At 33.3% G+C, this 66,182-nt stretch overlaps 4 protein-coding genes across 4 annotated transcripts; 1 reads left to right on the top strand and 3 right to left on the bottom strand.

Moving 5' to 3' along the window:
• Positions 1-18,070: 18,070 nt before the first annotated feature.
• Positions 18,071-19,067, bottom strand: LOC133183600 (short-chain collagen C4-like). The gene is made up of 2 exons (XM_061318535.1): positions 18,982-19,067; positions 18,071-18,561 (listed from the first exon to the last, which is right to left on the bottom strand). Exons 1-2 carry the CDS (start codon positions 19,064-19,066, stop codon positions 18,086-18,088), a joined length of 561 nt encoding a protein of 186 aa, XP_061174519.1. The 5' UTR covers position 19,067; the 3' UTR covers positions 18,071-18,085.
• Positions 19,068-22,615: 3,548 nt separating this feature from the next.
• On the bottom strand, positions 22,616-43,446 carry LOC133182230 (short-chain collagen C4-like). The gene is made up of 3 exons (XM_061316985.1): positions 43,235-43,446; positions 24,423-24,491; positions 22,616-23,104 (listed from the first exon to the last, which is right to left on the bottom strand). Exons 1-3 carry the CDS (start codon positions 43,440-43,442, stop codon positions 22,623-22,625), a joined length of 759 nt encoding a protein of 252 aa, XP_061172969.1. The 5' UTR covers positions 43,443-43,446; the 3' UTR covers positions 22,616-22,622.
• Positions 43,447-51,728: 8,282 nt separating this feature from the next.
• On the bottom strand, positions 51,729-56,092 carry LOC133183601 (TM2 domain-containing protein 3-like). Its single transcript, XM_061318536.1, has 5 exons — positions 55,970-56,092; positions 55,413-55,693; positions 53,835-53,997; positions 53,036-53,111; positions 51,729-52,374 (listed from the first exon to the last, which is right to left on the bottom strand). Exons 1-5 carry the CDS (start codon positions 56,070-56,072, stop codon positions 52,209-52,211), a joined length of 789 nt encoding a protein of 262 aa, XP_061174520.1. The 5' UTR covers positions 56,073-56,092; the 3' UTR covers positions 51,729-52,208.
• A 1,267-nt stretch (positions 56,093-57,359) lies between these two features.
• LOC133183602 (6-pyruvoyl tetrahydrobiopterin synthase-like) lies at positions 57,360-63,761 on the top strand. Its single transcript, XM_061318537.1, has 6 exons — positions 57,360-57,458; positions 57,631-57,710; positions 58,590-58,612; positions 59,158-59,214; positions 62,966-63,036; positions 63,134-63,761. Exons 1-6 carry the CDS (start codon positions 57,394-57,396, stop codon positions 63,255-63,257), a joined length of 420 nt encoding a protein of 139 aa, XP_061174521.1. The 5' UTR covers positions 57,360-57,393; the 3' UTR covers positions 63,258-63,761.
• The last annotated feature ends 2,421 nt before the right edge of the window (positions 63,762-66,182 follow it).

Below are 66,182 nucleotides of genomic sequence, written 5' to 3' on the forward strand. Positions count from 1 at the left end.
ATCAAATATATTGAATAAATACACATATATTTATAACTGTGTAAATGTTAATGATTCAATAATTCGTTGTATAATGGGGATAGTGTAGCTTAAATATTGTACCAGAAGTCTCTGACGAGACTGTAGCTCTTCTGGTTGTACTTATAAAGGAAGATAAAAGTAGCACTTGGACTTTAAACTTTGCAACAGCAATAAATAGAATAATGATCCATGGTTTAGTCTCTTTTTGTGGCAAGATTTATTATTAAATCAGACTTAAACTGTAGGAGGAGTAGCCTTTTAAAACAATTTTACAGAAATTTCGATTTAAGTAACCATGGCAACATCTATCAACAAAAATCAAAAACAATAACACCAATTATGTATCTCAGTGTAGTCTACTTGTATGCCACGTTATACTGAAATCAGACAAAAAGTGTAGGAGGAGTAGCGTTTTGAAAGTATTTCAAGAAAATTTCTATTTTTAGTAATCATGGCAACACTGTTCATCGAAATCCAAAACTGGTAAAGAGAATTATGTATCTTATTGTAGTTTACTTGTGTGCTAAGTAATACTAAAATCAGACCAAAACTGTATAGGAAGAGAAGCATTTTGAAGGTATTTCAAGGAAATTTTTATTTTTAGTAACCATGGCAACAATCCTCGTCGAAATCAAAAATCGATAAAAAGAATTATGTATCTTAGTGTAGTCTACTTGTTTGCCAAGTTATACTAAAATCGGATCAAAACTGTAGGAGGAGTAGCCTTTTGAAAGTATTTCACAGAAATTTCTATTTTTAGTAACCATGGCAACAACGTTCATTGATATCAAGAACCGATACACAGACTTATGTATCTTAGTATAGTCTACTTGTGTGCCAAGTTATATTGAAATCAGACCAAAACTGTAGGAGGAGTAGCGTTTTGAAAGTATCTCACAGAAATTTCTATTTTTAGTAACCATGGCAACACCGTTCATTAAAATCAAAAACCGATATACAGAATTATGTATCTTAGTGTAGTTTACTTGTGTGCCAAGTTATTTTGATATCAGACCAAAACTGTAGGAGGAGTAGCATTTTGAAAGTATTTCCCAGAAATCTCTATTTTTAGTAACCACGGCAACACCATTCATTGAAATCAAAAACCGATATACAGAATTATGTATCTTAGTGTAGAACTGTGCATGGTGTAAAATCTTTATTAATGATTGAATTTTCCTGAAATTTGGCATAATGTCACTACATAGTCTGTAGTATGACTTAGGATGTAAAATGTTGTAAAATCCAGAAAATACTTTTTCATATTGGGTACATACCTCTAATTATTTTTAGAATCGGTAGGAGAAGAAAGTAGTGCAGAAAAAATTACAAGTTCCTTAATTTGTAGACCTGAATAAAAAAAACTGTGATAAGGTATTAAATTGAGCCTCATACTTGTTGATAAGGAGTATGTTCCCTTGCAAAAAAGCTTGTCAGATGTAATTTATCAAGAAGATCAGCAGAATTATTTTATGTATTATAACACCAGTGAGAAGTCTTGAAATCCCCTACTTTCACTTTCATTTTCAGAGGTTAACGCAGACAGACGCATTTTGCCGGAAAACGAATCTGACATGCCACCTCGAGATTTTAACCAAGGAAAGACAACTTGATGTGCTTTGATTTGAGGGGTCACTCAATGCTGAACGAAAATTAGGGACATTGCTATGTGAAGAAACGTTAACATTGCCGCCTATGGGAAAACAATTAGTGGGCTGTACCCAATATGAGGAGCCTATTGGTAAGAGAAAATTCTCATAGATCATTACTTTGTTTTGAACTCGTTGTTTACTATCATTTCCAATTGTTTAAATTTATGAAAGAAGCAAATTTGAATTTGTTTATACGTATTTTGAGACAAATCGATTTGTTAATCCCCCCCCCCCCCCCCCAGGAACAGACAGCTTATGCTCATATCTCCCATTGTGTACAGATGTAGCATGTAAATTAAATGTATCGATTTTATACAATTTATTAATTCAGAGCCATTAATAGATATTTAGAAAAGGAACAATTATTTTAGAAGTACATCCACCACTATTGTTTATTTTCAATACACAAAATTTCACAAATGAGGTCGGAATCGGTAATCAGTGAACTTCAAGGTCAAAGTGAAAGTAGAATGGCAGTTAGTTATCAAAACTGCTTAGTGCTACCTAGTGCAGAGTCTTGCAGTATGTAGGTGATATGCATTTGTCATTTTATGAAAGAGGTAAAGAAAAAAAGGTTTCCATGCCTTATCACAATATTTGTAAATGAAAACTTTTATTTTCATGGAATAGAATTACATGTCAGCGAGGACATACATATGTAATTCTTTCAAAGAAGTCGGTCAGGCTACAGTTGTGTAGAAGTTAAGCAGTGTGTGCGTGAACATGCACACTAACATTTTTTTTTTATTTTATTAACTGCATTACATGTATTTGTCTAATGTATAATTATTGTCAGTAAACATGCTTTTTACCTGTATTATTAATTTACATGTAATTTAACAATGCTGAGACTAATAAGTGCAAATTCATAATTTTCAATTGATATCAAATTATGGGCATAAAAGGATTATGGTAGGATTTGTTTGTTTGACGTCTGTCTGTGAATGTTTTAGGTGCTTTATGATGCTGATTTATTATTGCACCATTTTTAAAATTGATTTTTTTTAGGATCATGGTGATACAGGACAATGTCGAGGTTCATGCAGATGAGGTCGGAATCTTGAGTCTTCACATGTAAAATGATGGCAGTACTTTTAATATGTAAGTTGAATTTTCTAAAGCTTCTTTGTGTGTGTATGTGTGTGTCCGGGGGGGGGGGGGGGGGGGGGGGGGGGGGTGTTAAAGCTTAGAAAATGTAGATTTTAAATATTTGAGCTATAAAAGTGACCATCAAACTAATCTGTACATGTATGCTATATATTTTACAGCTAATATATTTTAAAAAGAATTTCAAAACAATTACATTCATAGTGTTGTGTATGATAAAATATTAAGATTAACAAATATAAGAGTTGAAATTTCTTTAATATTTATCAGTCAGAATGAGCGACTTGTAAGGAAATTCAAAATTTTCAAAGTTCTCTTTTATTTTCCTACAAATTACAAAATGGTTACCATGGAAACAAAACATTTTCTGTAGACTATTTATTTGATCTGCTCATGCAAGTATTTTTATCATTTTATAGTTGTAATGAATATTTTAGTTTTAATTTCATGTTTAATTAAAAGTACGGGAAAAGTAACACTACATGTGTAATAAGCAATCCATTATTATGATGTCATTATGACATCATAGATGAGTGAACTTGCACTGGCGTAAAAATTGCTTTGAAACAGATGAATGTACACAAGAATATAAAGGCTTATAACTTTTTTATTGCTACACCAATTTTCCTGAATGATACATCAATGGACAGGAAATAATCAGTACTTTCTATTTTTACCACTTTCGGGGTATTTGTAAACTTAATTTTTTTGTTAATCATGGAGAAACGATGAATTCAAGGGTGAGGGATGATAAAATTTTGTGCAAAAATGCATTGATTTTTTGAACTAAGAGAAATTGACCCATATGAGTTCTTGATTGTGATTTTGCTTGATGTATTTAAAGTTTTGAAAGAGAATAAAAGTGGTATAAGTTTATTAATAAGCTAACCGATGACTTAAAATTTGGGTGCAGTTGTGGCTAGATGGAAGCATTTTAAAAGAATTTTGCATACAGAACTGTGCATGGTGTAAAATCTTTATTAATGATTGAATTTTCCTGAAATTTGGCATAATGTCACTACATAGTCTGTAGTATGACTTAGGATGTAAAATGTTGTAAAATCCAGAAAATACTTTTTCATATTGGGTACATACCTCTAATTATTTTTAGAATCGGTAGGAGAAGAAAGTAGTGCAGAAAAAATTACAAGTTCCTTAATTTGTAGACCTGAATAAAAAAAACTGTGATAAGGTATTAAATTGAGCCTCATACTTGTTGATAAGGAGTATGTTCCCTTGCAAAAAAGCTTGTCAGATGTAATTTATCAAGAAGATCAGCAGAATTATTTTATGTATTATAACACCAGTGAGAAGTCTTGAAATCCCCTACTTTCACTTTCATTTTCAGAGGTTAACGCAGACAGACGCATTTTGCCGGAAAACGAATCTGACATGCCACCTCGAGATTTTAACCAAGGAAAGACAACTTGATGTGCTTTGATTTGAGGGGTCACTCAATGCTGAACGAAAATTAGGGACATTGCTATGTGAAGAAACGTTAACATTGCCGCCTATGGGAAAACAATTAGTGGGCTGTACCCAATATGAGGAGCCTATTGGTAAGAGAAAATTCTCATAGATCATTACTTTGTTTTGAACTCGTTGTTTACTATCATTTCCAATTGTTTAAATTTATGAAAGAAGCAAATTTGAATTTGTTTATACGTATTTTGAGACAAATCGATTTGTTAATCCCCCCCCCCCCCCCCCAGGAACAGACAGCTTATGCTCATATCTCCCATTGTGTACAGATGTAGCATGTAAATTAAATGTATCGATTTTATACAATTTATTAATTCAGAGCCATTAATAGATATTTAGAAAAGGAACAATTATTTTAGAAGTACATCCACCACTATTGTTTATTTTCAATACACAAAATTTCACAAATGAGGTCGGAATCGGTAATCAGTGAACTTCAAGGTCAAAGTGAAAGTAGAATGGCAGTTAGTTATCAAAACTGCTTAGTGCTACCTAGTGCAGAGTCTTGCAGTATGTAGGTGATATGCATTTGTCATTTTATGAAAGAGGTAAAGAAAAAAAGGTTTCCATGCCTTATCACAATATTTGTAAATGAAAACTTTTATTTTCATGGAATAGAATTACATGTCAGCGAGGACATACATATGTAATTCTTTCAAAGAAGTCGGTCAGGCTACAGTTGTGTAGAAGTTAAGCAGTGTGTGCGTGAACATGCACACTAACATTTTTTTTTTATTTTATTAACTGCATTACATGTATTTGTCTAATGTATAATTATTGTCAGTAAACATGCTTTTTACCTGTATTATTAATTTACATGTAATTTAACAATGCTGAGACTAATAAGTGCAAATTCATAATTTTCAATTGATATCAAATTATGGGCATAAAAGGATTATGGTAGGATTTGTTTGTTTGACGTCTGTCTGTGAATGTTTTAGGTGCTTTATGATGCTGATTTATTATTGCACCATTTTTAAAATTGATTTTTTTTAGGATCATGGTGATACAGGACAATGTCGAGGTTCATGCAGATGAGGTCGGAATCTTGAGTCTTCACATGTAAAATGATGGCAGTACTTTTAATATGTAAGTTGAATTTTCTAAAGCTTCTTTGTGTGTGTATGTGTGTGTCCGGGGGGGGGGGGGGGGGGGGGGGGGGGGGTGTTAAAGCTTAGAAAATGTAGATTTTAAATATTTGAGCTATAAAAGTGACCATCAAACTAATCTGTACATGTATGCTATATATTTTACAGCTAATATATTTTAAAAAGAATTTCAAAACAATTACATTCATAGTGTTGTGTATGATAAAATATTAAGATTAACAAATATAAGAGTTGAAATTTCTTTAATATTTATCAGTCAGAATGAGCGACTTGTAAGGAAATTCAAAATTTTCAAAGTTCTCTTTTATTTTCCTACAAATTACAAAATGGTTACCATGGAAACAAAACATTTTCTGTAGACTATTTATTTGATCTGCTCATGCAAGTATTTTTATCATTTTATAGTTGTAATGAATATTTTAGTTTTAATTTCATGTTTAATTAAAAGTACGGGAAAAGTAACACTACATGTGTAATAAGCAATCCATTATTATGATGTCATTATGACATCATAGATGAGTGAACTTGCACTGGCGTAAAAATTGCTTTGAAACAGATGAATGTACACAAGAATATAAAGGCTTATAACTTTTTTATTGCTACACCAATTTTCCTGAATGATACATCAATGGACAGGAAATAATCAGTACTTTCTATTTTTACCACTTTCGGGGTATTTGTAAACTTAATTTTTTTGTTAATCATGGAGAAACGATGAATTCAAGGGTGAGGGATGATAAAATTTTGTGCAAAAATGCATTGATTTTTTGAACTAAGAGAAATTGACCCATATGAGTTCTTGATTGTGATTTTGCTTGATGTATTTAAAGTTTTGAAAGAGAATAAAAGTGGTATAAGTTTATTAATAAGCTAACCGATGACTTAAAATTTGGGTGCAGTTGTGGCTAGATGGAAGCATTTTAAAAGAATTTTGCATACAGAACTGTGCATGGTGTAAAATCTTTATTAATGATTGAATTTTCCTGAAATTTGGCATAATGTCACTACATAGTCTGTAGTATGACTTAGGATGTAAAATGTTGTAAAATCCAGAAAATACTTTTTCATATTGGGTACATACCTCTAATTATTTTTAGAATCGGTAGGAGAAGAAAGTAGTGCAGAAAAAATTACAAGTTCCTTAATTTGTAGACCTGAATAAAAAAAACTGTGATAAGGTATTAAATTGAGCCTCATACTTGTTGATAAGGAGTATGTTCCCTTGCAAAAAAGCTTGTCAGATGTAATTTATCAAGAAGATCAGCAGAATTATTTTATGTATTATAACACCAGTGAGAAGTCTTGAAATCCCCTACTTTCACTTTCATTTTCAGAGGTTAACGCAGACAGACGCATTTTGCCGGAAAACGAATCTGACATGCCACCTCGAGATTTTAACCAAGGAAAGACAACTTGATGTGCTTTGATTTGAGGGGTCACTCAATGCTGAACGAAAATTAGGGACATTGCTATGTGAAGAAACGTTAACATTGCCGCCTATGGGAAAACAATTAGTGGGCTGTACCCAATATGAGGAGCCTATTGGTAAGAGAAAATTCTCATAGATCATTACTTTGTTTTGAACTCGTTGTTTACTATCATTTCCAATTGTTTAAATTTATGAAAGAAGCAAATTTGAATTTGTTTATACGTATTTTGAGACAAATCGATTTGTTAATCCCCCCCCCCCCCCCCAGGAACAGACAGCTTATGCTCATATCTCCCATTGTGTACAGATGTAGCATGTAAATTAAATGTATCGATTTTATACAATTTATTAATTCAGAGCCATTAATAGATATTTAGAAAAGGAACAATTATTTTAGAAGTACATCCACCACTATTGTTTATTTTCAATACACAAAATTTCACAAATGAGGTCGGAATCGGTAATCAGTGAACTTCAAGGTCAAAGTGAAAGTAGAATGGCAGTTAGTTATCAAAACTGCTTAGTGCTACCTAGTGCAGAGTCTTGCAGTATGTAGGTGATATGCATTTGTCATTTTATGAAAGAGGTAAAGAAAAAAAGGTTTCCATGCCTTATCACAATATTTGTAAATGAAAACTTTTATTTTCATGGAATAGAATTACATGTCAGCGAGGACATACATATGTAATTCTTTCAAAGAAGTCGGTCAGGCTACAGTTGTGTAGAAGTTAAGCAGTGTGTGCGTGAACATGCACACTAACATTTTTTTTTTATTTTATTAACTGCATTACATGTATTTGTCTAATGTATAATTATTGTCAGTAAACATGCTTTTTACCTGTATTATTAATTTACATGTAATTTAACAATGCTGAGACTAATAAGTGCAAATTCATAATTTTCAATTGATATCAAATTATGGGCATAAAAGGATTATGGTAGGATTTGTTTGTTTGACGTCTGTCTGTGAATGTTTTAGGTGCTTTATGATGCTGATTTATTATTGCACCATTTTTAAAATTGATTTTTTTTAGGATCATGGTGATACAGGACAATGTCGAGGTTCATGCAGATGAGGTCGGAATCTTGAGTCTTCACATGTAAAATGATGGCAGTACTTTTAATATGTAAGTTGAATTTTCTAAAGCTTCTTTGTGTGTGTATGTGTGTGTCCGGGGGGGGGGGGGGGGGGGGGGGGGGTGTTAAAGCTTAGAAAATGTAGATTTTAAATATTTGAGCTATAAAAGTGACCATCAAACTAATCTGTACATGTATGCTATATATTTTACAGCTAATATATTTTAAAAAGAATTTCAAAACAATTACATTCATAGTGTTGTGTATGATAAAATATTAAGATTAACAAATATAAGAGTTGAAATTTCTTTAATATTTATCAGTCAGAATGAGCGACTTGTAAGGAAATTCAAAATTTTCAAAGTTCTCTTTTATTTTCCTACAAATTACAAAATGGTTACCATGGAAACAAAACATTTTCTGTAGACTATTTATTTGATCTGCTCATGCAAGTATTTTTATCATTTTATAGTTGTAATGAATATTTTAGTTTTAATTTCATGTTTAATTAAAAGTACGGGAAAAGTAACACTACATGTGTAATAAGCAATCCATTATTATGATGTCATTATGACATCATAGATGAGTGAACTTGCACTGGCGTAAAAATTGCTTTGAAACAGATGAATGTACACAAGAATATAAAGGCTTATAACTTTTTTATTGCTACACCAATTTTCCTGAATGATACATCAATGGACAGGAAATAATCAGTACTTTCTATTTTTACCACTTTCGGGGTATTTGTAAACTTAATTTTTTTGTTAATCATGGAGAAACGATGAATTCAAGGGTGAGGGATGATAAAATTTTGTGCAAAAATGCATTGATTTTTTGAACTAAGAGAAATTGACCCATATGAGTTCTTGATTGTGATTTTGCTTGATGTATTTAAAGTTTTGAAAGAGAATAAAAGTGGTATAAGTTTATTAATAAGCTAACCGATGACTTAAAATTTGGGTGCAGTTGTGGCTAGATGGAAGCATTTTAAAAGAATTTTGCATACAGAACTGTGCATGGTGTAAAATCTTTATTAATGATTGAATTTTCCTGAAATTTGGCATAATGTCACTACATAGTCTGTAGTATGACTTAGGATGTAAAATGTTGTAAAATCCAGAAAATACTTTTTCATATTGGGTACATACCTCTAATTATTTTTAGAATCGGTAGGAGAAGAAAGTAGTGCAGAAAAAATTACAAGTTCCTTAATTTGTAGACCTGAATAAAAAAAACTGTGATAAGGTATTAAATTGAGCCTCATACTTGTTGATAAGGAGTATGTTCCCTTGCAAAAAAGCTTGTCAGATGTAATTTATCAAGAAGATCAGCAGAATTATTTTATGTATTATAACACCAGTGAGAAGTCTTGAAATCCCCTACTTTCACTTTCATTTTCAGAGGTTAACGCAGACAGACGCATTTTGCCGGAAAACGAATCTGACATGCCACCTCGAGATTTTAACCAAGGAAAGACAACTTGATGTGCTTTGATTTGAGGGGTCACTCAATGCTGAACGAAAATTAGGGACATTGCTATGTGAAGAAACGTTAACATTGCCGCCTATGGGAAAACAATTAGTGGGCTGTACCCAATATGAGGAGCCTATTGGTAAGAGAAAATTCTCATAGATCATTACTTTGTTTTGAACTCGTTGTTTACTATCATTTCCAATTGTTTAAATTTATGAAAGAAGCAAATTTGAATTTGTTTATACGTATTTTGAGACAAATCGATTTGTTAATCCCCCCCCCCCCCCCCCAGGAACAGACAGCTTATGCTCATATCTCCCATTGTGTACAGATGTAGCATGTAAATTAAATGTATCGATTTTATACAATTTATTAATTCAGAGCCATTAATAGATATTTAGAAAAGGAACAATTATTTTAGAAGTACATCCACCACTATTGTTTATTTTCAATACACAAAATTTCACAAATGAGGTCGGAATCGGTAATCAGTGAACTTCAAGGTCAAAGTGAAAGTAGAATGGCAGTTAGTTATCAAAACTGCTTAGTGCTACCTAGTGCAGAGTCTTGCAGTATGTAGGTGATATGCATTTGTCATTTTATGAAAGAGGTAAAGAAAAAAAGGTTTCCATGCCTTATCACAATATTTGTAAATGAAAACTTTTATTTTCATGGAATAGAATTACATGTCAGCGAGGACATACATATGTAATTCTTTCAAAGAAGTCGGTCAGGCTACAGTTGTGTAGAAGTTAAGCAGTGTGTGCGTGAACATGCACACTAACATTTTTTTTTTATTTTATTAACTGCATTACATGTATTTGTCTAATGTATAATTATTGTCAGTAAACATGCTTTTTACCTGTATTATTAATTTACATGTAATTTAACAATGCTGAGACTAATAAGTGCAAATTCATAATTTTCAATTGATATCAAATTATGGGCATAAAAGGATTATGGTAGGATTTGTTTGTTTGACGTCTGTCTGTGAATGTTTTAGGTGCTTTATGATGCTGATTTATTATTGCACCATTTTTAAAATTGATTTTTTTTAGGATCATGGTGATACAGGACAATGTCGAGGTTCATGCAGATGAGGTCGGAATCTTGAGTCTTCACATGTAAAATGATGGCAGTACTTTTAATATGTAAGTTGAATTTTCTAAAGCTTCTTTGTGTGTGTATGTGTGTGTCCGGGGGGGGGGGGGGGGGGGGGGGGTGTTAAAGCTTAGAAAATGTAGATTTTAAATATTTGAGCTATAAAAGTGACCATCAAACTAATCTGTACATGTATGCTATATATTTTACAGCTAATATATTTTAAAAAGAATTTCAAAACAATTACATTCATAGTGTTGTGTATGATAAAATATTAAGATTAACAAATATAAGAGTTGAAATTTCTTTAATATTTATCAGTCAGAATGAGCGACTTGTAAGGAAATTCAAAATTTTCAAAGTTCTCTTTTATTTTCCTACAAATTACAAAATGGTTACCATGGAAACAAAACATTTTCTGTAGACTATTTATTTGATCTGCTCATGCAAGTATTTTTATCATTTTATAGTTGTAATGAATATTTTAGTTTTAATTTCATGTTTAATTAAAAGTACGGGAAAAGTAACACTACATGTGTAATAAGCAATCCATTATTATGATGTCATTATGACATCATAGATGAGTGAACTTGCACTGGCGTAAAAATTGCTTTGAAACAGATGAATGTACACAAGAATATAAAGGCTTATAACTTTTTTATTGCTACACCAATTTTCCTGAATGATACATCAATGGACAGGAAATAATCAGTACTTTCTATTTTTACCACTTTCGGGGTATTTGTAAACTTAATTTTTTTGTTAATCATGGAGAAACGATGAATTCAAGGGTGAGGGATGATAAAATTTTGTGCAAAAATGCATTGATTTTTTGAACTAAGAGAAATTGACCCATATGAGTTCTTGATTGTGATTTTGCTTGATGTATTTAAAGTTTTGAAAGAGAATAAAAGTGGTATAAGTTTATTAATAAGCTAACCGATGACTTAAAATTTGGGTGCAGTTGTGGCTAGATGGAAGCATTTTAAAAGAATTTTGCATACAGAACTGTGCATGGTGTAAAATCTTTATTAATGATTGAATTTTCCTGAAATTTGGCATAATGTCACTACATAGTCTGTAGTATGACTTAGGATGTAAAATGTTGTAAAATCCAGAAAATACTTTTTCATATTGAGGAGCCTATTGGTAAGAGAAAATTCTCATAGATCATTACTTTGTTTTGAACTCGTTGTTTACTATCATTTCCAATTGTTTAAATTTATGAAAGAAGCAAATTTGAATTTGTTTATACGTATTTTGAGACAAATCGATTTGTTAATCCCCCCCCCCCCCCCCCAGGAACAGACAGCTTATGCTCATATCTCCCATTGTGTACAGATGTAGCATGTAAATTAAATGTATCGATTTTATACAATTTATTAATTCAGAGCCATTAATAGATATTTAGAAAAGGAACAATTATTTTAGAAGTACATCCACCACTATTGTTTATTTTCAATACACAAAATTTCACAAATGAGGTCGGAATCGGTAATCAGTGAACTTCAAGGTCAAAGTGAAAGTAGAATGGCAGTTAGTTATCAAAACTGCTTAGTGCTACCTAGTGCAGAGTCTTGCAGTATGTAGGTGATATGCATTTGTCATTTTATGAAAGAGGTAAAGAAAAAAAGGTTTCCATGCCTTATCACAATATTTGTAAATGAAAACTTTTATTTTCATGGAATAGAATTACATGTCAGCGAGGACATACATATGTAATTCTTTCAAAGAAGTCGGTCAGGCTACAGTTGTGTAGAAGTTAAGCAGTGTGTGCGTGAACATGCACACTAACATTTTTTTTTTATTTTATTAACTGCATTACATGTATTTGTCTAATGTATAATTATTGTCAGTAAACATGCTTTTTACCTGTATTATTAATTTACATGTAATTTAACAATGCTGAGACTAATAAGTGCAAATTCATAATTTTCAATTGATATCAAATTATGGGCATAAAAGGATTATGGTAGGATTTGTTTGTTTGACGTCTGTCTGTGAATGTTTTAGGTGCTTTATGATGCTGATTTATTATTGCACCATTTTTAAAATTGATTTTTTTTAGGATCATGGTGATACAGGACAATGTCGAGGTTCATGCAGATGAGGTCGGAATCTTGAGTCTTCACATGTAAAATGATGGCAGTACTTTTAATATGTAAGTTGAATTTTCTAAAGCTTCTTTGTGTGTGTATGTGTGTGTCCGGGGGGGGGGGGGGGGGGGGGGGGGGGGGTGTTAAAGCTTAGAAAATGTAGATTTTAAATATTTGAGCTATAAAAGTGACCATCAAACTAATCTGTACATGTATGCTATATATTTTACAGCTAATATATTTTAAAAAGAATTTCAAAACAATTACATTCATAGTGTTGTGTATGATAAAATATTAAGATTAACAAATATAAGAGTTGAAATTTCTTTAATATTTATCAGTCAGAATGAGCGACTTGTAAGGAAATTCAAAATTTTCAAAGTTCTCTTTTATTTTCCTACAAATTACAAAATGGTTACCATGGAAACAAAACATTTTCTGTAGACTATTTATTTGATCTGCTCATGCAAGTATTTTTATCATTTTATAGTTGTAATGAATATTTTAGTTTTAATTTCATGTTTAATTAAAAGTACGGGAAAAGTAACACTACATGTGTAATAAGCAATCCATTATTATGATGTCATTATGACATCATAGATGAGTGAACTTGCACTGGCGTAAAAATTGCTTTGAAACAGATGAATGTACACAAGAATATAAAGGCTTATAACTTTTTTATTGCTACACCAATTTTCCTGAATGATACATCAATGGACAGGAAATAATCAGTACTTTCTATTTTTACCACTTTCGGGGTATTTGTAAACTTAATTTTTTTGTTAATCATGGAGAAACGATGAATTCAAGGGTGAGGGATGATAAAATTTTGTGCAAAAATGCATTGATTTTTTGAACTAAGAGAAATTGACCCATATGAGTTCTTGATTGTGATTTTGCTTGATGTATTTAAAGTTTTGAAAGAGAATAAAAGTGGTATAAGTTTATTAATAAGCTAACCGATGACTTAAAATTTGGGTGCAGTTGTGGCTAGATGGAAGCATTTTAAAAGAATTTTGCATACAGAACTGTGCATGGTGTAAAATCTTTATTAATGATTGAATTTTCCTGAAATTTGGCATAATGTCACTACATAGTCTGTAGTATGACTTAGGATGTAAAATGTTGTAAAATCCAGAAAATACTTTTTCATATTGGGTACATACCTCTAATTATTTTTAGAATCGGTAGGAGAAGAAAGTAGTGCAGAAAAAATTACAAGTTCCTTAATTTGTAGACCTGAATAAAAAAAACTGTGATAAGGTATTAAATTGAGCCTCATACTTGTTGATAAGGAGTATGTTCCCTTGCAAAAAAGCTTGTCAGATGTAATTTATCAAGAAGATCAGCAGAATTATTTTATGTATTATAACACCAGTGAGAAGTCTTGAAATCCCCTACTTTCACTTTCATTTTCAGAGGTTAACGCAGACAGACGCATTTTGCCGGAAAACGAATCTGACATGCCACCTCGAGATTTTAACCAAGGAAAGACAACTTGATGTGCTTTGATTTGAGGGGTCACTCAATGCTGAACGAAAATTAGGGACATTGCTATGTGAAGAAACGTTAACATTGCCGCCTATGGGAAAACAATTAGTGGGCTGTACCCAATATGAGGAGCCTATTGGTAAGAGAAAATTCTCATAGATCATTACTTTGTTTTGAACTCGTTGTTTACTATCATTTCCAATTGTTTAAATTTATGAAAGAAGCAAATTTGAATTTGTTTATACGTATTTTGAGACAAATCGATTTGTTAATCCCCCCCCCCCCCCCCAGGAACAGACAGCTTATGCTCATATCTCCCATTGTGTACAGATGTAGCATGTAAATTAAATGTATCGATTTTATACAATTTATTAATTCAGAGCCATTAATAGATATTTAGAAAAGGAACAATTATTTTAGAAGTACATCCACCACTATTGTTTATTTTCAATACACAAAATTTCACAAATGAGGTCGGAATCGGTAATCAGTGAACTTCAAGGTCAAAGTGAAAGTAGAATGGCAGTTAGTTATCAAAACTGCTTAGTGCTACCTAGTGCAGAGTCTTGCAGTATGTAGGTGATATGCATTTGTCATTTTATGAAAGAGGTAAAGAAAAAAAGGTTTCCATGCCTTATCACAATATTTGTAAATGAAAACTTTTATTTTCATGGAATAGAATTACATGTCAGCGAGGACATACATATGTAATTCTTTCAAAGAAGTCGGTCAGGCTACAGTTGTGTAGAAGTTAAGCAGTGTGTGCGTGAACATGCACACTAACATTTTTTTTTTATTTTATTAACTGCATTACATGTATTTGTCTAATGTATAATTATTGTCAGTAAACATGCTTTTTACCTGTATTATTAATTTACATGTAATTTAACAATGCTGAGACTAATAAGTGCAAATTCATAATTTTCAATTGATATCAAATTATGGGCATAAAAGGATTATGGTAGGATTTGTTTGTTTGACGTCTGTCTGTGAATGTTTTAGGTGCTTTATGATGCTGATTTATTATTGCACCATTTTTAAAATTGATTTTTTTTAGGATCATGGTGATACAGGACAATGTCGAGGTTCATGCAGATGAGGTCGGAATCTTGAGTCTTCACATGTAAAATGATGGCAGTACTTTTAATATGTAAGTTGAATTTTCTAAAGCTTCTTTGTGTGTGTATGTGTGTGTCCGGGGGGGGGGGGGGGGGGGGGGGTGTTAAAGCTTAGAAAATGTAGATTTTAAATATTTGAGCTATAAAAGTGACCATCAAACTAATCTGTACATGTATGCTATATATTTTACAGCTAATATATTTTAAAAAGAATTTCAAAACAATTACATTCATAGTGTTGTGTATGATAAAATATTAAGATTAACAAATATAAGAGTTGAAATTTCTTTAATATTTATCAGTCAGAATGAGCGACTTGTAAGGAAATTCAAAATTTTCAAAGTTCTCTTTTATTTTCCTACAAATTACAAAATGGTTACCATGGAAACAAAACATTTTCTGTAGACTATTTATTTGATCTGCTCATGCAAGTATTTTTATCATTTTATAGTTGTAATGAATATTTTAGTTTTAATTTCATGTTTAATTAAAAGTACGGGAAAAGTAACACTACATGTGTAATAAGCAATCCATTATTATGATGTCATTATGACATCATAGATGAGTGAACTTGCACTGGCGTAAAAATTGCTTTGAAACAGATGAATGTACACAAGAATATAAAGGCTTATAACTTTTTTATTGCTACACCAATTTTCCTGAATGATACATCAATGGACAGGAAATAATCAGTACTTTCTATTTTTACCACTTTCGGGGTATTTGTAAACTTAATTTTTTTGTTAATCATGGAGAAACGATGAATTCAAGGGTGAGGGATGATAAAATTTTGTGCAAAAATGCATTGATTTTTTGAACTAAGAGAAATTGACCCATATGAGTTCTTGATTGTGATTTTGCTTGATGTATTTAAAGTTTTGAAAGAGAATAAAAGTGGTATAAGTTTATTAATAAGCTAACCGATGACTTAAAATTTGGGTGCAGTTGTGGCTAGATGGAAGCATTTTAAAAGAATTTTGCATACAGAACTGTGCATGGTGTAAAATCTTTATTAATGATTGAATTTTCCTGAAATTTGGCATAATGTCACTACATAGTCTGTAGTATGACTTAGGATGTAAAATGTTGTAAAATCCAGAAAATACTTTTTCATATTGGGTACATACCTCTAATTATTTTTAGAATCGGTAGGAGAAGAAAGTAGTGCAGAAAAAATTACAAGTTCCTTAATTTGTAGACCTGAATAAAAAAAACTGTGATAAGGTATTAAATTGAGCCTCATACTTGTTGATAAGGAGTATGTTCCCTTGCAAAAAAGCTTGTCAGATGTAATTTATCAAGAAGATCAGCAGAATTATTTTATGTATTATAACACCAGTGAGAAGTCTTGAAATCCCCTACTTTCACTTTCATTTTCAGAGGTTAACGCAGACAGACGCATTTTGCCGGAAAACGAATCTGACATGCCACCTCGAGATTTTAACCAAGGAAAGACAACTTGATGTGCTTTGATTTGAGGGGTCACTCAATGCTGAACGAAAATTAGGGACATTGCTATGTGAAGAAACGTTAACATTGCCGCCTATGGGAAAACAATTAGTGGGCTGTACCCTTCTGGTCTCAGACCAGTAGAGCTAACAAGCTAGAAGTCGTTAAATAATTAGGGAAAATGGCATGAACAATCAATGTAAATTCCATCGAGTACTCGACTATCGTTCAACTAAAGCCTCCGACTTTTCGACTAGGCTGTCCGAGTAAAATTGACATCCCTAATAAATATTGATCATAACTTAAGTTTTTTAAAGGTGACTGGATGCCCGGAACATATATTATGACCGTAACCAAACTTACGCGGACTGGAACCTTTATTATACCCCGGAACCAATATTATACATATTAAGCGTTCCGGTCGGAAAGCTAAGTTGCTCGGAACACGAAAATTATGCGGTCTCAAATTAGGTACTAGGATTCTTCCGCATGTTCAGAATATCCATTTGCATAAAAACGAAACAAAACTAGTATGTTTCTTTCAGCTGGGGGAAACAAATAGTACTTCAATTACGCACATACTCACCCACACAAGCGCTTTTTTTTATTCCCTCCAACTTCGTTGCGAGGGGATAATAAACAATGTAAAGACTAGCTAGGAATCGGAAGGCCTGAATCCGACCACTCATTTGGAGTGAAAATGACATCAATTACATTTTTGATAGTTTGTAAATGAGACTCTAAAATGGCACTTAGTTCAAAACCAAAATTTATTTGAATATACTAGTAGCATACACTAAAGCCTATAGAATATACTAGAAAATTTCCCGAAATTCTTCAGTTAAGGAATCACTTAACATCAATTATTAAGTCAAAAATTTGTGAAACAATGGCACCGCAAAAAAAGCAAATCGATTTAGATATAAATTATTACTTGCGTACCTTTCCCCACTCACCAATACCAGGCACGTAGCATCAGGAGGGTCCCACTTTTTTCCACACTCAACTTTATACATTGAAAATATTCACTGAAAGGTCGGTTCCCCCTACTTTTGTTGCTGTATAGTCAAATAAGGGTAATATAGTAGTGTATGAATAAAATTTGGCACTGAAAGAAGCTGGAACCTGCCCCCCCCCCCCCCCCCCCCCATGAAATGGGATTTTCGAGTTTGGACAATTTTCCTTTTTTCTTTTTGTTTGTCAAGTCTATCAAGGTAAGTTGATTTTTTTCCTTTAGCCCCCCCCCCCCCACTTTCAAACAACGTGCTCTACCCCTGCATACACACACGCAGGCGCGTTACTTTACTTTATCCCCTCCAATTTCGTTGCGAGGGGATAAGCTTAATAAGAGGCATCTTCACAACATTTTGATCTGCTTTTTGGTTTTGTTTTCTTATTCGCAGTAGCTTATTAAAGGTTAAAATACTAGAATGAGGTAAGAGTGTGTCACAAAATCTTATTTATATACTGAAATACTTATTTACATCGTGCAAACAACACAGGCAATTGGTTGAGAACTTCTGTAGGGCGGGCATGGGAGAGAACCACAGACTGCCTGCACGGTGTAGAACAATCTCCCATTATAACTGTTTTGTCGAGAACCAGCGGTACCATACTCTGGATTTCTATCCAAACACAAAAAATCGGCACCGTTATGATTTGTGTACTGTGCTTCAGAGGTCAAAAATCCGTCATACTGTTTCATCCAATTTGAAGGACATGACAGTTTAGCAGGAATCATGATTGTTGATGAAGCATACTTGGAATGACACACTGCACACGGAACGTCATCGTCCATCGCTATGTTGTTATAGGTGAATTCGTACTCGCTTCCATGTATCCGTCCAGAATGCACGTAAGCAGTCACACCATAAGGAGCGTCCTCCGGATCAAGGGGTAAACAAAGGGTGTTAATGCCACCGCCAATTTCATTGAAATTTCTACCTCCAGCAATACCTTATTTAAAATTTACAGAAATATTTCAATCAACAGAGAGAGAGAGAGAGAGAACAAGGGTTTTAAAATGCATGCAGTATACAGTAAAACGTATTAAGACGGACCATCGATAGCTCTGTAAAACATTTTAAGATTAGACGATATCCCAGTTGGAGAATATTAGTATGAGTAATATGTTAATAAGAATTACATTTTCCAAATATATTTGAGGATTTAGATATTTTGCCGGAATGCACAACACCCGGAGTGAGCAGTTTTACTATGCTTTTTGTATAAAGCATTATATTTAAATCAAATTGTCAAATAATTTTATCTGAAATAAAAGTGAAATTGTTGAACGAAAAAAATGGTAAAAATGGAGACACTTTTTTCCTCCTTAAACATTTCTTAGAACACTTAAGGTATAAGTTTCAAATCTACCTGAATAAACTTTTGATGTCCCATTAACTGATGGACATGATTTCTTCCCCCAACGTACAAATGTAGTTCCTAAAACAAAATGCATATATATACATTTCTCTTTTTAGAAAAAATAGCAATAAAAGTATGTAATATATATTCACTGTAACTGTAAGAAACAAATAGGTTACATGCCATGTCTTGCCTTTGAGTTCTCAAAATTTGCAAGAGTTGTTCTCAGAGCCTTAATTTCAGCGTCTTGTTCCGCAATCTTTGTGTTCAGCTGTGATTGAATTGTCTGGAATTGTTGCTCCAGAGCTTGCAATCGCGAATTCATAAAGTTTGCGTCGTCTACCAACATACGTCTGCTGCCAAGTTGACTATTATCAAGTAAAGCTGATGATACTGACAAGAGGTTTACGGACGAAAGGAAGCATAAAAAGATCATGACTCTTGCTGTTTAGGAAGCCAAGCGAAGTCGTGGTTTTTCTTCAGTGTATGACAACTCACTCGTTTCTTATCTTTATTTCTGATAAAATATGAAATGACTGCAGAGTGCAAAATGTAGAACTTTCGGTGATAAAAAAGCATTCATTTTTGGATAAACGGAAAACTTGTGTAATACGTGAAAAAGTAAGGATTTGTAAGTTTACCAACACTGAATCGATTTTAATATGACATACTTTAAAGTATGTACATTGAATCTACGATTGTTATTGTAACAGTATGTTAAACTGGTAGAACATGTTCCAATAACAACACATTTCTAACAAAAAGGGGTACTTAGAGGAGCTGCCCCGTATTCGTGTTGTCCTCTCAAAGGGAAAGATGTGACAGTACCAGTAGATGTCAATATTATTTTTATATCTTCGGTTTATATTTCTTACCATGAACATTTGTAAAACACAATTGTAAAAGGAAAGGAGAAATTGTATAACTGGACCGGGAATCGAACCTGGGACCCATGTTCCATTAGTCAGGTGTTCTAACCACTGAGTTATCCAGGGCCAAAATCATTACATTCCTCCCTCCTTGCCTTTGCCCTTGAAGAAACAATCCAAGTTCTTATCGCGCCTGGCAGGACTTTCATCTGCAAGTCCAGGGGTGGTCAAAGACACCAAATTATGTAACAGGAAAGGAGAAAATGTATGAAATGTATGGCTGGACCGGAAATCGAACCCGGCATCAATAGTCAGGTGCTCTAACCATTCAGCTATCCATGCCGATATCCAAGGGCCAAACCATTACACAATGACTATATGAAATCAATTTAGCATGGTTCAATAACATTTAACGATAGAATAATTTATCAATATCTTCAGAAAAACAGTATAATAGAGTTTACACAGTGTATATATGTTTCTTGTAAATTTTTCTTGACAAATAGTCACTACTTACATCAAAGTTAGAAGCATGATTGAACAGGCTCCGTAACCAAAGAACAGAGTAAGAAGTGGGTGCCTTCCAGAAATACAACAGCGGATTAGTAGAGGCCATTATAATTATATCCGCTATGTGGGATTTAGATATAGAGCCAATACTGAAAATATGTTGTTTTTTAGCTCTAGTTTGATATTTTATTAGCGCTTGTGTATTACGGTATTTTAAGTAATAGATATACATGTACCATACAATTTTAACTGTTTTGTGGTGGTGTAAATTGTACCACGGTTTGAGTTTCACGACCCCGGGTTTCCCCTCAAGAGACGAAGCCGAACCTATATTAACCTATAACTTTAAAATTAAAAATCAAATTTTAATCAAACGTAAGTTTGTCGATTAATATATTCCCACTGAAAAAGGGAAATAAATCTTGTGCGCCTCATGCTCAGTATTATTGCATCAGATTGGGGGAAAATCTATCAGGTGCTAAAAGGCAATTGAATTGTTTGATTGATTGTATGTTGTTTTACGTTCCGTTCGAGAATTTTTTCACTCATATATTTAGAGATGTCACCATATACCGGTGAAGGGCTTCAAATTTAGACCTTTACTCGGCACTCAGGGCCATTGAGCAGTGAGGGTTCTTTATCGTGCCAACGCCTACCGTGACACGGGACTTCGGTTTTTAAGGTCTTCGAGAAGAACATCCATTTTCTGTGACAGGAATTGATTTTGCAGAGCCTTTGTTTGTAAAGGAAGTTAACAATTCTCCAGGAAAAGTATATATTTGCTTGTTTACATGTGCCGTTACCAGAGCCATTCACACTGAGTTAGTGGAGGATATCACAGAGGAGACTTATCAGAGCATTTCGGAGATTTTTAGTTGCAGATCGCTGCCAAAAGTCGTTAATTCCGATAATGCATCTACGTTCAAGGCAGCAGTATTAGATAGAGATCATTCCCCACGATAAATTAAAGTCCTTCTTTTTGACATCATTGACAGCTGCTTTTTCAATGAAACTCGTAAATTTACTTACTTTGTCATTGGTCATTTACAAAATTATTTTGTTAAAAAACATTCTGAATGTACACACAAGTACTCTGAAGTTGATATTAAAAAGATGCTTGAGTTTCTGATTGACAATATCTATGTGGTTTTGGAGACCAGGTCTTCCAACAATCTGTTGGAATTCCCATGGATACAAATAGCGCCCCGTTGTTAGACCTATTTTTGTATTCATACGAAGCAGAACTTATTCAAAATCTTATACATGAGAAAAAGAAATCTCTTGCTGTGGCCTTCAACTCGACATTTAGATATATCGACGACGTATTATCAATTAACAATAGTTATTTCCATTCATATTTCGACACGATATATCCCAGTGAGCTTAAAATAAAAGTTACCACAGAATCTGACAAATCTGATTTATATTTTTGGATATTTTACAACAAAGCTTTATGATAAACGTGATGACTTTAACTTTTCAATCGTCAACTTCCCTTACTTATGCAGCAATATACCTTTATCACCTGCATATGGGTGTATATCTCTCAGTTGATTCGATACGCAAGAGCATGCTCTACGTATGTACAATTTCTAAAACGAGGTAAGTTATTGACAAACAAGTTGATGAAACAAGAATATCAGCAGTCTCGTTTAAAGTCATCATTTCGTAAGTTCTATGGTTGATACAATGACCTTTTCAGCAAATACAATCTATCATTAAGTCATATGCTGGCTGACGTTTTTCATACTAATTGTTAGGCCATTATTTACACAATGAATTCTCAAAGGATTTTCCGTTATTTCCCGATCATGGTAAGGGCACACGGCGGGTGTGGCCGGTCGGCAGGGGATACTCACCCCCCCCCCCTATTGCATCTGATCCCACCTCTGATATATTTGGAGATCCGTCGTTTGCTCTGCTTCCGATTTGTATTGTTTTAATGGACTTTGAGCTTAAATACTGTTCGTTATCTCCATATTTCATGACAAGTTTTGAAAGATTCTATTGAAATTTTAGAAGGAAAAAGTTTTTTGAACAGGAAAGAATTGGATTTTAAAGCAAATGCTTTTCCATATTTTATGTACTTTGTTAATGTCAACAGGTCAACGGACCTGCAAATGAGTTTAGAAAGTCGTAATTATTCATATCTGACAGACGGGAGTACATGTATAAGGTTTTTGAGTTATGATTATGCATCACCGTGTTAGAAACTTTAATACTAAACATATTTGTTAATATTTATTTGAAATTGTGCTTTTTTAAATGTGATTACATGGTACAAACCACACAGGCAAGCTTTTGGAGATCTCTATACGGTGGACATGGCAGGGAGCCACATACTGCATGTACCGGAAAAAATAGTCTACCATCATAATTGTTCTGTCGAGCACCATCGGTCATATATTCAGGATTTTCATCAACACACAAATATTCAGAGCCATAGTAAACATTATTACTCAGAGTTGCATCAGATGTTAAGAATCCTGAGTACTGCTTTGTCCAACTAAGAGGGCATGAGCGTTTTGCAGGAATCATAATAGAAGATGATGCATGGTGAGCAAAACAGACAGCACACGGTACGTCATCGTTAACAGCAATATTTTTGAAACTAAAGTCATATTCTGCTCCATATAAGCGACCCCAGCTTGAATCGGAAGGAAGACCAGCCGGTGCTGATTCTGGATCATGAGGCAGACAGAGTGTATTCACGCCACTTCCTGCTTCTCTATAATGTCTACCCGCGGTAAATCCTATAAGTTATATGCCAAAATATTTACCATGAAAAGATCAAGACAACTGACTCAGGCACGTAGTATCTGGAGGGGGAGGGGCACTCTCTTTTGCTGTTAATTTGGTATGAAAATTTTCATTGAAAGGCCAGTTAGTGCTGGCAAAATCCTCCAAAGTTAAGACCTGTCGACACGATCATCGAATATTATACTCTTTGTGATACACCAAAAATATTTATAATTATTATTAATTTATATTTCCTAAACAGTTTTCAAAATGTCTATATATATATATATATATATATATATATATATATATATATATATATATATATATATATATATATATATATATAGTGATATAAGACACTCAAGGAATTTTCATTAGTATAATATAGGGAATACTATCCTCTGAAATCTTGCACAAATGTCTAGTAATGTACTTCCATTTTTGGTCAGGAAACGTGTTAAACTAGCAATATTTCAATCGCAAATTGTTGGTGAAAATATGCATTATTGAGGAACGTTTCGCCTAACCTTATAATGTATCCGATTTTTTTTTTTTACACAAGTATCTTGTCAATTATTTTGCTGGTTACAACCCTCCCTCCCCCTTTTTTGGGAAAACGATGCTACGTGCCTGCAAATCTAAATAACATTTCTTGAAGGTGAATATCTTATAATAGGGTTGTGTATCGCGAGGAAAATAGAGTCAAGATGCATCACGGTATTTCAGAAAAATGTTGCAATATATCATGATATATCAAGTTTTTAAATCTACAGATTTGTCCATGGTTACTTTTTAGTTTTAAGAAAGGAAAATGTAGATTTCAGGATTCCTTAAAAATAAATTTATTTTACATGTAAGTCTTTAGTATTTTCCAATATTAAATATTAAAAATATTTAACCCAAAATTAAAGCAAGTTAGTTTTGAATTTTTTTCCTTTTAATTTCTAAAATAAGGTAGACATTTAACTTTTTCTACTAGTATTTATTTAGTTCTATCATTTTTATTAACACATACATGTATACTCTAAATTTGAAACCTGAAACCAAAACATGCGCATTATATACTTTCTGAAAAAATTGAGAAAAAAATCGATTCTTCGTTTTATGCATAGTATCGACCCCCTCTGTATCACAATGCATCGATATATCGATATATTGTTACATTCCTATCTAATGACTGCATATCTTGTGTGAGAAAAATGCGAAGAAATCGATATTCAAAAAGATATAATGTTTCAATAACGTAGTCAATTATTGTCTAAAACAATTATTATGAAAGCATTTGACAAAAACAGTTATTCAGATATATTAATCAGTTTCACATATTACCAGCATACAATAAAGAGGTTCCATTCACGACTGGACATGTTTTATGGCCCCATCTTATATAAGTCGAACCTGTGTACCAATAAGAAAAAAACTAAGTAATTGCACGAAATGTTTCATTAAATAAATACAACAAAAATATCTATACAGAAAAGCAACATTCTAATTTTAGAATGAGTGGGCACAAAACGAATGTTCTGCCCACAAGAAATTTTGGGTATTTCAAGAATTCTACAAATGTACATATCGAAAGTTAAAGCCAACCTGATTTTATCACATGTCAACACACATGCTGCAATGCTTTGTGAATGATTTTATACCACATGGACAGTTAATATATGCACACAAAAGCGGATCCAGGACCGGCGCGCCGGGCGTACGCCCCCCCCCCCCGTTTGAATTTTGTATGTCCATTATCCTAAAATCAAGGAAAAAACATCTCTTATTCGCCCCCGGACCCCCACCAGGACTTTGCCCTACACCCACAGGGGGCTTCATTGCAGCCCCCCAGACCCCCCTTGCCTTCTACTGCTCCCCCGTTATGAAATTCCTGGATCCACCACTGGCACATATTATGGGAAAAAAAATGAAGATACAATCACGCACTTTACAACAAAAGTCTATTAGAAAATAGTAAATTATTTTTTTTTTATTTATACATAATTTTATTCACATGAAGTGAATGGGATTAGGCAGCAGGCATAGCCTATTTTAGCCCTCTCCCTACAGCAAGGTCAAGGTAAATACACTGCATAACATTAATTAAACAAACATTTAAAAAATACGAGGAAAAAAACGGGAAAAAAAATACAATGAAGTACCGGTTTGGAAAAATTGACAAAAGTTATATATACATTTATATGACAGTGTTCAAGTAAAACGTTTTGTTGCTGCTATATATGCATGTACTGCTTCAAAAATTTGTATATTAATATTGAGTCCATGATCAGGACTACCATATAATAATAATTTAAGTTCAGAAACCTGATTACAGTCTGTAATATTTTGAATTCTTTGAAAAAGTATATCTCTATAAGATGTATATTTTGAACAAGCGAAAAAGTAATGATAAGCATCTTCAACAGAATCAATACAGTGTTCACACATTGGTGTTTCTGATAAACATTGGCTATATAAGTGTGCCTTTAAATTACTTGCATTGTTCCTTAACTGACAATGTATTATATTGTATTTTCTTATTCCAATATGAAATAGTTCATTACTTTTTTTTACAAAAATAAGAATTCAAAAGACTTTTGAATGATGATATTCCAGAAGCATTTCTAATAAGATCTGGCAAGTTATTCCATAGTTTAACTGTTGATGGAAGGAAACTTTCCATGTATGATGTAGTTCTAATATGAGGAATTTTAAATTGTGCATCACTGGTTCTAAGATTATAGGAATGATTTGATGGGCGATAAGGCTCAATCAAATAATGCAAATATTGAGGTGAATAGCCATTTATAATTTTATAAAACAATATCAATTTATGAACCTTCCTTCTTGTTTGTAAAAGATCCCACCCTAATTCATCATACAGTTTTGAACGAGAGGAGTTACATCTTAACCCAGTGATAATTCTACCTGCTTCAACTTGAATATCTTCTAAAAGTTTTGAGTCTTTTTCAGAGCAATTGTCCCAAACAACATCGGAATATTCTAAAACAGGTCTAATAAATGCAAAATATATCTTAACAAGTGTTTTCCGCCTAACCTTATACTTTAGCATTCTGAGGATATTTAGTCTTTTTGTAGCTTTTTCATGAATTGATTGTATATGCAATGTCCACGTAGCATCTCTTTGAAAGTGTAGACCTAAATGGGTATGAGATATATTCTGAATTATGTTTGGACCATGTTCCCCAAATTTGATAGGGGGATATACCATGTTTTTACGACTAAAGTCCACGTTAACAGTTTTGTTTGGATTAAAATCAACTAGCCATTTTTTTGACCATTTATCAATAAGTTCGAGATCACTAGTAAGGGATTGTGTTACATTTGTGGCTCCATTGTCCACAATGGCATATAAGGAAGTATCATCAGCAAAAAGTCGTATATTATTAACTAAATCATCACAAATATCATTTATGTACAAAAGGAAGAGAAATGGTCCCAGAACGGAACCTTGAGGAACACCAGCATTTACTGTTTCATGGTTTGATGAAAAACCATCAATTACAACTTTTTGTTGTCTATCACACAAATAATTTTCAATCCAACCTAATATGTTACCACTAATACCGTAATTTTTCAGTTTAGATAAAAGTCCTCTATGCCAAACTTTATCAAATGCCTTTGAGATATCACAAAAAATAAATCTTACATCTTTTCCTTTGTCAAGACTGGAAATTATAGTGTTATATATTTCTACAAGTTGATTAACAGTTGAGTCCCCCGGTTGAAAGCCTGACTGATACTTGTAAATTACATTATTGTCATTCATAAAATTATGTAAATGTTTAAACAATATTTTTTCCATTATTTTACACAATACACTTGTAAGGGATATTGGTCTATAATTTGGTACTTCTTGAGCACTGCCTTTATTTTTGAAGACGGGTGTGATCTGAGATAGTTTCCAAATATCTGGCAATTTTTTCCCCCTTAATGACAAGTTAAAGAATTTAGTCAAAGGTTTTGTAATTGTAGTGGCTATTTCTTTCAACACTCTTGGGGAAATACCATCAGGACCAGGTGGTTTAGTGTTATCAATGATACTTAATTGATCATAGACTTCATTTTCAGTGATAAGTATTTCAGATAGAATGTCATTATTCTGTGGTGGCGGACCAGGGCCATGAAGAGGAATGTCTGGTTCATCATTAATAGAAGAAACTTGTGCAAAATATTTATTAAGGACTGTAGGCTTCTCAACTGGATGGAAGATAAGTTTACCTTTTAATTTTAGAGGTGGTAATGGTTCATAATTTTTATTCAGTTTTGATATCGACTTAACAATTCTCCACCATTTTCCAGGAGGGATTGATTTATCAATCATTGAAGACATTTTTTTGTTATACTTTTCACGAGATTTTCGAATTTCATCAATTACTCTATTTCTAAGTTCTCTATATGACTGCCAGTGTAGAGGATTGTCTGTATGTTTTGCTTTGTAGTGAGTCCTATTTCGTTTCCTCATTAGTTTACGTACAGTATTATTCATGAATGCCTTATCTCTAGGTCTGATCAGTCTAAACTTCTGTCAGAGTGCTCAGTGTGTATTCTTGACTGCTCTGGAGTAAGGGAGATAAATGCATCATATCTCCAGCAATAATGGGAATTAGATCCCCAGACTTCAGGATGTTAGTGACAGTTATTTAAGAAATCTCAGGTGCAAAAATGAAAAGAATCTGACAACTTCAAAGGTCCTTGAAGGTGATTGTGTAAAATCATCTACACCCATATTAAAGGCAGTTTTAATTTTATAAAGGCATATTTCAACAAAATATGTCATTTTATGAACTTTCTGTGTGAAAGCACATATTTTTAAATTTAGAAGCAGGGTTGACATTAATTTATACAGATTTCTATGTAAAATACTAATAATATGTCATGTTTTACCCTCAAAACTCCAAATTATGACTTTCAAAGTAGGATTATGCATCTGACATGTAGGAAGAAGTTAGAAAATGTTGGTTTTTTATTTTAGATGACTTTAAACTCTGTGCACCACCTGACCGCAGTCAATTATAGTGTCTACAGACTTTGCCGTAAAAGCACTTTAGGCTGATTTTTTCAAGAAAAGACTAATTCTGGGTTTGCGAATGAGTTTTCAACAAAAGCGACAACTGCGATAAAATGTGAAGAAGTAAAACATGTTTTTAAAAAGTGTTAAATTTTACAGAGACTGGGTTTACTTTCATTTTATTCACCTTAAGTGATTCATTTATTACTGGAGTGGAGGAATAGAAATAATGAAATGAGTTAAATTTGTCTAATAAAAGTAATGCACATATAAAATTTATTAATAATTTTTCAAAAATAAGAAGCTTATGACCAAAAATGCATAAATACTGTCAGGGCATGAGAGTGAATACTTATTCTGAGTCCCAACCATGCATCACACATATAGTACAGAATGTCACTTAGCACCATGGTATGCCTGATATGGTTCTCTAGACTTTTTCCATGCTTTCGCAGCTGACATTCAAGATTTTTCAGTTTGCCGGAGAATGTTTTTTGTCATTTTACCACTTTTATGTAGGTGTTGATCCTCCCTTTTAAATTAAGTCTCAGTCAGGATGTTTATTTTAGCATGATTTGTTAAGCACATTAGTGTACTGAAATATTAATAAATTACAAATTAAAGTGATGAAGAAATTTGACATATTTACACAATCAAAATATCAGAATAACCACAATTCAGCTAATAAAGTGCCCTGTTCTTCTTTTGTCACTTCCTATAAATTTTATCAGCAGTTTTTGTACACCCACCCACCTCCAAGAATCATGGAGGATGGCCTGATATTAGTTTCTCTGTTGCATTTATTCACATTTAAAAGTGTTAAGACCCATAAAAATGTTTAAGATTTATATTTTTAAATTTAAATGTTGAATTTTTATGTAAATTTGGTGAAACAAAAAGCTGTAATCTTGAATTAATCATGCAAATTCATTAAACACCTTTGAAATTCCTGAGTAATTCAATGAAAAGAGGATAATTATGTATGTTCAATTGGAATTTCATGGCTAATTTGTGTCTGCAGAGAAAGCCAGTTACATAAATCACAACAATAAATTACATCTGAATTGTTTTCTCCATTTTCTTATCATCAAAGCAAGTTTAATGGAGTGTCAGAGCTGTCCAGAACCTCCCCAGATGCTGATATCATTTGGACTGCCCTGTGTTACAACACAGCTTTTAGATAAACTTCTGCATAGCAGGTTGTAGACAAGTACCTAGGCTTTATTTGGAACATAAATTGACCAGATGCAGATTTTATTATCGGCCTAAGATTTAACAATTTCTGTAAATTCTGTCATTCTTAGAAGGGTAAAATGCAATTTTGTTATGTAATAATTACATAATGGTCTCAGACTTGTGAATTATTTTTTGTTTGTTGAGAAGAACAGTGCATATACTGTCCACGGATACAAAATTGGTTGCCAGGCTTGGTCTATTAAGGATGAAATTCTGCTTCAAAATATGCACAAAAAACTTCTGTCAGAGTGCTCAGTGTGTATTCTTGACTGCTCTGGAGTAAGGGAGATAAATGCATCATATCTCCAGCAATAATGGGAATTAGATCCCCAGACTTCAGGATGTTAGTGACAGTTATTTAAGAAATCTCAGGTGCAAAAATGAAAAGAATCTGACAACTTCAAAGGTCCTTGAAGGTGATTGTGTAAAATCATCTACACCCATATTAAAGGCAGTTTTAATTTTATAAAGGCATATTTCAACAAAATATGTCATTTTATGAACTTTCTGTGTGAAAGCACATATTTTTAAATTTAGAAGCAGGGTTGACATTAATTTATACAGATTTCTATGTAAAATACTAATAATATGTCATGTTTTACCCTCAAAACTCCAAATTATGACTTTCAAAGTAGGATTATGCATCTGACATGTAGGAAGAAGTTAGAAAATGTTGGTTTTTTATTTTAGATGACTTTAAACTCTGTGCACCACCTGACCGCAGTCAATTATAGTGTCTACAGACTTTGCCGTAAAAGCACTTTAGGCTGATTTTTTCAAGAAAAGACTAATTCTGGGTTTGCGAATGAGTTTTCAACAAAAGCGACAACTGCGATAAAATGTGAAGAAGTAAAACATGTTTTTAAAAAGTGTTAAATTTTACAGAGACTGGGTTTACTTTCATTTTATTCACCTTAAGTGATTCATTTATTACTGGAGTGGAGGAATAGAAATAATGAAATGAGTTATAATTTGTCTAATAAAAGTAATGCACATATAAAATTTATTAATAATTTTTCAAAAATAAGAAGCTTATGACCAAAAATGCATAAATACTGTCAGGGCATGAGAGTGAATACTTATTCTGAGTCCCAACCATGCATCACACATATAGTACAGAATGTCACTTAGCACCATGGTATGCCTGATATGGTTCTCTAGACTTTTTCCATGCTTTCGCAGCTGACATTCAAGATTTTTCAGTTTGCCGGAGAATGTTTTTTGTCATTTTACCACTTTTATGTAGGTGTTGATCCTCCCTTTTAAATTAAGTCTCAGTCAGGATGTTTATTTTAGCATGATTTGTTAAGCACATTAGTGTACTGAAATATTAATAAATTACAAATTAAAGTGATGAAGAAATTTGACATATTTACACAATCAAAATATCAGAATAACCACAATTCAGCTAATAAAGTGCCCTGTTCTTCTTTTGTCACTTCCTATAAATTTTATCAGCAGTTTTTGTACACCCACCCACCTCCAAGAATCATGGAGGATGGCCTGATATTAGTTTCTCTGTTGCATTTATTCACATTTAAAAGTGTTAAGACCCATAAAAATGTTTAAGATTTATATTTTTAAATTTAAATGTTGAATTTTTATGTAAATTTGGTGAAACAAAAAGCTGTAATCTTGAATTAATCATGCAAATTCATTAAACACCTTTGAAATTCCTGAGTAATTCAATGAAAAGAGGATAATTATGTATGTTCAATTGGAATTTCATGGCTAATTTGTGTCTGCAGAGAAAGCCAGTTACATAAATCACAACAATAAATTACATCTGAATTGTTTTCTCCATTTTCTTATCATCAAAGCAAGTTTAATGGAGTGTCAGAGCTGTCCAGAACCTCCCCAGATGCTGATATCATTTGGACTGCCCTGTGTTACAACACAGCTTTTAGATAAACTTCTGCATAGCAGGTTGTAGACAAGTACCTAGGCTTTATTTGGAACATAAATTGACCAGATGCAGATTTTATTATCGGCCTAAGATTTAACAATTTCTGTAAATTCTGTCATTCTTAGAAGGGTAAAATGCAATTTTGTTATGTAATAATTACATAATGGTCTCAGACTTGTGAATTATTTTTTGTTTGTTGAGAAGAACAGTGCATATACTGTCCACGGATACAAAATTGGTTGCCAGGCTTGGTCTATTAAGGATGAAATTCTGCTTCAAAATATGCACAAAAAACTTCTGTCAGAGTGCTCAGTGTGTATTCTTGACTGCTCTGGAGTAAGGGAGATAAATGCATCATATCTCCAGCAATAATGGGAATTAGATCCCCAGACTTCAGGATGTTAGTGACAGTTATTTAAGAAATCTCAGGTGCAAAAATGAAAAGAATCTGACAACTTCAAAGGTCCTTGAAGGTGATTGTGTAAAATCATCTACACCCATATTAAAGGCAGTTTTAATTTTATAAAGGCATATTTCAACAAAATATGTCATTTTATGAACTTTCTGTGTGAAAGCACATATTTTTAAATTTAGAAGCAGGGTTGACATTAATTTATACAGATTTCTATGTAAAATACTAATAATATGTCATGTTTTACCCTCAAAACTCCAAATTATGACTTTCAAAGTAGGATTATGCATCTGACATGTAGGAAGAAGTTAGAAAATGTTGGTTTTTTATTTTAGATGACTTTAAACTCTGTGCACCACCTGACCGCAGTCAATTATAGTGTCTACAGACTTTGCCGTAAAAGCACTTTAGGCTGATTTTTTCAAGAAAAGACTAATTCTGGGTTTGCGAATGAGTTTTCAACAAAAGCGACAACTGCGATAAAATGTGAAGAAGTAAAACATGTTTTTAAAAAGTGTTAAATTTTACAGAGACTGGGTTTACTTTCATTTTATTCACCTTAAGTGATTCATTTATTACTGGAGTGGAGGAATAGAAATAATGAAATGAGTTATAATTTGTCTAATAAAAGTAATGCACATATAAAATTTATTAATAATTTTTCAAAAATAAGAAGCTTATGACCAAAAATGCATAAATACTGTCAGGGCATGAGAGTGAATACTTATTCTGAGTCCCAACCATGCATCACACATATAGTACAGAATGTCACTTAGCACCATGGTATGCCTGATATGGTTCTCTAGACTTTTTCCATGCTTTCGCAGCTGACATTCAAGATTTTTCAGTTTGCCGGAGAATGTTTTTTGTCATTTTACCACTTTTATGTAGGTGTTGATCCTCCCTTTTAAATTAAGTCTCAGTCAGGATGTTTATTTTAGCATGATTTGTTAAGCACATTAGTGTACTGAAATATTAATAAATTACAAATTAAAGTGATGAAGAAATTTGACATATTTACACAATCAAAATATCAGAATAACCACAATTCAGCTAATAAAGTGCCCTGTTCTTCTTTTGTCACTTCCTATAAATTTTATCAGCAGTTTTTGTACACCCACCCACCTCCAAGAATCATGGAGGATGGCCTGATATTAGTTTCTCTGTTGCATTTATTCACATTTAAAAGTGTTAAGACCCATAAAAATGTTTAAGATTTATATTTTTAAATTTAAATGTTGAATTTTTATGTAAATTTGGTGAAACAAAAAGCTGTAATCTTGAATTAATCATGCAAATTCATTAAACACCTTTGAAATTCCTGAGTAATTCAATGAAAAGAGGATAATTATGTATGTTCAATTGGAATTTCATGGCTAATTTGTGTCTGCAGAGAAAGCCAGTTACATAAATCACAACAATAAATTACATCTGAATTGTTTTCTCCATTTTCTTATCATCAAAGCAAGTTTAATGGAGTGTCAGAGCTGTCCAGAACCTCCCCAGATGCTGATATCATTTGGACTGCCCTGTGTTACAACACAGCTTTTAGATAAACTTCTGCATAGCAGGTTGTAGACAAGTACTTAGGCTTTATTTGGAACATAAATTGACCAGATGCAGATTTTATTATCGGCCTAAGATTTAACAATTTCTGTAAATTCTGTCATTCTTAGAAGGGTAAAATGCAATTTTGTTATGTAATAATTACATAATGGTCTCAGACTTGTGAATTATTTTTTGTTTGTTGAGAAGAACAGTGCATATACTGTCCACGGATACAAAATTGGTTGCCAGGCTTGGTCTATTAAGGATGAAATTCTGCTTCAAAATATGCACAAAAAACTTCTGTCAGAGTGCTCAGTGTGTATTCTTGATTGCTCTGGAGTAAGGGAGATAAATGCATCATATCTCCAGCAATAATGGGAATTAGATCCCCAGACTTCAGGATGTTAGTGACAGTTATTTAAGAAATCTCAGGTGCAAAAATGAAAAGAATCTGACAACTTCAAAGGTCCTGTAACTCTTGAATCGGAAAAAAACAAGAGCAATATAATTGCCAAACCGGTATTGATATAGAAATCCGAATTCCGGATTAAGAAAACACAAAGAGTAAACAAATGTACTGTAGATAACGTATATACAAATAAGAAAGAATTGCCTCCTCATAAGAAGGGGAAAAAACGATGCTTTAGGTCTAACAGCTTATATAGAATAAATAGATCTATATGAATATATATCTATATATAAATAGATATGAATATATACTAGTATAAATATTTTGGTGGCACGAATATCAGATTTACTGGACATATATGACAAGCGTCTAATTGAGCATGATTTACAGCTGGAAATCAGCTGTTGAACAGATGAGATGGTATAAAATGTTTATATCATATCAAGTAAGAGGCGTTGAAGTGTCTAAGCCCTGGCTGGTATAGTGTCAGTAACGGTATGAGTGAGGTCATGAGACGGAATTGTACTTACAAGTTTGGTAATGTCATTTTCATGTTGAATGTGGAATACCCTCCCCTTTTCAGTTATTTTGGCAAAGAGTTTACCCTCATAAGTCCAACAGGAGTGGAAAATCCGATCTTGCCGAAGTTTACGGATTTTTGCGTACAGAGCTGCTCTCCTGCTTGTGAGGGCTTCATTGACATAAATTTTGTAGGTATTTGATGGGTTTTGGTTGAAAGATTTCAAATTTCGTTTATTATTATATACATTGGCACGGTCTCTATACCTGACAAATTTCACAATAATGTTTCTCGGTGGAGCTCGGGTTCCTGGTCGTGGTTTTGGGCCCAGGCGATGGGAGTTACAGATGGAGAATTTAGACAGAGGTTTATGTCCAGTACCTTCTAGTATGTATTTGTTGATAATGTTAAGTGCGATCTGGTCAGTGTCTTCTTGATCTTGTCCTTCGCTAGGTTCAGGTATCCCTGAAAACTTGAGACAGTTTTTTCGGGAATATTGCTCTAAGTCGTCAACTTTTTGGTGCAAGTCCGATATTTCTGACTTCATTTGTTCGAATTCAGGAATTAGTGTTTTTGTGATGGAATCTTTTATTTTGGGGTTGCTCAGAATTAGGGACGTAATTTTTTGTAAAGAATCGGGGTGTTCACTGGCATTTTCAAGTATGGCACTCAGATCAGAAATGTCTTGATCTATGATGCTTGAAGAACCCGTGGAGTTTGGCCGCTGGCGTTTACTAGGGTTCTGATCACCATAACTAGGGGTCGAAGGAAAAAGTTGTCCAGCTTGTCCATATCTGAAGCGATTTTGTGATTTATGGCCAGGCATGTCAGTAGAATGTCAGTAGAGTCAAATAGAATAGTAATTTATCAATACATGTATATGATATTATCAAAATAACTTTGACACAATAATCATATTCAATATGATTCTAAACCTTTATGTTTTGAGCAATGGATCAAGAGTGGAATCTTGTATATGTAGAAGATGCTTTTTTTTAAAATGAAAATGATGAAATGCATACATAGATTACTTTATGGGATACGTTAAAAAGGAAAAACAATATTTACTGCAGCCTTCTGAATTAAAGCTTGAATGTTCTTAAGCAGAATATATTAATATTCATAATAGTGACTCGTTTTGATTTAGAAACAATTGTTATAAGTAAGTCAAAGTTTTGAAGAGTGATTTCTTCTGTTCGGTTCCTAGTTAAAATTTATATGAATAATATATCAAAATTTATATGAATAAGTGGAATGAACATTTTAACATTGATGATAAATCATTATTAAAAAAAATAAATACATTTCAAAAATTTTTAAAATGCATGAGAAAAAGATTGCAGAATTCAATTACAAGCCGCTGAATTGTTTGTTAAATGATACTTCAAATGTACGGAAATGGAACAAAGATGTATCACCGATGTGTGGGTTATGTAATTTATTAGAAGACTGAACATCTATTTTCCTGTGTAATCAGAGGGGGTTTTTTTTCGAGAAAAAAGGGTATATTTTTAAAAATAAGTCTTTTATGGAGACGTATTATGTATGAATTTTTACAGTGAATCGTCAGAGAGAAAAAAAACATCTATTTTGAATAATCGAACTTCATTTATTTGCTTTAAAATCTATAAATATAAAATGAAGTGTCGATTCAATTATGAAAAAAATGTCAGAATTTTAAGATAAATTGAATTTTTTTTTTTTTGTTAAAAATTGTCTTGTTTTATAAAACTCTGTTGTGAGAAAATGTGGCAAAATAATTAATAATTTATATAGCGATGTAGCGAATTGCCTTTGAAACACTCATGTTAAATAGAGTAATAAAAGATGCATATCCAGTACTTGAGGAAACCAGTCCTCATGTGTGGTAGGTTAGTGTCAGAATGATGGACTGTGTTGGTGTTGAACAAGACTCCTTTTGCTACCTGGATACTATAAGTCTCTTTACATATTATAAAAGTTTTTGCATCAAATTATGTTTTATAAAAAAAAAAGGTTTGCTGCAGGAAATACTGTTTTAATGATAGAAATTGCTATATGTGATATATTTTTATTATTATTTCTTTTATCGTATACATGTAAGTATATTCTTTTCTCTGCAGAAACATATTTTCTGATCTGGTCATAATAGAAGAAATATTTACTGTGCTGTATAAACTAATCTTTGTTCAAAATGTATATGTCTGTATTAGGGATGTCAAAATATTTATTTTCTTTAGTCGAATATTCGATTGCATTATTCGAACGAAAGTCGAATATATTCGAAACTTTTTCGGAAACTAAAATTTTATTTCAAACTTCAATGGTACATGACATATTTAACCCCAAATCCCCTTTTCTTAAATTTATTAAAAAGTTACATCAAATGTTACACACAGATTTTCACATGGACCTAAAATGTGGATAGCGTGTTTATATTTACTAAATATAGACCGCTAATTCACCAAAATGTATGATTTCCCCGTCAATCATGTTCATAAATCGGTCTGTAAAGTCGTTTTTTTTAGGAAGCATAAAAAATGACAGTACGATATATTTTTTTAAAAGCTTATTAAAACGAGGGGGCACACACGGTGTCTGTGACAATGTTAAACATTTGAATATACTTTTTGTACCAACTATCAAATGCCTTTAAAATAAAGCTCCAGATTTCATAAAGCTCCAGATGTAGAAAAAATACAAAGTCTCTTTTGTAAAAAGTTACTTCGTTTAAAAAAAAGTGCCTGTAACAATCTTGTGTATTTCGAACTTGGAAGAATGCCTATGAGGGAATCTAGAAAATTGAAAATTATAAAATATTTTTTGAAACTAAAGGGGACACAAAATATTCTACTAAAATCATGCTTGGAAGAAAGATTAAGGAATAATGATAGTTGGATCAGAGATATTCAAAATGAACTTAATAAACTGGGACTTGGCTATATATTTGATGCAGATTTCAATGATAATACTTACATGTTAGTAAAACAAAGATTCCTTGAGATGAATAACCATACTATGATTTCTAATATTTGTAGCAATGCCCGTAGACCGCTATACCAACATTTGGTTGATAATTTTGGTATACAATATTACTTGCGTAAACCTATTAATTATATGTACAAAATACGAATTGCTAGAATTAGATTATCTGCACATAATCTAAATGTTGAAACTGGTAGATATGTTAATGAAATTAGAAAAAACAGATTATGTAAAATGTGCTCTTTGAATGTTATCGAAGACGAATTTCATTTTATTTTACAATGTCCTTTTTATCATGACCTTAGATCTAAGTATTTGAAAAAGTATTATTATAAGAAATCCAGTGTTTGGAAATTAATTCAACTTCTAAGTGTACAAAATATAAAGGAATTTTGTAACCTTGGAAAATATTTATATCAAGCTTCCACTAGAAGAATGAAACATTTGTAAAGGATGACTGCACTTAAGGACATGCGAAAATTGTGACAAAATAAACTTTCAAAACAAGCATTTTTCTTTTAATTGCACGAATGGTCAACATCTAATCTACAACTTTATGTAATTACATTAAATAAAAGTGCGTATTTACGAAGTACGAAGCTGTTTTCTAAGGCGGGGGTCATCACAATATCTTGAATCTCCGTTCGATAATGAGGACGCCCACTTTTTCACTGACTTTATACATAGTCAGCGCATGTTTGTCTATTGTTCTCCGTTTAACAGTAGTTGTATATTTGTATTAACAATGTTGTGTCAAAAGGAGATTAATAGACAAACATGCGCTCATGGTTTAAACGAGAAAAAACTGCTTCTTCTTACATTCGCTCTCTCTATTGTAACCAAGGGCTGTATCATGTTGAATATTATAATTCACCACGTGATTTCTTACCTCAGGTAAGTCTGTGAATACTAAATTCCGTCACGTGACTTGTAAAGTAGCATGTTTTGTGCTAACTAGGACAAAGTGCTCGAACACGTTAAATTGTTAGGCATTGATTTAAAAGATTCTTTACTTACATGGACGTCGCTCATATTGTTAATTTCGTTTTTGAAACCTCTGAACATAGTGTACTTGTGCCATACAGAATAAAGAGGGAATGGGAAAGAGTGATCTCGTATTTTTTTAATACATGTCATTGTTATTTATCTAGTCTAATTTTAGACCCATTCTTACAATATTAGCTCCACCTCTCATGCATACCTAATGTTTAATCAAGGGCAGGTAAGTGTAAATTCTCTATATTTGGAAAGAGTAAGGACAGAAAACATAGAATCATTTTATTGTATCACAGTCCAAGATCATTTTAATGTTTAAATTCGGCTCGAAATTGACAGGATTCTTTCATAAATATATAGAAATGAAATAAGATAATGATATAAAAGCAACAGAAGCGATCGAAAAAGACCCAAAACCCGGCGTTAAGTGCAGTCATCCTTTTTAAGTATTTTATAATTATAGTTGCCTGTTAGAAAACACGTCCTACATAGTTTACTTGCTATTTATTGATTATGCTCACTCTCATATTGTTATATTTTACAATATTGTATATATGTTTAGTTATTGATATATGTAATCTGATGTGTCGTATGACGCAAAGAAATAAAGAACTTGAACTTGAAAATATGTAAAAGAATATTAATTTTATAATAATTACCGTAGTGTCCAAACATTTCACGGCTATAATGGGTACATGGTATGAGATCAAGTCCAATTAATAATTTTACAAAGAAAGCGCAGTAAAGCGAGATAATTTTATTACAAAAACAACATATTAATTGACAAATAATTCTCGCGGAAGGGAAGCATTTCTAATTACTGTACTCTCTACATGTAAAGGCAGTTTTTAATGAGGAAAATTATCTTATCGTCTGTGTCTGAGGAAAGACAGTTTCTCAATTTTAGGATGAGAATTCCATCTCTTTATCACTCTTTTATTGAATTTATTTATTCGAATGTCGTTTCGTTATTCGATCGTCGGTCCATTCGACTGATAGTCGAATAGTCGATTATTCGTTGACATCCCTAGTCTGTATGTTACATATGCTTTTTTTTTGAAGAGAAAAAAATATAGAATGTGAATTTAAAAAAAAAAAACCATATACACATATTTAAAATTTCGATTTACATGTATTTCTTTGAGAACTAATGATGTATTTTTGTATTATCTGGGTGGGAAAAATTTAGTTATGTTTTAATTTTTGTAATTACTTTTACCCAGTAAATTTAGGGAAAAACTGTCTTGAGTATGGTGTCCGCACAGGGCCATTTGCCCTCGTTGAGAAAAACACGCCGTCGCGCTAACACACAGCACGCCGTCACGGTACCACACAACACGCCATCGCGCTAACACATCATTGAACAACACGCCGTCACGCTAACACAAGTTCGCACAACACGCCGTCGCGCTAACCTACAACTCGTCGTCGCGCTATCACAAAGTTGTGTTTGCGAGTTGTGCGATAGCGCGACAGCGTGTTGTGTAAAGTTGTGTTAGCGCAACAGCATGTTGTTTGAAAGCGTGTTAACGCGACGGCGTATTGTGTATAAGCGCGATGACGTGTTTTGTATAATTGTGTTAGCGTGATGGCGTGTTGTGTGTTAGCGCGATGACGTGTTTTTCTGAACGCGTTGTTGAGCTTTTGCAAATGGCCCTTTCCGGACACCATACTTGAGACAGTTAATGCTAATTCACATGATTGTGATGATGAACAAAAGTAAATATACAAAAACATGCATGTGGTAATTTTTAGACCCAAATACTGTACAGGAACCTTGAAAATAATGGAATTTAGGTGAAAATACTGTATATTGCTAATCAAAAATGTTCAAAATATCGACCAAAAATCAACTTAAAAGGTTTATTTTTATGCCCCCGTAATCGAAGATTCGGGGCATATAGTTTTTGTCCTGTCTGTCCAACTGTCTGTCTAGCTGTCTGTCGGTCCACAAAAAACTTTAACCTTGGCCATAACTTTTGATTGGTTGGAGCTAAGGCTTTCATATTTCACATGTGTATTTCTTGCCAATATCTTTCTTTGGGTACCAACATAATACAAATATTTTTGGCCTCTTGACCTTAACTTTGGAGTTTGATCCACTTAACAGAAACTTTAACTTTGTCCATAATATTTGAACGGTTGGTACTAGGGCTTTCATATTCCACATGTGTATTCCTTGTGACAAGATCTTCCCTTGGTACCAACAATTTTTACCTTTGACCTTGACCTTTTAGTCTGACCTTCTTTTAAATTAACTTTTGAACGGGTGGTACTAGGGCTTTCTTATCTCACTTATATGTTCCATGTGACAAGACCTTCCTTTGGGTACCAACAATATTGACCATATGACCTTGTAGTTTGACCTACTTTTGAAAAACATTAATCTTGGCAATAACTTTTGAATGGTTGGTATTAGGGCTTTCATACTTAACAGGTGTATTCTTTGTGAAAAGACCTTCTCTTGGGTACCAACAAAATTGATTCGTCTATCCTGACCTTTGGAATTGACCTACTTTTGAAAAACTTTAACCTTAGTCATAACTTTTCAACAGTTGGCGCTAGTGCTTTCATATTTCACAAGTATATTCCTTGCAACAAGTCCTTCCCTTGGATACCAACAATTTTTTCCTTTGACCTTGGGTTTAACCTACTTTTGAAAACTTTAACCTTGGCAATAACTTTTGAACATTGGTGGTAGGGCTTTCATATTTCACATGTGTATTCCTTGTGACAAGACCTTCCTTTTGGGTACTAACAATTTTGATTTGTTTTCCTTGACCTTAGGTGCTTGGCTTGCATCTTAGAAACTTTAACCTTCGCCATTAGGTGTCATACGGGGGCATCAGTGTTTCGCAAACACATCCTGTTGTTTATTAATTTCAAATCAATAAATGTACAACTGCATGTAGTGTTAATTATAGTAAGTCATGCATCAAATAAAATTACCGGTGTTGTGAGAGCGAGAATTAATTAAAGAACAAGATGTGTTTGTGAAACGCTGATGCCCCCGTATGGCAACTTATAGCAAAGGTTAAACTTTTTCAAATGCAAATCAAATACGTTGGTACCCAAAGTAAGGTCTTGTCTCGGGGAATAAACCTGTGAAATATGAAACCCTAGCAGCAACCATTGAATAGATATAGAAAAGGTTAAAGTTTTTTTTTCAAAAGTATGTCAAACATCAAGGTCAAGGTCAAATGGTCAAAATTAATGGTGCCCATGGAAAGGCCTCCCAAGAAATACACAGGTGAAATATGAAAGCCAAAGCACCAATCATGACCAAGGTTAAAGTTTTCCAAAAGTAGGTCAAATTCCAAGGTCAAGGTCAAAGGGTCAAAGTGGTTGGTATCCAAAGGAAGGTCTTGTCACAAGATTTACATATGTGAAGTATGAAAGCCCTAGCACCAACCATTCAAAAGTTATGACCAAGGATAAAGTTTTTCAAAAGTTGGTCAAACTCCTAGATCAAGTTCAAAGGTCAAATTGGTTGGTATTCAAAGAAAGGTCTTGTCACAAGGAAAACACATGTGAAGTTTGAAACCCCAAGCACTAACTGGTCAAAGGTTATGACCAAGGTTAAAGTTTTTTAAAAGTAGGTCAAACTCCAAGGTCAAAAGGTCAAAGTTGTTGGTATCCAAAGGAAGGTCTTGTCACAAGGAATACACGTGTGAAGTTTGAAACCCCAAGCACCAACTGTTCAAAAGTTAGGACCAAGGTTAAAGTCTCATAAAATTTGCAAAAGTGGGTCAAACTTCAAGGTCAAGGTCAAAAGGGCAAATATGTTGTTACTCAAAGAAAGGTCTTGTCACAAGAAATACACATGTGAAATATGAAAGTCATAGCTTCAACCAATCAAAAGTTATGAGCAAGGTCAAAGTTTTTGCGGACAAACAAACAAGCAAACAGACTGACAGACGGGGCAAAAACTATATACCCCCGAATCTTCGATACGGAGGCATAAAAATGGAGGTTTCTGGTAAACAATTCAAAATACGGGACAAATTTTCATTTCCCGTGAATTTTGTTGTATCACCGTGATCCCATCATGGCATGAATGGGGTCAAGAATATTTGACATTCCGTGAACAGCCGGTACATATTACATGTATGCTAAAATGTACACTAGGTTAAAATCAGAATGTGCGTGGGCCACAGACTAGCTGCAATAATGTAGTCCTCTCCGATTTCTTTTTCTTTTTTTTTGGGGGGGGGGGGGAGGAGCCCTCTCCTGAAAATATCAGATTAAAAAAAATCGTAGAGGGCTACATTATTGCAGCTAGCCACAGACAACAATTGGTATTATACACACTAACAGAGTACTTTTTGCTTCTATTACAGCAGTATAGCGCGAAATATTACCAACCAATTTCGAGCAAAAACATAACCTATAAAATCATGTGATCACAAGACATGAAATTAAAATTTACCAAAATATAGAACAATACTTTTAACTTTAAACTTATACGCGTTTTCACCATCACGGTAGCTCATTCGGTACAGCGCTCGCTCCGTGATCGGTGTCACCGTGATCGGAAGGTCGTGTGTGTTCGAATCACGGCCGCGACTGACCTAAGTCGATAAAAAAAATAGGTAGCAACTGTTCCCTCGCCAAGTGCTCGGTACTTTGAAGTGAAAGTTGCGGGCCCTTCGGATGAGACCTTAAAAACCGAGGCCCCGTGTCACAGCAGGCGTTGGCACGATAAAGACCCCTCGCTGCTCAATGGCTCTGAGTGCCGAGTAAAGGTCTAAATTTGAAGCCTTTCACCGGTATATGGTGACGTCTCTAAATGAGTGAAAAATTCTCGAACGGGACGTAAAACAACATACAATCAATCATATACGCATTTTCCGTACTTATTTGAAAATTGGTGTATTTAAACATTGTATAATTTTATTTTATTTTATTTTATTTTTTTTTTTAATGTGTACGTCGACTGTTTTTCAAAGAAAGCCTTCAAATGTTTCAAATCATTCTTTTCTTTGTCACAAAATTCATGTAATGATGTATGAACATTACATTTATGACGGTTCAATGTATCTCCATTCTTCCTCGTAACTAAGTGGTACAATATCTTTAGATTAATAGATAATCTGCAGTTGGGGCATTATAAACGTACAAATGAAAAATTACCTGAAGTTTTAATGCTAAGTTGATTTTTCAAATCCTGAATTTCTGATTCCTGAGAATTTATTTTTGCGTCTTGTGCCAAGTTCCTAGTTTTTGTTTCGAGCAGCGCTGATTTTAAAGCTTGCAACTCATGTTCCAGGGCTTCTAGCCGCGAATTCATCATGTCTGGATCGTTCAATAGGATGCGTTTCTCCTGACCGGAAACAGGCATTAAGCAATTTGATAACATGAAAAAGAATAAAGTTGAATCCATGACAAGGAAGAGATACTTGGCTTGCAGTATGTAGAACATTACTATTGGCACTAGATTAGACTTTTCTTATCAATTTGGTTGTGATAAAGATTCCAACCTTAATGCAAGTTTTTCTGTGTCTGTTTAAGGCAGAGAAAATAAGCACCTCCTCCAAATTTACCCACAGGCGCCTGAAGTGTGGATCGATAGCCCACCCAACCCCACTTTAATTTTAAAAAAATGTAAGAGCTTATAATTTCCCAAAAATATAAATTTTCCCCGTCAATCACATTCATATATCGTTCTATGCAAGCAGATTGCACTTTTTCTTAGGTTTAGAGAATGGCCTGATACAGTAGAAACAAAATTTGTAAACAAACGAGATGTTCCCTAATCTGTTTCACTTTATTTGATTGGTCAAAGATTTAAAGTACATCACTGTTAACGAATCAGATAAAGCGAATCAGATCTGCAAACTCCAAAACCTCCTTCAAAACAGTCAATGGAGAAAAGCCGGAACACGAGGACATCAAGGACGAAGCAAATTTACGTGCAACAATTTTGGTCAGAGAATTCCTACATGTATGTACTGTCCAGAAAAAAAATTCAACTAAAACAAAGCTTTCTGAGAAGTTTTGGAAGGTGCATTACATTACCGCTACATTTTCAAAATAGTCATAGGTACCGCTACATTCTCATTACATCTACAGCGGCGGATCCAGGAATTTCATAACGGGGGGGGGGCACAGTAGAAGGCAGGGCGTCTGGGGCTGCATTGAAGCCCCCAGCAGGTCCAGGGCAAAGCCATGGTGGGGGTCCGAGGGCAAAGCTCCCGAAAACTGACGAATTCTAACAAATAAGAGGTGTTTTTTTCCCTTGATTTTAGGATAATACAAACAAAATTTTAAAAAAAAGAATTCAAAAGGGGGGGGGGGGGGCACGCCCGGCGCTGGTTCCGCCTTTGATCTATACAAAATAGGATAAATTACCGCGCTACATTTATAAGTACACATTTTACCGCTACAAGGCCTAATGCATGTATGGATATTATAAAGTACAAAAGTACATGCATAAGACCTGTTTCCCCCTGCTCCGCACGTAAAGGTGAAAATAGAACTTTTGAGTAGGATTTTTTTTTTTGGACTTTATTGTTTAAAATCCCTCATTCTTTTTCTATAGGATACATTTTGGCAGGTTTCTTCTACACATCTCTACACCTTTTTTTAGTCCTATCTATTTCGACTACAGGCTAAAGGAATTACATAGAATAGAACTCATACTTAATTGTACTCCGACTGCATTTTGTGTGGATTATATTGAATAGAACTCATATTCTGAGCCATCCGCATCGAAGGCAGATTTAAAGCGACACCGTGACGCACAAACGGGAAAATTGACAAAGAGCGAATTTTTGCATAACCCGTGCAAATTTTGTTCAATTCCTGAAACTATTAGGTTTCAGAACATTACAGATTTCGTAACCTAAAAAATCTACTTTTATGGAGAAAAAATAAATTTTTGTATGGCCCAACACGAAAATATTGCTTTACTTCTTCCTCCTTATTGTATGCGTGCGCTGAAAAGTTGAAGAAGTTATCATGGTCTCAAGTACCAAAACATGAATGTCCGGAGATCAAGAATTCTGATACAATCTTCAAAAAAGATAATTAGACCTTTGCATGCTCCAATTGAATGTTGTTTACAAGTTTACGCTATAAATAAAAGAATATCTCAATAAATAATTTATCTTAAGAAGGATAAAAAATAACAAGAATATCTAAAAAATAAAATATCTCAAGAAGCTTTTGAGCTTTTGCAATGAACTTTTATACTATAACTCCCTATGGCCTCTCTCGCCCCTCTCAAAGTGTCCCGCCCCGTTTTTTTTTTTTTTATTTATTTATTTATTTTTTTTATTTTTATTGTATTAAAAGTCGCGTGGCATTATTTTTAGCAATGGAGCATGTGGAGATTTATTACATATAATACAGGTTGTCGGCGGACTTTATATTCTAATTACATCTATTAGAACTGTTTAGTAAAGGCTAAATTTAGCTTGTGAGAGGTCCCGGGTTCAAATCCCAGATGATCCCGTATTTTTTTTTTTTTATTATTATTATCATCTTCTTTTGAATTTTTTTTTTTCGATTACTAATTGATAGTATTCATTATTCAACATATGAAATGAAGAAGTTGCGACGTCTGGCGTGTACAGACTTTCTCATAAAATCATTATTACAGTGTGATAAATAAAAGAATCTTCTGTACACATATTAAAGTATAAGCAATCAAATCTATATATCCATTAACATTTTTTATTTGCTTCAGTAAACATGTAAAGATATACACGCTATATAAACGCGATTTTTTATGTGAAACAAAATGATTAAATGATTTGAGAAACAGGAAAATAAATAATTGTAATTTGAGATTTTTATAATTTAATTATTCTGCAAATCCGGGGGGGGGGGGGAGGGGGGGGGGTCGGACCCCCCTCCTCCACCCCAGATCTGCGCATGCTGTGCTTTTTTCCTTAAGCGGGGGACACAAATTCTCTGAATTAGCTCGTTTATCTTGAGCCGGGAGAGGACAAGCAAACATTAAAGATTAAAGATGGCCCGATGGCCATTTTCCAAAAGGGAGTTCAACATTACCGCTACATTGCAAAAAAATCCAACTCATTACCGCTACTTTTCTTTTAATTTTCGGATGCTCATTACCGCTACATCGTATCAATTAGACGATTGGCGATTACAATTCATTACCGCCACATACACAAATCTGCCTTCGACGCGGATGGCATAGAATATGAGTTCTATTCAATATAATTCACTCAAAATGTAGTCGGAGTACAATAAGGTATGAGTTCTATACAATATTGAATGTTATTCCTTAGCCTGTAGTCGAAATAAAATAAGACTTTCTAAAATCCTCAAGTGTGGAGGTGTGTAGAAGAAACCTGCCAAAAATGTATCTGCTGTGGCCTTCAACTCGACATTTAGATAAATTTACAATAGGTACATTTATTCATATGTAGATTCGATATATCCAAGTGAACTTGAAATAAAAAGACACCACAGCGTCTGCCACATTTGTTTCATATTTCGATGTTTAACTGACTATAGACGATAAGGGCCAACTAACAACTAAATATTATGACGATTGAGATGACAACTTTTCCATTGTCAACTTTCCTTATTAGTCCCCTACCGGTGAAACCGGAGGGGACTATAGGTTTCCTCTGAGTCTGTCCGTCCGTCCGTCTGTCTGTCCCTCTGTCTGTCTGTCAGTCTGTCCCACTTGGTTTTCCGCACTTTTTTCCTAAACGCTTGCAGATATTGAGCTAATTTTTGGTATGTTATTGTATCTTGATGAGTTACAGATCAAGTTTGCATTTCGTTCCGCTTCATTGATTTTTGACGGAATTACGGCCTTTTCAATTTTTACGGGTTTTCCGCACTTTTCTTCTAAACGCTTGTAGATTTTGAGCTGATTTTTGGTATGTGGCTTTACCTTGATTAGTTATAGATTAAGTTTGCATTTCGTCCCGCTTCATTAATTTTTGACGGAATTATGGCATTTTCAATTCTTAACGGGAACAAGATTACACTTGCCGGTAGGGGACTAGTATTGCTAATGCAATACTCTCAGAATGCTTGTTTATGTAGTAATATCCCGCTATCACCTGCTTATGGTAAAGTCAACCTTAAATAGTTCTAAATATATGTTTAAGAAAGTTGACATACTTAAATCACCTCCACCGGCCTAAGTTTTGCTAAGATTAAAAATTATTTTCTAATGAATACTGTAAATAGAGAATGTTTTAACATAGAAAGTCAACCTTAAATAGTTCTAAATATATGTTGAAGAAAGTTGACATACTTAAATCACCTCTACCGGCCTTAGTTTTGCTAAGATTGTCAAATCTTAGCACGTTTCTAGTTATGGTCTTAAGTTTAAGCCTGTACTTAAGTCCTACTTAAGTTTGGTCTTAGACTTAAAGGTGCTTAGACACAGATTTGAAGTTAATATTTCTCAAATTTTCTGTATAATATCCTGACTTATATGTTGCTTAAGCATTTCAGACGGAAATGAAAATAAAATAGTCATAGGTACCGCTATAATATGTATATAATTTATATATATATTATATATATTTTATTTTTATATGAAAATAATGAAAAACTTATTTTATCTAGAAACTATAACTACGAATTTCGGGGCGCGTTTGATTGGCACATCCTTTCCATTTCACAAAGTAAACTTTATCGTTAATACTTAAGAAAAGTAGAAATTTTGTTGTGTATCAATGAAAAATATTGAAACTATAATCCATGCAGAAAATTCAGAGTAGAAATGCGAGAAAGCAAAACCAACTCACCAGTATTGTCAGTCCGTGCTCAGTCATGTGTGCAGATTGAGTTTAACAAATTAAACACACCCGTGAAACGTAAACTGTATTTGTAAACATGGAACCAGCACTGTTATTATCGGCCGCAGCAGCGGCCGATCTATTTGTGGTTGTGTTAGAAAGTGCACATGGGGAAATGAGACGTTATTTTTTATTAGTTCAGTAAAATAATTCTTAAATGATAACATGTATAAAATCATAAGTAAAATATTTTAAAAACTTGCTTTAAACTAGGTCTTAATTGTTGTTATTATTTTCAATTTCATTGTCATTTCTCATCAGATAATTATTAATTTATGAATTTATAAAAAAGAGTTTACAATAAGTACTCCCCAACCTGGGAGTGTGTAAGATATGAAAGCAGAAGATTTTCCGGATAATAAAAAAGTGGTAAAAGTGCATAATAAATAAAAATTAAAAAGTTGTTCAATCAGTAAAAATTGTTTTGTATATGCTACAGCTGCGAATGACACATGGATAATTTTTTCTACATCATTGCACCGCGCCGTGCAGCATAGGCTACTGCCTACTCTGCAGAAATCATGGGCATAGTCACGTGACAAAGATCCAGGTATCAGCACGTGGTTCATCTTGAGCATCTTCATTTTGATGACAATGAATTCTCATCATTTATCATTGACTTTATTACATCGATGTATCAATTTGATGAACAAATGCACTAAAATTTCTATTTATTTTATTTCTTTTAATTTATTTATTTATTTTGAAGAAGTCTGAAATAAAAATGATCACTCTTCAAGCTTTGAATATCCCGTGCTTTCCTTGCATGGATGCTTTTAAAATTTTGAAATTCCAAATTTTGTTTGCGGCCGATTTGATGCTTTGCATCAATTTTACTTGTTGTTAATGTTTGCGTTTCTCGGGGTGTGTTCAATTTGTTAAACTCTTCACACATCAATGAACACAGACTGACAATACTGGTGAGTTGGTTTGCTTTCTCACATGTCTACTCTGAATTTTCTGGATTATAGTTTTAATATTTGTCATTAATACAAACAAAATTTCTACTTTCCTTAAGTACTAAGGATAAAGTTTACTCTGTGAAAGTGCAAGGATGTGTCAATCAAACGCGTCCCGAAATTCGTAGTTTCAATAATTTCCAGATAAAATAAGTTTTTTGTCATATTTCCGTGTGAAATGCTATAGCTACATATAAGCCATGATATTATACAGAAAATTTGAGAAAATATTAACTTCAAATCTGTGTCAAAGCTCCTTTAAGTACCATTCATGTTAGGACACCCTGTACTTTTGTACTTTATAGTATCTATACATGCATTAGGCCTTGTAGCGGTAATATATACTTATAAATGTAGCAATAATGTATCCTATTTTGTAGAGGTAATGAGAATGTAGCGGTACCTATGACTATTTTGAAAATGTAGGGTAATGTAATGCACCATTCCAAAACTTCTCATAAAGATTTGTTTAGTTGAATTAATTTTTTTTCTGGACAGTGCATACATGTAGGAATTCTCTGACCAACATAGTTGCATGTCAATTTAATTCGTCCTTGACGTCCTCGTGTTCCGGCTTTCTGAATCAGATTACAGGCACCTGACGAATGGATGGTGTAACCCCCCCCCCCCCCCCGCTTAGAAATGAGAATTTCTATTAGACTCAAAAAATACATGAATTCCTAATCTATCTTTCCTATATTTCGAAATATCATTTCCGCTTTTGTTAAGTTTTAGAGATTGGCCCTAAATACTAGTAAGGGGGGGGGGTTACACCATCCATTCTTCAGGTGCCTGTGGAATAAGCACTTTAATTTAAAATCGGTGAACGTGTAAATTTGGTGTACACATTCAATAATGATCAATTAATTGACAAATTAAAAAAAAATATTATAATCTATGCATGATTTATTATCAATTTTATTATTTAACAAAATGATTTTACATTTTACACGTATTTAAATATTTTGCCAAGCCAAACATTTTCATATCAATACAGTGTCTTTGTCGCATATGCAGTAATCATCAAGACCGAAAGTTAATCTGACGATCGACATGAGCCCCAGGCAAGGTACCTAGACATATACAAGGTATAAATGGAGACTAACAACTAAATATCAATCAATTTTTTAGGGGCTTACTGGCCAAGGGGTTTATTTAGTTATGGCCCCCATTCTAAAAAGTTGATGCTCACTGAACAAATGGTCATAGCATTAGTTTGTGAGCATTTGGCTCAAAGAGCTTATGAAAGGGGTTCACAGTCTAACATGCACCCAATTTTAAAAGAATACCGGATTTTGGTTTTAGAAATCAATACCGTTACATGTAGATTTTGTCATGTTATGTGTATGTGCAGCATATCTATACTTATAAATTAATAAATTTTGCAAATAAACTCCGAAACGGGTGCACCAGAGTTCTTACTTACTCCTCTAAGAATACACACGATACAAGATGATGTCCGTAAACTATATTTAATTTTCACTTGCATAGTAAGTATCGTACATTAAATCAAAAGTCTACTTTTATTTTCTATAAACAGCCATGAAATAGCAAAAACGTGAGTACGGTGGCGTTTCCGGTTGGTGGATCTAAGTTACTGACAATTTTTAATGAAACTGACAACAAGCAATCGTTTATTTATTTCATTAAACGTCATTACTGAATTATTCAATCAAAACTTGATTTAAATGATATAAAAGAAATAAGTTGTGATAACTGATTAAAAAGGAAAATGTGCAAATTATTTTCGTCATTCACCGATCGTAATATTGACGGAAGCTTCTAGAACATCATATAGCATCGAGCCCGATGTTAAAAAGAAAATTTTAACATAAAAAAGAAAGTTTTTGTGTGAATGGTTATTGAAATAATGGTAAATCATTGATAACACTGTAAGTTGTGAATATATTTATATATCGAAAGACTATTACATATATTTAGCAGGTTTTCTTAATAAATCTATCGATAAAATTTGTATAGATTCCTCACTGAGAGCATCGTGGCAACGAACCCGAAGTGCAATTTGTACTTTGTAATAAACTTGCTTACATGAAAAGAGAAAATTAATGAATAAGGCATTGTTCATGTTCAAATACAATTATGCTGTAAAATGTTGTGCTTTAATCAATACATTTCATTTTTTTCTGAATATAGTCTTTTGTATCAAATACTCGGCCTATTCTAGTGGCGGATCCAGAAATCTTGAAAAAAGGGGGGTGGGGGGGCGACCAGTTTGGGGTTGGGGTAGGGATCACGCACACACCGCAAAAAAAAAATGATTTATTAAATTTCATGTATATTTTGGACACAAAACGGGAGGGGGGCTGCCCCCTCTAAATCCGCCAGTGTACTCATAGGGCGTTATATAAAAGCTAATTTTTACACAGGTACTTGGGTCTTGGATTATAAAAATGTATGTACCTTATTGATATGTAAAAAAAAGGTAAGGTACAGTTTTTACATATCAATAAGGTACATACATATTTATAAACCAAGACCCAAGTACCAGTAAATTTTTACCAAAAAAAAAAAAAAAAATAAATAAATAAATCAATTTCTCAGTAGAATGTGGATTTCTTGACGGAAATGAAATAAGAGCATCTGAAGTACAATATCCATAATATAGTATATACAATATCCATAACATAGTATATAGGTAATAGGTTTCACAATAAACGTCAATTTATTAAAATTTTTATTTAAGTTTTACAAGGGGGGGGGGGGGGATGGAGACGTATTGTCTTCTACTTCATGCGGGATTTTGAACAAATCCCCGCGCTTGCGCGGGATTTCATCTAGTGATCTTAGATTTTCTTGTGAAATCTTAAAAAGTGTTTGTTTGTCAAAGAGAACAATGAGATTACATACCCCAAATCACTTGTGACAGTTTTTAATAAAATACAAAAGACACAAATACATGTAATAATAATTTCCTCTTTTTTCCCAAATATAGGACATTTCAAAACAATTACTCTTTACTGTTATTAGGTATACAGAGTCTTGGAAACACACACACACACACACATACATACACTCTCTAAAAGTAATTACCTTGAACACATCACAACTTAAATATCATTAAAAACGGATTTATTAATCATTCATGTTTTTCTTACATTAATAAAGCCTTCATTATTTCAATGTTATAAATATGCTCAAAGTGAAAAAACATATCATGTACATTATACATGTTTTTGCCTTTGTACATATACATAATTAGACGGTTGTTTGCAGGTAGGCATTTTAAATTTTGTGCAACTTATCTGTTTCTAAAACATGTAATTGATAAACTGCAGTATTTTTTATTCCTTCATAAATGAGAAAAGACAGTTAAAAACCAATTATAATTGATGATTAAATATAAAGAGATCCATCAGCAGGTCCTATGTATCCAACAGCAATCAGAATCACATCCACAATTGTCCACACCCCCAGACCCCCAAAACTAAACAGTTTGCCCAGTGCCTCCTTCCACTGTCCAAGGTAAAAACGGTCCACTCCAAATCCTCCAAGTGTAACACTGTAATAGGATTACAAGAGAGGTGTAACTGAGTAACAGCTAGTGCTACTCCAAAATGAACGATCTAATTAAAATTAGACCTTTCATCTCGCTCTTTGTAAATTGATTTGTCGCTCATGAGCGACAAATCAATTTACAAAGAGCGAGATGAAAGGTCTAATTTTAATTAGATTGCAAAATGAACAAAGTAAACAAGTACAGTTGAACTTCAATCTCAAATATCAATATCTCAAATATCAATTATATGAATACCGTATTTGGCTGAATACAATACACACTTTTTTCCTAGAAAATGTTTCTGTGAGAAAGCGGTGTGTATTTTACACGACATTAGGATTTTGATAGTTTTTTCTTTCAGGTGAAACATGGCTATCATACGGACATATCGTAGTATTACCTAGAGACATGCGCAATCTCAGTCCCATCGAGTTTGAGATAATAAGGTTTGACTGTATATTTGAATTTCTAGACTAGCTCCCATCAAATGACTTTCATGATGATATGTGTTATTATCCGCTAACAAATGTGAAATATTTTTCTTGTACTACAAGAGCTACAGCTATTTTATTTTTGCTGTCTTTTGAATTCCCCAATCAGCCACAAGAAGAACATTCTATGTATGTGCATTAATAAATTTTTTCTGTAAAAAACCTGTTTATACCTTAGAGCCAGTGCTGTTGACCACTTGTATCCACTTGTCCAATTACAAAACTTTCGCTTTTGAAAAGTCCTGTTCCCTGATTATGATAATAAAACAAATACATTGCAGCCACTTTTGTGAGATATATTGCATAAAAAAAAATATAGTACAATGCATGCACAGTAATGTAAGGTCAATGGCACAATAAAGCGATGGCTCGATGACAAAACGGTGAGAAAGCATGATGTCAGACAAAGATGCTATGGCATGACAATGTGTGATGAAAATGGTGCAAAAGCACAATGGAGGAATAGCAAACATGGCTTCATTGTCATCGTTCCATCATGCCATTGTTATCACACCATCTTGTCATTGCTATTGTAGCATTGCTTCATCACTTCATTGTGCCATCGCACCATCGTCATTGCGCTATCACACCATCACTTCATCATCATCACTCCATCATCATCATGTTATCATGTCATTGCACTATTTACCCAAACCTTGATGGTGTGATGATGCAACAGTGAACTACATGGCCTTATCTGGATTCCATAAAATATTGATAAATATAAATTTATATATATATATATATATATATATATATATAATACACACACACACACACAAACTTGTCTAATCCAGACACCACTCCCTCCAAAGAAATTGGCTTGATTAGACAACTTATCGGATTAGACAACATTTTAAAAAAATGAACTTACTGAAAAGGACTTAAAGTTTACATTATATTAGGCAAGATTTTGGATTATACAACATCCGGATTAGACAAGTTTCACTGTATATATAGAAAGAGACTTACCTAGACAAAAAACATTTTCCCTCACTTGACACTCAGATACGTATCGTTTACGTGGAGCATCTCTAACAGCACATGTTGCATTCACCTTGCTGCATGTGTAATTGGATTCATGCAGCTGGTAGCAATACCGGCAGTTGAATTTTCTAGTTTGATCCCTAGAGCCCTGTGTCAAGCAAAAACATTTCAGGTTATTCTTATACAGGTAAATCAAGCTGATAATCAACTACAGTACAACACAAAGGATTCATTACACACTATTCATTTATAAAATTATGCTTATGATAAAGAGAAAACCACAATGCAAAGCAATACACATCATGGCAAACCATGGCCAAAATTTAAGATTCTCTCCCTTCTGGTCATGGTTGAAAGAGAATATTTCACAGCTCATTAAAATATTGATCAATGCGAGTAAAGCATAGTTGGAAAATAACTTTTGATGCAACCTTTCAATATCCAATTGCATTTATTGTATATTGTTCAATGTAAGGCCATTCCAAGTTTTTTCTATGTTTAGCGTCCACCCATCTTTCAAATACCTACCTAGTACCTATTCGCAGAAAACACACAAACCAAAAAGTAGAACACAAGTCTTTATAGTCATAAAAATGATGTCATCCAAAGGATTTGATTCCATTAATCTATTTTTTCTATATCTATTCTATAGAAATATCTATTCTTCAGCAAAATCAAGGTTTTAAATGCTTACAATATTCCAAATATGACATATTGTAGACAAATACTTAGATTAATTCACAGAATTCAGTGATTTTGACCAGAATAAACAATTTCAGGACTCCTGATTTTGTTTGTTTTTTCTGATATGGGGTGTCAAAAACCAAGGCGCACGCGGACGCTAAACATAGAAAAAACTTGGAATAGCCTAATTGCAATAAAAATAATCATTTTAATTGGTTTAGAACATGATGTCACACATTAGGTGTAATTATCCAAGATTATGGCACTTTATGTGCTCAAGCAGCCAAGTGCAAGAGAGAGCTATAAGTGGACTATGGACCACGACTGAGATGATTTTGATACATAGGACCACAGCTTGAGATGAGTTTGATACATAGAAAATTTTAATTGAATATTATTTATCCGAATGAATTTGACACTGTAACACTTATCAGGCAAGAAGTGTTAACCATACTGGGGTTTGAACCCAGAACCTTCTGTTAATTTAACTGTGCAGCTACTCTTTCACTGAACTATCTGCATATATACCCACTCCCCATTACAACTTTCACCTTTTTACTTGTCAATGAGACTTGCCAAGCGAAAACATCACAAGACTAAAGTTTTGTTGTTAAACACCAAGAACAACAGATGGCAAAAGTGTCAATATCAACCAAACTGAGACTCAAACCTGGAATTTCCCGCTTACTATTTGTGTGTTCTAGCAACCATTGAGCTTACTGGCCAACCTACCCAATCCCCATTACATCTTTTCAGCTTGTAATAGCCAAATAGTCTGACACATGCACTTATGAACCTTATTGCAAGTGTAAATTTAATTAAATTTCTACTACCAAAATAAATGTACAATCTACTTTTTATGAATCAAATGATCCTCACCATGCATTTTACCCTCTCTTTCACTGTACAATTCACAGAGGTATCCTTTCCATAAGTACAGTGATAATTGAACTGACAATCAAGACACTCTGGTCCTAGTGTGTGACAATGAGCCCAATCCGGGCATCGAAGGGGCACAACCTCTGGAGTGGGAGTTGACACTTCAAAAGGGGTATAAGTCAGTGATGAATTAACATCTGGAGATGTGTTCTTTGATGTACTGACATTAATTTCAGGTAAATCTGTGACTGCATTAATAGATGTTAGATCTTCTGTTGAACCTGAAACATAATATAAACAATTAAACAACTTTCTGGCACCATTTCCTCATAAATTAAATACATATAGAAAAAAACTTTTATACAAAACAATAATCATATCATTGATTACTTGATTCAGTTTATGAATTCAATTAATTTGATGGCCGCTATTACTAATCATTACCATGTTAATAACATTTCGAATATTTGCATGAAAATCTTTCACCGAGAAAATTCGAAATCATAACAAATCATTCAAAAAAAGGCCTTGACCTCAGAATGAAGAGGCTAACTTACTTTGTGTGATTGAAGTAACTGCCAAGAAAACCGATGAATGTATAAATAAAACGATTATGATTCGTGTCAGCTGCAGCTCTCGATATTTTTTGATGATGTCCATTCCGTCATTTTTTCCCGGAATACGTATAGAACACAGTGTTTGATTGGATAAAAGAATGTCAGACACCTCGGCCCAACGACATCTCGGCCCAATGACACCTCGGCCTAAACTGGTCGGCCCAAAATTTAAGACACCTCGGCCCATACATAAGACACCTCGGCCCAAGCAAACTTTTATTAGAAAGTATTATATATTTCCAATCTGCGATGTCAATAAAATTTTGACCGAAAAAAGTAAACAAGATTCTTTTTAGTACTAAAAAGACCTTCCACGAGCTGCATGATTGACGATCATCAAGGAATAAAAAGACAATTATAATTTTAAAAGTGCTAACAGATAAACAAACAAGATGCCGCGGCGCATCCTTTGGGAGTCTCCAGTGCGTGTCATATTGGTGTCATTAAGGGAATAATTACGAGCAGGCTTAATCTGTTAATTGTGAGACAGTCATTCAGAACATTTACATCCATTTATTTCTTAAGAATTTCACTTACATTAAAAACTAGTTTGAGCACTGTTTTTTTTGTTTGTTTTTTTTAAATTTTATTTTAAGCTATCTGTATCAAACTATGATTTTCAATCAATGAACATGATGAAACATACGATGAAGTTCAGATCAATAATGCAATTATTTTATGTACTTAAACTATTATTTTATACGATTATTTATACTGACATAAGTATAAACAATAAAAAATGTCCTTTTTTTTTTTTTTTTTTTTTGTTAATGCAAGATTAACGACCGCAACCATATAGCAGAAATTCTCGCATTTACAAAAAAGTTACGGTTTAAATGAAGTCCATATATATCTTTTCACGAATTATCAACCCATCTCAGATGAAAAGTAATGCAAAATGAAACGATAAAATTCCGACAATTCTTATAGAAAGTCAAGATCATAAGAATGTTGATATATATCAGTTTCACTTAATTGTATATATTGGGGATTTTTCACAAGAGATAGATCTATGTTAGTTAACGTGCTGATCTGATTTGCTTAGGAAAGTGAACCAATTTTCTATTATAGACCCCCCCCCCCCCCTTTGACTTTTATCTTAAAAAATCATTTAACCGTCAAAAAGAATAATTACATCGATAATAATAACAATTCAGACAATGGATTAATTTTGTCCATCATAAAATTTCGCTTGGGTCGAGGTGTCTTTTATATGGGCCGACGTGTCAATAATCTTGGGCCGACCTGTGAGGGCCTAGGTGTCAGACGTCACGGGCCGAGGTGTCGTTGGGCCGAGATGTCTGTCTACCGGATAAAATCAACAAAGGTAGATCACTCTAATGTTTTGAGTGGCAAGCGAAAAAATGACAGCACCTGTTGTTTACATCACGAGAATAGAAACTTTCAGCGCCTGTCATAGGTTACACAGGTAGATATAAATCTGGCTGCAATGACTGGTCCATAGCCTTCCATTCTGCTCTCTATTTGTTTTTATTTTGACTATATATCTACTAGTCTAACTATTTTAGCATTTTTATCCTCTCCTCAGTCTTGTTACATGTGCTTAAAAAAGTGTCTATGATTTCACTTTACAAAAACAGCTTGGAACTTGGGGAGGAGGAAAATAAAACTACATATGGAAAATGTAACAATCCAAACGGACATGGGCATAATTATAAAGGTATGTAAAATATATTAGCTCATTTCAGTTGAGGAGTAATGACCCTCTGCTCTAGTAAATCTCAGAATTTTTATTTTTTGAACTATGAGGAATAAAGCGGTGCTTACTTTTTTCAAAAATAAATTTTATGGCTGACCATGATAGGAAGAAAGTTTGACACAGAAAATAGAAAGAACACTATTATTACTATTGAATAAAAAATATGAGGTATATAATCCACCAACTTGAATAAGTGATGTAACCTAGTGATACATGTACCCGTATCTTTAAATGCAGGACAATAAATCTGAAAAGGGTGCTTTGTAATTTGTATAATTAAGAAGATAAAAGGGAGAGGACATGACAACATACATTCATTGATACCAATGTTTGAAATAACCATGCGCCCAACTGCCTGAAACGCTCAAATTTTGCCACGGGCAAAGTGATCTGCACATATTGATGCCCTGCTGGACGTGTTAAAATTTCCCATAAATTAATTAATTTATGGGAAATTTTAAAATTCATATATTTGATAAATCTCTCTCAAATCAACCAAAAGTATTGGTAGTAAAGTGTAAGAAGCAAAGGTATAGAATTCATCATCCTATAAAATCGAGATCGAAGTTATGGTGATTTGGCCCAATTCACATTATTGCTAAAAACAGTATAAAAGACAATTATTTTCTCAAGCTAGTAGATTTTTGGCAGGTCTGACAACTTCCACTAGCAGTCAGCCATGCTAATTTTACGGTGAGTTTCAAACACTGATTGATACATGTCCCTGTATAATTTTTTTCTTTTTCTTCCTTGTCTCAGGGAATGAAAATTTATTTCCAATTTGAATCAAGGTTTTTTTTTGGTCATATTTAGTAATTTATTTTATCTTCTTTTTTTCAGTGGAGGTAACTGTCAAAGGACCAGTAAGTACTGATAAAGTCTGTCAAAAAAGAAGAAGAAAAAAAACCCTCTAAGACTTGTTTTTCCTAACATATTACAGTTGAACTTTGGTATCTCGAACATGGATATCTCAAATACAATGGATATGTAGAAGTGATTGGACAGCCCCAAGCCCTTTTTCTCTAAGTATTTTACCCTCAATATCTCGAACCCATGGATATCTCAAAGTTTTTTCTCAATCCCATCGAGTTTGAGATAAGGAGGTTTGACTGTATATTTCTCACCATTTTAGTTGTTTACGCCAATTGAATGTAATGTGATTTTGCTAGAATGAAGGAAATTTATAGATTGAAGTAAAACAAAGGTTTTATATATATATATATATATATATATATATATATATATATATATATATATATATATATATATATATATATATATATATATATTTGTGTGTGTGTGTGGAACAAATGGATCCTTGTTTTACTCAATCTTATAAAAAACGGATTGTGTTTTCCTAAGAATTTAATTAAAGCTGTGGAATATTTTATAAGTAAATATTCTTTAGGTCGATCCAGTAACAGGAATGGTTATGAATATTGTAGATCTGAAGAAGTTTATGCAGGTAATTATGTTTTGAATTCTGGCCAAATAGTGATGCAAATTCTAAAAAATTAATTAGGAGAGAATTGTAGAAGCAGATAAACCTGAGTGGAAATTAACCATATGAGTAATGTCAGTGTGGGAGTATTTCAGCTACTATGGGATTATTTTAATAGGTATTGGTCGATTTTTATGGATGACTAAGAATTAACAGGTTCCTGGAGACATTTATTACCTGGTCAAACATTTCATGAAAAATCAAGGCTATAGATCCATATTTACTGAGGTTGTAAATTCATGGATAAGGAACACCCATAAAACCCACGAAAATTGAACCCTAAAAATATAATACCTTTGAACTTCCTAATTTCAAACACCCATATCTCAAATACCGGTATCAGGTTCGTTCGCCCTATCTACCTGTTCGCATGAGTCCGTTCGCGCAAGGTCCGTTCGCCATTATTCTTGTTCGCCCTACATCTCGTTCGCCATATTATATATACAGTATATAGTAAATATCAACATTTATTATTAATTTTATTCAATATTTTACGACTTGGTGGGTATTTTTTTCAAGTGTTGCTACAGTATTTTTTTTATTTACCGTAGTCTTAATTAAATAATTCAAATTTGATATTTTATGCTCTTTACATGCTTAATTGATTTAATTATACTTAATAATGTCACTGTAATTTAGGGGATCATACAATCTGCGTTATGTTTTGAAAACAATTAAAGGACTGAGACGTTAATTTCTGTTGGTCTGCTGGGTTTTTGATAGTACAGGTATTTATAGTGTGACCACATGCATACGTCTGTTGTCTCCCGTGTGCAATTTACGTACCAATGTACATATAATTTATTTAAAAAAATCCATTGGTTCATTATTCAACTTTCTGCAATATAAATAAGGCGAACGGACCCTGTGCGAACAAGTTTTAGGGCGATCGAACTCTGGGCGAACGGCAATGGGGGCGAATGGCGTCAAGGGCGAACAAGTTTTAGGGCGAACGAACATACAACCTCAAATACCTAGAATATGTCGAAGTGATTTGGCAGTCTCAACCACTTTATGTTTTACCCTATTATCTCAAATTCTCAGATACATGTATTTGGAAGTTTATTATCAGTCCTGTCGAGTTCGAGATAATGAGGTCAATCTAATTAAAATTAGATGTTCCGAATCCGCTCTCAAACATCTAACAACATCCCATTCGGGGTCACGTCAGAGCGACCTTTCGATTATGAATAAACATAAAAATTTTGGCCAATCAGATTCAACCTTCTGTATACAATTCTAAAATTAGTTCCACGGCTACTTCTTTACATTATTGATGCTCAGTAGACTGTCTTACGATGAATTAAAGTAATTTTGGTATAAATTGAACTATAGTCCGCCAGTCTGGCATTCTTAACTGAATAACGCAAACGAAAATGCACAAACTACTATATATCCCGCATGTCACATTCATATATAGCACGGTCTTTACCATGCATATTTTGTTTACTACGAAACCCCTCAGGCGTTAAGGTTTGGCAGTAAAAAAAGAATCGCATCCGAACTATAAGCCAAGATTTCGATGACGGCGATTTCATTGGGTAATCGAAAGGTCGCTCTGACGTGACCCAGAATGGGATGTTGTTAGATGTTTGAAAAGCGGTAGCGGATTCGGAACATCTAATTTTAATTAGATTGTAATGAGGTTTGACTGTATTTACATTCTGTATGTATGTCTCTTATAAAGTTTCCAAAGTTTTCAAATCTTCGGCATTCAAAACACCATAACGCAGACAGGGAGATCAAAAAGTTAAAGTAATGGTTTTATTTAGACATCACAAAGTATATAAAAGTGCAAGGTCATGAAAGAAAATCCAAACTCATGCCTTGAACAGTAACTGCTGCTCCCTCATTTAGCTATGCAAGTCTGGTGTGTATCATTTAAACTCAAAGAATAGATATTTTGTCAATCTACCAAGAAATCAATTGATGTAAATACATGTATAAGCATTGAATTGTAAATTTTGGACATTCAATGTGTCATAACAAGGACAGCTGTGCAAACAAATTTAAAATAAGTATATTCAGTAAGCGAGTCATATGAAGATGAAATATGTCCAAGGTGTATCATCTGACAGACTATTTGGTGAGGTACATGTATTTTAAACTGGTAATAAAAGAGAAAGAAGAATGTGATGCAGGTCTTATGACGATTTGATAAACAGTGTTGTAGATGGAGGCCAGTTATAAATGACCTCTTAGTTAGTTTCATAGTTACAGACCTAGACGGTAGATAGACATAAGTATGATAAAAGATAATTTAATTTATTATATGATTGTATAATTCCCATCTCTCTGATTGGCTGAGATTCAACAATGTTAGAAAAATACTACGTCATATTGACCTGCACATGACCTTCCAGGTCAATATAAGGAATTATTTATTCTACATTGGACCAAGAATAGATAGGGAAATTCCAAATTGATGCAAATAGTTTTGGAAAGTTATTTCACTTGCACCTGACTTCCACTCATATGAACGTAACATTAAGGCACATAGATTCTTGGGTGAGGGTTGGGGGGGGGGGGGGTGCAGGAGGCCTGCCCCTCTCCCTACCTTTTGAGAATGTCAAGTTTTAATTTAAATTTTAAGGATAAAAAATTTCAATGAAAGCCCCCCTCCCCTCTTTTATGGACCTTTACATCCCACCAAATATAATTTTGAGTTGGGAGAATTCTTTTCCTTTGTGGGGGGGGGGGGGGGGGGGGGTGTCAAAGATTTGTTTTCAGGTAAGTTGTCATTTTTTTTCCCTTTTAATGCCCCCTTTTTCAAAATCAATCCTATATATATATATATATATATGTATATATTCCTGACATTTATTTTTTCTACATTGCACCTAAACAAGAATTAAAAATTCCAAAATAATACAACTGGTTGTTTTTAACCCTGTTTCTCTCGTTATGTTCAGCTAGTACTTCAGTAGATGTGAACAAGTAAGATAGCAAGGATTGCTTAATGAGTGTGTGTCATTTAATCATATAGTAAAACAATTATCGCTGTTTTTTTCTGTCAATACGATAATTTAGCCACCTTCGATGTACAATATTAACCTCGCCCTTCGGGCTCGGTGAATATTGTACTCCTCAGGTGTCTAAATCATCGTATTGACCTCAAAAACCAGCAATAATAATAATTTAATAATTTTAATAATAATTTTTAATATAATAATTTCATAATTTGTGCTCAGGAAAGATTATAATTATTTAATTGTGTGAGGATTAGAAGATAAAATATAATCAGATTTTAATAAGCAGCAACCAGCATATTTTTGGAAAATGTGGGGTGGGGGGGGGGGGAGGGAGTCAGAAAAATAATTGACATCTTACCTGAAAAATCTTTGACAAGCAATTGAAAAACAAAGAAAATAGAGGAAAATTTCCCAAACATGTAAATTTTTAAAATACATTATCATTTGAGAATTTGACTTTACTGCAACAAAAGGGTATGGCCTCTCAACCTGCCTTTCAGTGGACATTTTAATACCAGTAAAAAATCAAGTTTTCAAGAAAAACTGGTTCAACACCCCCCCCCCCCCCCCCTCCCAACACCACTACTCTGGAACTTTGTGCCTGCTTTATTGTATATGTAATGCAGTCTTACTTTGTACTTGTGACAGCTAGATGTATAAAATGTAGCTAAAGTAAGAGGATATTGATACCTTGTGTTACACTGTTGTTTGTATAGAATTTTAATTAAAGCATTCATTTTTAGGATGCCATTATGGACACACTGGACCATAAAAACATTGATAAGGATGTTCCATACTTTAAAGACAAAGTGAGGTACCTACCGTAATCTTGTGTTTTAGAAACATTAGAGTTATTATAATTTAGTTATATTTTGTGACCATGCAGAATTGGTTCTTTTGTATCTTCACAGCACAACAGAAAACTTAGCAGTGTTTATTTGGAGTGAAATACAGAAAAAAACACCTAAGGACTTACTTTATGAAGTCAAGATTCATGAAACGGATAAAAATGTGATTGTCTATCGAGGAGAGTGATAAATGTATTATTGTAATGAAATAAAAATTGGATATTTAATATGCTTCCCATTTTTGCTGCATCACACTAAAACAACAGGTGAAGCAGATCAGTAAGATTAATGTATTAACTTATTAAAACTGACAATGCTGCAGTTTTTAAAAAATGGGACAATTGTACATGTAATTCAGACTTTGTTGTATCAAGTGTTTTGCATTATGACATAGTTGTATGTTCAGTAGATAAAGAAGAATGCTGTTTGCCGAACAGTTACATATACGTGTACTTCCAAAATATTATCACATACAGCAATTCTTGAAGATAGAATCTTTGTACTGTGTTACTAAGACACTTCCCTCTACTCACAAAAAAAAATACTATTTATATTTTCTAGTGAAAATCCTTATTTGTGCAACTTATAGTATGTAAGTATTTATAAAGAAAAGTGTATGTATATGTATGTAATGATAACTGTAATTTTGCTGGTAACTGTTTGATGTGAATAAAATGTATAGTGCGCCTTCTTTCTTCATTAATCCTCAATCCCTTTTACAATTTTTTTTTTTTATATGAGATTACATTTATATAGAATGCACTAGCATAATCTCAGTTTTATCAAATACAAATTACCGTATTGATTTAGTATTTTCTCTGTGATAACCCTCCAACAGACTGACAGTATTTGACATTTCATAAGTCAATCATGTGCTGTACCAACTTCAAAGCATGTGACTTTTTGGATGTTACCATAAACTGCCTCATACAACAGGTCGAGGAATCTACCTTATATGGATATTGTTGTCATTGCGCACAGCTGTGCTTACCGCGAACAAAGGTCCAATCCAATGATAGAACAGCAAAGCATGTTGGTCTACTACATGTTTACATTTTTTACTACAAACACCTGGTTCAGTCAAATTGACGACAAAATTTCAAATAACTGTGGGAAAGTCAAATAATAACTATTTTTAATTTTTTTGTGAAACATACAAAGGTTAGGTTCTAATTAAGATCTATCATGCTCACATTTACACACAAAGCCAATTTTCTATGTTTAATAGTACGTTGAAATACCACTCGCAAAGTCTTCAAAAGTAATAAAAATCCATTTTTGTAACTTGATATTGGTACATTTGTCATGCTATTGGTGATATTTGTTGTTGCTTTGTTATTTGTTTACTAAAAAAAAGTTAAATTAAAAAAAAAAATTATTACTGTAGACGTGCCTCAGCCTGCTATTTGCCAACTGAAACTATTTGTGGACTTGACACAAGCATAGATGCATTTGATTCAGTATTATAGATTTTTCAGTTTCACTTTGATGTGGATCAGACATATTGTGAAATACATATTAGTAAAACAGATTTACCATGCTTTCTTAAGTCACCTGAATCTGTTGACTGATCTACATGTATCGTTGAACTTTTGGCTTTCTGTCAAATTAATTTGGGTACAAAACATCTACAAAAAGTAAAATTAAAAATTTTACTTTCAACCCTCCATGGGAGATCCAAAATTATACCTTTTAAATTTCTATTATTCTTGAACATATAGCACAAATGTCTGCTTGATGAAAATGAATTAAAATCCCTCTGCCAAAATTATGTATGATCATTCCCCTTCCCAGGGGAATAAGTATAAGCAAAAAAAAGGGGGTGGGGTGGTTGTAAAAATCGTGAGAACTTCTGGGCCGTAAGTGACAACTTCATGAGAGTGTAGATTCTAAATTGTTCAAATAAAAATTCAATTCACATTTGTTCAAATCAAGGCCCCATGGGAAGGGGGGATGGGACCATAACAGTAGGGGGCCAGTTTTACATGGAAATATGTAGGGGGAAAATCTTCTCAAAAACAACAGGTTATTTTTGCAATATGCAAGTATCCTCAGATAGTGCAAATGCAAGTTTGTTCAGATTGTATGCCCTATATAGAGTGGGTTGGGCTACACTGGGTGATAAAAGTTTAATAGGGGAATACATAAGGAAAATGTTTAAAATCTTATTCTCATGAATAGCTAACCCATGATTAGTGATTTTAAGAAGCAAACATCCTCAAATAGTGCAAATTCAAATTAGTTCAAGTGGCCTGGGGGTGGGGGCTTGGTCTTCATGAGAGGATCAAAAGTTTCATATGGAAGTATGATTAGGGAAAAAAAGACAGCAGGGCCACCAATAAATATTAAAATGCAAGATGCTGTAGATCCAAATTCTTTGAAATAATCATACTGGGGTAAAGTGGATCCAGTACATTAAGGGATCAAATATTCATATGGAACATAAAGAAACAAATATTTCAAAATTCTCTTCCCAAACAATTACCCATGATAATAAGCAAATACAGTGCAGATTTACATTTCAAATCATGGTCCCTGGCACCAGTGTGGAGGGGCCAAAATGGGTACCAGTATTCCAAATTTTACCTGAGAATATACAGGAAAGTGAAAAAAGAAATATGAAAGCAGGATAACACTAGGTATATTTATATGCCAACATTCCCATGTGGTATCGATTCAATCTATGTTCAAATTATGGACACAGGGTTTAGGGTGGGGCTAAAATAAGTGATCAAATTTTACAATTGGAAAAAGTTTTTGAAAATATCCAGCGCAGCAAGGCCACATTATCCAGAATTCCCATCTGTGGATTAAAGTTGGTAAAGTCATAACCCCTTGGGGCTAGGGTAGGGTCATAATATGGGGACAATTTTTTTCTCATGGAAATGTACAGGGAAATTAGAAATATGTCCATAGGACATGAATGCCCCGCCAAGGGTATATTAGTAATGCAATATGAAAATTTGTATTAGTGTATGAAATTTGATGAGAACATCTTGAATAGTTTCTTTAAAATTGAAATTGAAATCTAAAATGTTTGATATGAATGATAAATTCTCACCAAATTATGTATAAGTGCATAAGCTTACATAAATATATCTTAAATGGTTTC

This window comes from Saccostrea echinata, unplaced genomic scaffold, assembly GCF_033153115.1.
Source record: "Saccostrea echinata isolate AGI-Se365-2 ecotype Australia unplaced genomic scaffold, CSIRO_AGI_Sech_v1 ptg000009l, whole genome shotgun sequence".
NCBI lineage: Eukaryota > Metazoa > Mollusca > Bivalvia > Ostreida > Ostreidae > Saccostrea > Saccostrea echinata.

Coding starts and splice junctions, on each gene's coding strand:
- LOC133183601 (XM_061318536.1), bottom strand. CDS start 56,072: ATGGACATCATCAAAAAATATCGAGAGCTGCAGCTGACACGAATCATA. Junction 55,694..55,969: donor AGTTACTTCAATCACACAAA/GTAAGTTAGCCT, acceptor ATTATGTTTCAG/GTTCAACAGAAGATCTAACA. Junction 52,375..53,035: donor TCAACAGCACTGGCTCTAAG/GTATAAACAGGT, acceptor ATCCTATTACAG/TGTTACACTTGGAGGATTTG.
- LOC133183602 (XM_061318537.1), top strand. CDS start 57,394: ATGACAGCACCTGTTGTTTACATCACGAGAATAGAAACTTTCAGCGCC. Junction 57,711..58,589: donor ACATGGGCATAATTATAAAG/GTATGTAAAATA, acceptor TCTTTTTTTCAG/TGGAGGTAACTGTCAAAGGA. Junction 63,037..63,133: donor TACTTTAAAGACAAAGTGAG/GTACCTACCGTA, acceptor GTATCTTCACAG/CACAACAGAAAACTTAGCAG.
- LOC133182230 (XM_061316985.1), bottom strand. CDS start 43,442: ATGCCTGTTTCCGGTCAGGAGAAACGCATCCTATTGAACGATCCAGAC. Junction 24,492..43,234: donor ACTTAGCATTAAAACTTCAG/GTAATTTTTCAT, acceptor ATTGGTACACAG/GTTCGACTTATATAAGATGG. Junction 23,105..24,422: donor AACCTCTTTATTGTATGCTG/GTAATATGTGAA, acceptor TATAACTTATAG/GATTTACCGCGGGTAGACAT.
- LOC133183600 (XM_061318535.1), bottom strand. CDS start 19,066: ATGCATTTTGTTTTAGGAACTACATTTGTACGTTGGGGGAAGAAATCA. Junction 18,562..18,981: donor GACATCAAAAGTTTATTCAG/GTAGATTTGAAA, acceptor ATTTTAAATAAG/GTATTGCTGGAGGTAGAAAT.